Genomic DNA, 72,089 nt, shown 5'->3' on the forward strand with positions numbered 1-72,089 from the left:
TCAGATATGGTGTCACTCCTTGGAGAAGATGCTTTTGCAAACTTCCCCAACATGCATCCTTTACATACATCATCATGCTTTGTGCTCACCTTTGGAACATTTGTCACCATCTCACAAAGCAATTTGAGTGCTCCATGATGAATATGGCCAATCCTCCTATGCCATAGCTCTCCAAAATCTCTAAGATTACTACTACTCATGAGTGTCTTGGGAGAATCAAACTACAACCTATAAAGGTGACCACTCCTAACTCCAATAGTTATGGGTGATTTCCAATCAATTTTCTTAGTCAACATGTGTCCCTCTAAAAGGTACATTATACCCCCTATCATGAAGAATAGATACAAAAATCAAACTCATACCTAGGCCTGGCACATGCAACACATCATGAACTAGAATTATCATTCCATTTTCCCTCTGAAACTGTACATTCCCTTTCCCAACTAGGTTGATTTTGGACAAGTTTCTCATAGAAATTTGGATATTGGTGTTCTCCTCCTCATAACTAGAGAAGTACTCTCTAACTCCTATCATATGAAATGACGCTCCACTATCTATATACTAGATAGTCTGTGAGGTTGACCTCACAAGAAAAGTTATAAGTGCAAACTCATCTTCTATTTTACAAGAGAGTTCTTCTACACTTGTTGAAGCTGCCACTTGCTTCTTTTCCTTCTTTCTTTCTACAAAATCATTGACATAGTGACCATACTCATGACATCCAAAGCACTTGACCTTCGAAAGGTCCTTCTTCTAACTTTGTGAATTCAATCCTTTGCTAGATCCCTTCTTTGCTTTCTCTTTCCCTAGTAGGGTAACATTCTCTTGTTCCACCTCACCTTTCTAACTCTTGTTGGCCCCATTGACAAGACTTAGTCTAAACTCCTCTTGAGTGAAATCAATCCATAGTTGATCCCAACTTGGTAAGGTATATCGCCCACTAACAACTTGAACAAAGACACTCCATTATTTTAAAAACCCCTTTAAGGCTATTCTCACTAGCTCATCATTACTAGGACTATCTCCAATAGCTACTAACTCATCCTTGACAAGTTTAAGAATGGTGAGGTAACTTGTAACATCTTCTGCCTTGTTCATCCAGGTATTCTTCAACTTATCTCTAAGAATTATCTTCCTATTGGTGGTAGCATTTTGGTACAGATTCAAAATGACATCCCACATCTTCTTCATTGTATCTAGCTCTAAGATATATGGAACAATATGATCCTTCACACCATCAAAGACAATCCTCCTCACCTTGGCATCGTCCTTCTTATATGTTGCAAGTTGTCTCACATCCATTGGTATAGCTACAACACTAGTAACATAATCCTTGATACCATTGTCTTTCAACAATAAATAAATTCTAGCCTTCTAGACACCAAAATTCAAGAGTTACCATCAAAACTGTCCTAATCTCTCAAACCAGCTGAAACCATCTCAAGTTATTAAAGTAATAATAATTTTAAAGAGATCAACCCTTAATTTATTTCCTAGGGAAAAAATTTTCTACCATTGACAATGCTCTGATACCATGTGAAAATTAAGACTATTGTAGCCACCAATTATTAATCTCCTATCGTTAATGATTATTAGATTGCTAGAAACAAATTCACAATTAATACCAAAAAATAACACAACTACAACTTCACCAATAAAATGTAGAAAGAAATTCACAACGTAAAGAACACAATATTTTTGGACAAATCATCCTTAGAAAACCCCTAAGAGAAAACCAATTTTGTAGATGGAAAATATATTAACTTTAGCAAATCAAGAGATACAAAATTCCTTGCCTCTCACTGGCAGAATTTAGACAACCTCCTGATTTCTCTTATTAATATTACCCACTGCTATCCTCAATGCAATCGTTGTGCCCTTGCTAACATTGCAAGACTATTTGCTATCATTGGAAACTCATTTGCTAACATTGCAAATGCTTCTACAAATTCTTGTTATGTTCTCTAAATGCCTCCCTTGACACCCTTTTATACTATCTAACCAAGAGGTTTCTAGCTTCTTATTCAAGACAACATAACTAAGAAGTTTCTAGTTGCTTCTTGATAACAACCTAACCCAGATGTTTCTAGTTGCTTCTAAAGTAAAACAACCTAACCAATAGCTTACTAGTTACTTCTAGAAGGAGTCAATAAATTTAAAAATATTTTTTGTATAAAAATTATTTTCCAATTAATCACATATGGGCAAACAACTATTGAAGCTACTTAAAACTAACAACTTTGAGTTTTGTGAGGAAGATAAGAGCTTCACATTTACATTCTAATCTCGGACTGAACTAGAAGTGAAAGAATACACTTGATATAGCCATCAAAAGAAATGAAGATAACTATGCCAATATGAGAAACTATAGGTTCTTTGAAGAGAGTCACCAGATCCTTCTCTAATAGGCCCATTGTCAACAACGTGAAAGTACTTTTTGCATTGTCCTGAGGCAACCCGACAAATCAAGTGATACATCCATGACCAAAAGCTTTTTCTTATGTAGTTTCAGCATCTCCAATTTGATCCCTACTCATCTCAAAACATGTAGAAGAATTATATTTTTCTAGTTTCATTGGCTTTTCCTTACTCTCAGATTCTGATTGCAACATCTAGCTCAATTCATTGGCTTTAAGTTAAATCTCAAACTCGCTTTTCACACTCTTCAAGACAACATCCTTCTCACTATTCTTTCAAGCTTCAAGCTCGGCCTTTAGCTTTGCAACATGCAACAAATTAAATAGTTTTAGGAATCATGAGATTGTCAAATTCCATTCTTGTAGTTTTGAGACATTGTTTCATGTTTAGGAAAGAATCCATTTTTATATCATTCAGTCTTTGAGTTTCTACTTCTCAAAGATGAAAGCATCATAGTTCTCCTTGTGATCATTATTGTCTCAGTCAAGCTACTTGGTCTTCCCCACATAATCACCTAGTAGGTCTGCAATCCCAACTCTTTTGCAAGCTTTCTTATCACTGGCTTTAGTTTGTTCTCTTCCTCAAAGCATTTTTCCAACGATTGAAGCTTCTCAATACTCAATGTCCCCTTCTTGTCTCCATGATGCAGCAGAGAAGAAGTGCAATCAAATAGTTTCTCACCCATCTCATCTTATTAAAGTTTAATTATAATGTATAGCTTAAAGTATAATTAGGTTATGGGACATTAATTTGTTTAAAATAACACTAAAATCATTTAGGTTGAAGGCGAGCATAACAAAGCAAAAAAAATCTTTCGAATCTTTGAATGTTTTGTAATTATGTATTTATATTATATTTAGAAAACTAAAATAAATATATTTATTATTATGTATTATATTTTTTAAATTTTTGAGTATAGAGAAAAGATAATATATTATTTAATTAATATATAATATATTTTGTAATGTTCAGGCAAGAGCCTACAACACATCGGTAAATTGTGAGCCTCTCATTGGGGAGATCTTGGGTTTGAATAGTACTTTTTCAAATTCAATATAACATATAATATGAAATAATAACAAACTAAATTCTTTTAAGTCAAATTCAACAATGAAAAATAAGAGATCTTTAAATGAATGATTTATCAAAGTGATATCATTAGTATAAAGAAAATACTATCCATATATATATATATATATATATATATATATATATATATATATAGTCATTCAATATTAAATTTAAAAATATTCTTTGACAATATTTTTTATAGAATTACAAAAATATATAGGATACTTTCAAAATTATGGTATAATATAATATGATTTGATTAATTTAAGAATTTACAAAAGTCCAAGAAAGATTCATTATGCATGTATTTATAATATGAGTAACCCTCACACATGGCAAGTGTGAACAAATTATTCTAGTATTTAAATTATTGATGCACTATTTACACCAAAGGCATACCTATATTAAAGTGAACTAGTTCACTTTGTGTATCAATAGTCCACATTCAATTTTGAGGGTTGCAAAACAATCAAAACAAACTAAATCATCCACTAGCTTTTTTCTTCCACTTTTTTCTGACTCACCATTATATTGTGCAAAAATCTTTCCTTATGATGAAAAGATGATTGGAGGGATCCTATCCTACCCATCCATCATTTCTTGTCTACTTTTAACCTTTTTCTTTGTCATTTCTAACGACTTTACTTGTGATAAGAGGGTTATAAACACAAAATATTATGCCTATTTTTGGTTTGTTTGCAGATTATACAATATTGTGTATTATAATTTTGAGAATTCATTTTTCTATCGTCATATCTCTTTATTATTTAGTATCTTTGACCATTGGATTTTTTGTGCTTATGCCTGTAACTATCGATTTCATTATTGAATGTTTTCCCTCTTTTTCGCTAGTTATTCAATTAGTTTGATCATGAATAAGAATGAGGTAAATTTTTCTAGACACCTATCAGAGTTTACCTCCCATAGTTTGCATTCCTTTGGAAAATGGAAATTATTTTTTCTCCTTTCAACTTCCACGATGGCAGTTATGTAATGCCTCGCTAGTGAACCCAAAAGAGATTAACCTATTAAGTCACTAAGTTTTATAAAAAAAAAAAATTGAAAGATTAAAATACTAAGAGATAATATAGAGGAAGCAATAACTCACATCCATACATAAAAAATATAATAGTAGTTACATCTCTCAAGGGTTCCATGATGTTGAATCACAGATATAAGTTTTATGAAGATTGAATCTAATAGATTAAAAAGTCTACAACATAGGATAACCATAAGTACAAAATCAAATGAAATAATATACAAGTACATTAGATACCACATGGCATAATCCAACATGCATAATCATCCTATGTACAAGTCATAGGTTATAAAATGCTAAAAGAATATACATCATGATAAGGTACAACATCTCATAAGATCTCTAATAATCAAAGTATAGTAAATAAACATATGACCATAGAACAAAATCACAAGATGAGAAGAAAGGAGAAATTTCACAAGTGCATCCAAAAATGACATCCAACTATTAGAATATCAATGGTATAAGAAACATTACCACCTAACCTCGTGGACCCTAAATGGCTCACTACCACCATGCTAAGGAGATATTCTCAAGTCCCAAATGGATAATCAATCCAAAAGTCATAAATATAATCTAGGTCAAGGAAATCCTAATAGAAATCTATCTCAAGGGTACCAAGACACAAGTAACATCTAATCCCATAAGCAAGAAAGAAACAAAGGAAACCTAATATTCATGTGGAAAAGTGTCATTATATGAGTCAACTCTAAGGTTAAATTGTCATCCTTTCTAGACTCTGCCCCCCTAGTTGCTCTATGCAGCATCAATATCATCTATAATAGATAAAGAATACTAACAACAAAAGGTTGCAACCATGCATCCTATCTACTCCCATCCTATCCTATACTAGCACTCAAGGCATGGGCGAGGTCATACACCAACTCTTATTAATTCATTTTAACCCCATTAATGAAATGTTATGACTTACTAATACAACTTATAAAGGGTTACCCAAGCAACCTCTTTAGGACTCTGACCTCCATTGAAAGTCACTTCCTAGCATACACATAAATAACCTACCCGAAGCTCATTGAAGTATATCTCATAAATTCACAATATTCACCTCAATCCTATACAAAAAACTAGAAAATACCAATAGATAACTAATCAAAACCTCATAGGTTACACCAAGAAAATCACATTGTTCACCTCTATCTTATACAAACAACTAGAAAACACCAATAGATAACTTATCAAAAACATCATAGGTTACACCAAGAAAATCAAAATACACGAGCGTACAAAAATTAACTCGATCTCATAATACAAACACATGGATATAGAAAATTAGTTGAAAATAAAATAATTGGGACTAACAAACATCACATAAAAGCATCACAAAAACAACCACTTTACAAGCCTCTGGTAAAGATGCCCATCTAGTCAAACTACTAGGTTTCTCCCAAATCCACCACAAAATAAAACATGACATCTTGACATGCATTTTAAAAAGGTGTAGTTATTTAGTCTTTTTTTTTCAAATAAATGAATCCAAAAATTAAATTATAATTTTATAAAATAAGAATAAACATTCAATTAGCATTTTCACATGCCTTTGATCTCTCAAATCATGCAACCATAATATACTTAGTTTTCTATATTTACTATAAATGTTTTCACATGCATGCATCACTTTAGCTACAACATGCTTTTCTCTCAATTAATCTTTTACTTTTCCAATAAATTATTTTAGATATAAGAAGAATATTTATCTTTACTTAGAAAATTCATGATAATCATATGACAAATTTAATGTTCAAACCCTATTTGTTCAATTTGTTTTTTCTTCCAATCTTCTATAATCTAATTTGAAAAGGTTTTAAAACAACATAGTCCTAATACTTTTCTAAATTTTTCTACAATTTTTCCTAGTCACATTTCCTTGATTAATAAGTTTTCCTTTCCAAAATTTACAACATAAATCTTTACCCAAAGATTAATATGATAAATTAATAAGCATTATGCAAGCATCCAAGAAGACACGAAGTAGGTCGATCTTTCAATAAAATTCAACAGTGGGTTTTCAAAGCCTACCTCAAAAAAACAACTAAAATCTATTATGTTAAGATTTTGTTCTTTAAATATTATCTTTTGAAGTTTAATCTTTTGCATACTTCTTCGTGGTATGTATTTAGATATTTTCTCTATCCATTAACATTAGAAAGATAGATAAAATCAAATATAGAAAATTTATTGGACACCTTGTATATAAACTTGACTATTTTATTGTTTGAATTACCTAACAGCTTCCAAGGTTCACTTTCATACACATTTTCATTAATCATATTATTATCATTGTCAATCATTGGATTATTAATGTATTATATATAATAATTAATATTATTTAAGATGGAAAGTTTTCAAGTACTTTTCCTTGAGCTTTCACAAGGATAAATCAGAATGTGTTTAATTGCCAAAGCAATTATAGATAACCACAGAGTCATTCTCAATATGATCAAGTCATTTCATAACCCTTTACCTTCTACACCTACAATTCTTACCATGTTAATTCAACACATATGCACACATGTCCTATTGTTAGGACAAGAATAGTAACCCAAAATGGGCTCTTGAAATCAACTGAACTAATTAAATATTTTGGACCCTGTAAATATTACTACTCCATAATTTTGCAGAGACAAAAAGGCCAAGATCTAGAGGAGTTAAGATGGAAATCCCTTTAAAGGATTTTTCACTTTTAAGCATTTCATATTTGTGCACTGCATCACCACATAATATAATTTTCAGGAATCAATTCTTTTGATGGTGAGGCAAGCTGCAGAGTGGGAATGTGGTGAGTTTGTGGGCTACACATTTACGCATGGAGTAGGTTTATAGATTTCACTAAATTTTGAACCTAGCATGGCACCAAGGTGAAAACAAAAGACAACCCATAGCCTCATCCAACAATCACCATAGCAGATGATCCTTGTCTTCTGAGTACAACTGAGATCTTTGCTACAATTATTTCTCATGATTACGAAGAGCTGGTAAACCAAGTTTAGAGACACACAAAATACACTGAGCGTACATGTTTATGCAAGAAAGAAAACGAGGTCACATGCAAATATAAAGCCTCTTGGAAAGAGAAAGTTGTATTAAGATGATAGATTGAGTGCATTTTAGAAGGCTAGGTTATCCAAATCATTTACAAAATGATAACTAGAGGGAGGGAGAAATAGTAAGAGAGTGCATATTAGGGAGGGAAAGGAAAACAAGAAGGAAGCGAGAGGGAGAGAAATAGGATGAGGAGATAGGAGAGTGGAGAGATGAAAAGATATAATTTGATAGAGATATGTAAGGTGATAAATAGTATATTATAGATAGATACAAAGAGAAGATAAAAGATAAATGGAGAAAATGAAATATAAATAATGAGAGGTGAATGGTAAAGAGAGGGGTAAGATAAGATAGACATAAGCAAGGGGAAATGAGTTGAAGTGTATATTAAAATTATATGTAATGCTTACAATAAACATTCGGATAGAAGCAAGACTTGTCAATGGAGCGATTGGTGAAATCACATATATTATCTACATAATGGGTACCAAACCACCAAACATTTTCATGTATATTGTTATACATTTTGAAAACTACAATGGACCACCATGGAATCAAGATGAGTCGGTGGAATTGAAAGATAAGGACTCATTTTTACAGCTATATCTAGAGTTAAAAAAATAGATGGTCTCCGTATCCGACCTACTTTCACTTTTGAAAGATACTCAAAAATGAAGAGCAATCCATATACAATTATATGCAAATAAAAGGAGGACTGCTTATATCAGATAGTTCTTCAAACAAAGCGTTTGTATTTTGAGTATGACAAAAAATCAAAATAACACAACTGAATCAAATATATTACAAAAAGAACACACTCAAGCAAATACTCAAAAGTACATAAGACTGTGTGTAACCCTTTGCATCATCAAAGATTCAAATGCTAGTATTATATATCTATAAAACACAGACCAAAAATAATAATTATCATCGAGGTGGGAGGTTGAATTGAATAAGGAAACTTTCTTCAAACCCAACGTAGTTTTACAACTGTCACATCAACGTCCCAAAACATTAGGTTCGAGTTTGGTATGGATGAGCGGCTTTTCAGTTTTGGAAATTTCGGGCAGACAGGCAGACCCACAAATGCCACTTCCGCAGAACTGGACAAAGTTTGATTATTCTATTCAAAGTTTGATTATTCTATTCAAACTTTGATAGTCCAGTATGCATTTCACTGTCATCGAAAATACATTCACTACTGGATCCATTAACTCGCGTCATGGCTACGTTGATCAGACTGGATTCCCATTTCGTCCAAATTTTATTGACTCTTGTCATTACGACCAAGTTGTCTGGTAGCCGTCTTTAATGGTGGTATTATACAGTCAAAACTGTGGGTAAGTAGTTTCCCAGCGCTTTAAAACAACGAGAATACCTCCTCTGAGTTTGGAAATGAATATGGCTGGATCTCTGGTGTCGGTGCTCGCAGATCATCTCACTTCAGTTCTGATTCAAAAGATATTTGAGGAGGTCTCATTGGCGAACAAGCACAGAGAAGATTTGGAGCTCATCTGTGATGAGCTCGAATCTATCAAATGCCTCCTCAACGACGCCGGCGGGGTGTGGAGAACAAACTGCAGTTCAGTTAGGAATTGGTCGCAAAAACTTGAAGACTTTCTCTACGACGCTCTCCTCCTCTTGGAGGAATCCTCTCATGACTCTCACCACCAATCCAGCTGTATTTCAAGGTATTTGCTGGGTCGCAAGATTCGGGTGTTGAAGGAGAGAATCCGGTGCATCCATCGGAGCTCAAAGTATCTCAAATACCTGAGGGACATGGATGTCAAGCCCCGTTGCGGATTACTCACCGGAGAATCGATTAGAAATAGAAGAAAATCAAGCGGGCTTCTTTTGGAAGGTACAACGGTGGGTATGCAAAATGATATCGATGTCATCAGCGGATGGCTTCTCTGCACAGATGGCCCTCAGATCATTGCTGTAGCGGGCATGGGAGGGCTCGGGAAAACTCTTCTTCTTCAACACGTCTTCAACAGCCAGAAAGTGAGAGAATCCTTTGATCATTTGATTTGGGTGGCGGTATCCCAGAGCTTTGTGGTGGATCAGCTACTCCTCCACATAGCAAGACAAGTAAAGCTGCCGGAGGATGAAAAGCAAAGTCAGCTCAATGCGGAGGAGGTGAGAGATAATATCCGGAAGCACCTGCGTGAAAGCCGATGTTTACTTGTTCTCGATGATGTTTGGGACAAGCACGCTTTGGGATCCATTGGCTTTCCGTGGGGCCGGGGGAGGAGCAAAGCAATGATTTCCACGCGCGACAGGAAAGTGTTGGAAAATGTTGGAGCTCACCGGGTGCACCACATGGACTACTTGTCTGAAGACAACAGTTGGAGATTGTTCTGCATTCACGCGTTCCCTGAAGATGAGAATTACAGTCCGCCAGAGGAATTGCAGGAGGTGGCTCGTGCGATTGAAAGGAAATGCTCCAGATTGCCGCTGGCCGTGAAGACAGTAGCGGCATCGATGGCGAACGTGAGGCGACTTCCTAATGAGTGGGAATCCACGCTGAATAGGCTCAATAAGATCAGCACAATCAAGGACGACATTCTGCCAATCTTGAGGTTAAGTTACGACGCCCTCCCTGATTATCTAAAGCCCTGTTTTCTTTTCTGTTCTGCTTATCCAGAAGATGCTAGAATGAGTTGTGAATATCTGGTGCAAGTGTGGATTGCACAAGGATTTGTTAATCCCGAAGAGAGAGAAGACTCTTATGAGCTGGGATTCTCTTATCTCAATGAGCTGGTTGATCGGTGCATGATTGAATTTGTTCCATATGATGGGAACGATTACATCATTAAGTACTGCAAGATGCACGATCTACTACACGAGCTGGCTCTTTCGGAATCTCGGTGCCAAACCAGATGTTTGTTCAGGGCTGGGAAAAATGTGGAAAAGTTCCCCGTAGAAAAGTGCCACGGCCTACGTAGGATTTCTTTGATTAAAAATAAAATAGCTAGTATTGACAAAACCATCCGTTCCCCAGGGCTCCTCACCTTGCTGCTATGGAACAATCTTCATCTCAAATCAATACGTGAAGATTTTTTTGAGAATATGAGACATTTGAGTGTTCTAGACCTGAGCCAGACCTCCATCAAAGTATTACCCAAGTCTATTATCAAATTAAAACATTTGCGATTTCTCAATCTGTCCAGAACAGATATTGAAATGCTTCCTAGATGTTTTAGCGGTCTCAAAAATCTTCAGTCGCTTGATGTTAGCTGGTGTGAAAAGTTGACAAGTCTGCATTCCGGCATAAACAAAAATCAATCTTTGCTGCAGCTGAATGTTGCAGGCTGCAAGAATTTGGCTTGGGTTCCTCATGGAATATCGAAGCTTGTCTCTTTACGAGTATTAGGACAAGTTGTATTCAAGCTGAGGGGCAATGTCGGAAATGCATTGCAGTTGAATGATCTCAAAGAATTGTCTCTGCTGCAACAACTGTCAATTGCATTCAATGGCCGCTCAGACTGCCAAGGCATAACAGAGGGGATCTTCGGAGGGATGGAAGACATGAGAAAGTTATTCTTCGAGAATTGTGATGAGGATTATCTTGTCCAGCTTCCCGATGACATGGCAGGCATGAGACGACTGGAGATTCTTCACCTTCACAACTGCGTGGCGCCTCCATGGATCTCTCAACTTCACAATCTCATGCTTCTTCTCTTGAAAGGAGACGATTCTCACAATTATCATGCCCTGCAAACAATTCCTAATTTAAGGCGACTGATCTTAATGCAGAACAAGCAGTGTATCGATTTCCCTGCAGATTTTGGGAGTCCCATGTCGTTCCCCAAACTAGAGGCACTGATTATTGAGGATTTCTTGCAGCTGCGGAGATTTCCATGCCTGGAAGAGAATGCAATGCCAGTGCTACAGCATTTTCGATTGGCCAATTGCGGGCGGATGGAAGGAATACCTCAAGGCTTGGACCGCCTCAACAGTCTTGAAGAGCTTCAAGTCGTCGGCTGTGAAGGCTGCCGCAACGATCTTCAGGAAAATGGGCATTACGGCCAAATTTTCAAACGCCGTAATGTCCAAGTAAAATGCGAATAGTTTGAATTGTGATGTTGCTCATTGTAAAAGCAGAAAAAGTGTAGATGTCATGAATAATTATAATTACAAGTGGAACAGACGATCGTGTCCCAATGTCCCATCATGGTAAAAGTGAATATTACAGCCTGCTGTTTCCCACTGATGTATTGTTTTTGTTTTCACCGCACCTAAAGCTCATTGATACGTAATGTTTGGACTAGTGTTTATAATATGCAAGCATAGCACTGTATTTTATTTTATGGTTTATAAGTTGAATGTAACGAGGCTTTACTTTTAAAATTCATTTTTAGAGATTAAATACCATCTATCCACCATTGCTGACGCTGAAAGATAATTTTAAGAATGTGATGTTGTATTTTGGATGTTAATAAAGTGGGTACAGGATCTATGTTGGACAGAGGCACCAACCTAGAGGGGATGGAGGCACCAACTTCTCAATATCTTCTACCCAAATCTTCATGGAATATTAGTACAAGAGTGGTCCTATTGCCCATCCTCTTATATAATTATGGACGTTTTATTTCATGTGTGGATACAAGGTATTTATTATCTTTATAACAAGTTTTCCATGACAGTTAAGATGATTTTAAAGAAGAATGCGGTGTTCAATTTTCAGCACTTTTACCTTTTTAATCATATTCTTAATTGTAGTTTTCATTCGAGAAACGTATTGGAACTTAAAAGAATAATCGTGAGTCAAAATTATTATCATTTAAATTAACTGTTGTAGTTGACAGTTTAAATATAGTATGTTCAAAAACATAATTATATTTTTTCAACAAATTACTTGATCTTTAGATAAAGGATCAAATGTTGAAAGGATTAGAATAGAGATTAATAAATATTAGAATTTGGTGCTCTATATTAATAGTAGTAAAAGTTAGTAATAATTTCATATAATACATATGAAATCTCTAATTGAGATTATGTTTAGTTTTGTGTTATAGATTGTTTAGTTTATTTTAAGTTCACATAAGACTAGACTATGTTTGTAGTTTTTCTCATACACATGAGAGAAAATTACAATGCTAAAATTCTTCACCTTTATTTCAACCTTTAATGTATGGAACACAAAACAATGATATTTTCTTTAGATTTCATTATTTTTCTCTCGATTTATGCAATAATCTCCATTGGGACAACAAATGCTTGGCTTCAAAATGCTTAAGGACTTTTCAAGGATTTGGATTTGGATTTGAATTTGAATTCCTCACACTAATTCATAGTGATGCAGTACGCAAAGTTTTGTAACTTTCATAATAACCATGCTCTTCTTTATACAAATGAATCACTTTTTGTTACTATCTACCTATGATTGTAAATTTGGCAAAGATAACTTTGACTTCAAAAACAACAATATTTTAATCCCATCAACTATTACTTCTTATAGGTTGGATCTCTTTTAATAGATAATTAGTGTTATTATTCATAATGTCATAGAAAAACTCATATTTCTTTTGCTAGACTACCAATCCCTTTTCTTTTGATCTCATATTATGAGATAAGTTTTGTCTTTTTTAGAGATAGCTTATGCATTAGAAGTAGGATTATCTTTGTTGGCTATAAAACTATCTCACTATAAGGTACTAAGAACATTATATACAAAAATATAAAATTAACACAATATGACATAATAATAATAAAATACACTTCATATAGAATAAGAAGTGCAATAATTTATAATTCAGCATAACAAGTACATCAAATTGACCAAATTGTCAAAATACCATATAACAATTATACAAATAGACCATCAAGGAGCCAATACATCACAGAAATCAAATAGTAAGATGTGCAAGGATTTTACACCTTTTTCTGGAGGGGGTTTCTTACAAGTTTCCTTGCTTCTAAGCTAGTTTCCTTGGGAGATAGGTCAGAAATATAATCAAATTTACCCATTATTCCCCATTACCCCATATTGAACACCCGGCTATAAAACAATAATGGAAAGAAAATCTCTCTCTCTCTCTCTCTCTCTCTCTCTCTCTCTCTCTCTCTCTCTCTCTCTCTCTCTCTCTCTCTCACTCACACGCGCGCGCGCGCGCGCGCACACACACACACACACATTTCTAACATATAAAGAATCTCAACATCTTGAGCACATGAACAAGTCTTTGCTCCATTTGCTAGTTCCTCGCGACTAAGATACAATAACTAATCCTACTATAGAATCATTTTAACACAAAATATTGTCATTTCTAGCCCCCTAAGAGGATAATAGAGAATGCTAGTACATAAGGAAAATGATCATGCATGTATTCAACCAATGAAGTTCTTGAATATCAAGATAATATAGGTGTTGATGTCATTATCTTAAAAACTAAACTTTCCATAAAAACATCCTAATTAATATTAACACACTTTTAGTCTTATACAATTAGATAATCACCCTTAATTCTATATGAATATTGAAAATATAGATTCTAGTATTAAACATCAACAAATGAATGAAATAATCATATGTCCCAAATAAAAACTATATTTTCTTTTCCACTTAAAAATATCATTAAAAGAATACTCTTGTAGTTAAAAAAAAAATCGTTTAAAATATATCTTTATTTTTAATTCTTGATTTGAATTTTAAAAGTTTAAATTCTTCTTACTAAAGCTCACTTAAGGAAGTACTTTAAAAAAAAATACCTATTCTTGAAAGAATACCTTCCTTGATTAGTTTATTATTAAATTTATGCCATCCTTAACATTTGGCCAAAGGAATTGAAAAGAAAATATGAGTATCATGTTACCCTTTTTTTAAATATAAAACTTACTTAATTCACTTGGTGCATTTTAACAATAGAAAAAGAACTTATACTTAATTCACTTGGTGCATTTTAACAATAGAAAAAGAACTTATTTCAGGAAACTGATGTAAAAGTCAATTTAATAAGGTTCTTTATTTTTTATTTCAAAAGGGTATAGTTAGGAAGTAGTTATGATGCAATTATTCAATGAAGCATATAATCAAAAGTGATGTGGTGAAACTCTTGAGAAGATTTTAGAGATATTTTAGAAAAAAAAAATAGTTCACAATGTGTATAGGAGGGAGTTTTGGATTCTATGATTATAAAAGATAATAAAGAATGCAATTTAATTTTTTTCTTTTAAATTTTTTTATGTTTTAACATTGCTAATTTTTTGTATGTTAAGTTTATAACCATCTTACACATATGTGTAAAAAAAAATATTTTTTATAGTTGATATAATGACACAAAATAAGGCTTTGGTAGCTTAGTTTGAAAGTGGTGAAGTAGGCTATCGCTTCATATGTCAAGACTTATGATTCTTTTTGTATCATCATTGCATGGATAAATATATTGGTTATACTCTCCTTTATATTTATTAACCATTATGGAATTCTATTTGGTCTTCATATGTCTTCCAATAGGATTTTGTTGTTCATTCTCTTTGCATTTTATATTTTTTCCTTTATGTACATCTCGGATAAAAGTACACAAAATAACTAAAAATACCTATCAAGTGAGGGAGTTGCTCCTTTCTAGAATAAAGAAAAAATATTATTACATTTTTTTTTATCCAACTATTGAAAAATATATCACTACTCTTTAAGAAAATATGGACAATTTTAGCGAAACAAACACAATGACATATTTGTTTAGAAACAAATATAAGGATTATGTTAATACTTGTAATAGGTCTTGGCAAGAAATTCATTTATATGAATAAATAATTGTCTAATATTTTTATAATTAATCAAATGATGTATCTATAGAATATGATAGGATAGGGAAAACTTGTAGGTTATAGGACCTATTTACTTAAGTGATATAATACATGCAATTGTCCTTATGGTATTTTAAAAAAAAATGGGAGTGCATTAATGTAGTTATAGAACCTCCTTCACAAAATTTTCTAGTTTTTTAATAATGAATGTTAGAAGGAGGCAAGGCTTTTATTTTATTATAATTCATTTGTAATGACATTTCCTTTGTTTCATCTAAGTTTTTAGATAGTACTAAGATATATGGTTATTATGTATTTTCATTTACATTGAGATTTTCATAAATATATTTAGTTATATCTTCAATTTGTAATGTTATCTTTCTTTTCATTATAGTTCATAAAACTATTAGCTAATGTTGTATTCATCATTTTTCTTGGCTAAAAATATTTTGATTAGTTATGATTTTTTATTTAATATTTAATTATTTATTAATATTTCTAGGATTCTCATTATTTAAATAATATACCAAAAATATTATTTTTAATAATATCAAATTGACAAGTAGGAGGTATTTTTCATAGAAATTTGAATTATGATATTGTTCTTAGGAATTAACTTTGTAGTTTTGGATTCAAACTCATTGACCAATGTTTCATGAGTAATGGTTCAAAATAACCCATCTCTCATAATAATGAATGGAATACTTAGCATTCATTTTATCTAGAAAATTCCCATAATGGTGAAACATCAAACCGTCCTAGGAGTTCACCCATCCTAATATTACTCCATATCAAGTGTGCTTAAACATAGAATTTACACCAAGATTAAGCCCAATTTCATTTATACTTCATTTGTATTTATACTATAAATTTTAAACAAATTGACTTATAGATTTAATTATTTTTTCATCTTGAGATTAATAGTTGTATTTACATCCAACATATGTGTCATAATAGTTTTGTTAATAATAAATATTAAAAATAAATTTTAAATTTAACTGAGTTTGATTTGAAAAAAGACTATCCATTAAAAACAACTTTTTTGAGACAATTGGATGTTGAATGTTTGAGCAATAAGACACTTTCTCCTATTATGCATTTGTAGAAGTTTCTTAGGATTTCTTTAGGGTTGTCATATGACTTCCTTTTCTTTCTAACAATCTTGTCATGTCATATTTATTGAATGAAATTTAGTCATTTTTAATGGCTATAGTCACATTTGGGTGAATATTTTTTTTATGAACAATAATCAACACAAACAAATAGAGAGGGAGGGAGGATGAATTAGTTGTGTTCCATATTTATTAATTTTATAATCTTAAACAAAAAAACCAATGAAAGATATAGTGATGAAAAACAAGGTGAGCAAGACATAAGACAACACCATAAGACACAAGATTTTGGTTCTCAAGGAAAACCATATTAAGGTGAAAACCCCAATTGGGATGATAGCCACAAGATCATACAATAGTATGAAAATATCCTTATTAGGAGATTCCCCTACTTGGAGCTGATAAAATACATTTAGTACATCAAACCTTGTTAAAGGAAAAGTCTCTATTAAAGGAAAAAATCCCTTCTAAAATATTCACAACCCTCTTTAGAGTTGATCATAACAAAAGGCTCAAATAGAAAGCCTAACTATTTGAGGACACTACTAAAAGAGTGAAGGTTAAAACCACTTTCAAGAGTAAAAACTATCCAAAAAGAGATGGTTAAATTCAACTTGAGTGAATTGACTAAAGACAACTCAATTGTCTTTATAGTTCCATTGATGTGCATAAGGAATAATCATAGATTCCACTCATACCTCTATCAAAGCATATAAATAACCTTCAAATTTAATATTATATCCAACATCAAGACTCAAAATCACATTCATTAAATATATTACAAAAATTAATTATTTTCCTTTGTACAAGCTACAACAAGCAATTAGGGTGGCCTATTAGGACTTCTCTATTGCACAAATAATTACATCAACCAATTCTTAGGTACATATGGTATCTCTTATGACTGTATAAATATTATAATAATTAAAATACATGACATTATCTATATTCAAGGATTTCCTATCCTTAGCACACACTACACCATCCAATTGACTTTTAAAAGTAATTATCAAAATGCCACATGCTAGAGACCAACATAGAATGACTTCAGTAAGTTCCAAATTTGGTAACCTACTCTAATATAAGTCTTCTTCCATAAATAATTCTCAAATTTCAAGAGTCTAAATCACTATTAACTTAAACTTAAAAATTAATAACCATATCTCGCATCATTCCTTGTCTTTAGCCTACAACCAGTATTTACTAAAATAATTGTAACTCTCACAGATCACCACATAAATAGCTATGAGCATAGACATAAGTTGTACGCTCACTCTTAAACATATATCAAATCTCACATACTCAAGAATATTTTACATTGTCTATATTGCTCTGCCCAACAACTTGTAACATTAAAAATCATATAGTTAATCCAACTAATCGCTGAACTATATGAACATATGTTGACATCAATGAGAAAACATAAATATCAACATCTCATATAATGGAAATTCCTATAAAACTTAAACTTAAACAAATGACTTTTTAAGCCCCTAAAGATATTACCATAGTATTTTTGTGACCTTATTACATAATTTAAGGCTCTTTGCACTCCTTTAAATCCATTTGGTATAGTTTATGACATTTTACAAATTTTGATCCTATGGTCCCTATTATTACAATCAAAATCCATGATTGGCTTGAGTACATTATACAAAAGACTTGTAGATCCACTATTGTCTTCCCCATAAATCCACTATTGTCTTCCACTATTGTCTTCTTTCTCTATTAGGTGTCCCTGTATGATACTCTCCCCCTAGAAAAGATCTCTTCTGCAAGAGAAAAGTGTTCTTGAGTTTAGACCATGCATCCTTCTTGATGGCTCTAATATTCAAGTGGGATTATTTTGTGATAAAATCTCCTCTAATGGGGTCTTCTTCCTCTTGCTACCCACACTCAACTTGAAATAAAAATTATAAAACAAAAAGTTGTTTATGTTTTCTTGTTTAGCACTATCACATCTTTCCTTTTTCTCTACTCCTTTATCTACCATTGTAGGGCTCAACTAACCCTACAATCCTTGTAACTATGGAGGATGATCCCTTCCTTGATCATGTAATCCCAATAGGACATAAAACTACCCCTATATAAACACACTTATAATCTAAGGAATACTAATCGGATCTTATGGTTTCTTTCACCTTCCTCTTGTTATCAAATCTTGTATTCTTGCTACATACTTCTCTTTCCATCCTTTCCTTCATTTCCTTGATCAAGTTTTGTTTCTCCCTTGTAAAAAAAATTCATCCTAACACCCTCCTTCTTCCCAAACATATGATACTAAAATCATTTACATTATCCTAATGTAAATGGATAAGTATAAAGCTCATTTTATCTTTATGCACAACATAAGCATTTGTGTATCCATTATGTAAAGAATTCCTCAAATACTACCAAGGTTTTCCTAAAATAATGTGTCTACATGTCATTGGTATAACATCACCTAAAAAATTATCAAAATATTCTGCTATAGCAGTTTCTACATATCCTTGTTCTCAGACCAAAATATTTTATTCATTACTGACCAAAGTTGCATTGTATGACTTTGTATGAGGAAATTTCTTTAATTTTAACTTATTAACCATCTCATAACATACCAAATTTTCATGTGAACATGAATTAATTATCAACTTACAAAATTTTGCTAGGTTTAAGCACTAAGATATAAGAATTGATACATTTGGTTGTGTTGTTTGTTGCAATGTATCCCTTCTAAATATAAGAGCTTATTTATATGAGATTGGGTATGCCATTGTAACTCCTTCCTCTTATTTATTATCTTCTTGCACTAAGTCCACTCTTATTTCATTGTTTCTACTTTGTTTGGTTTTCACTTCTTCATTATCCTCCTTACCCTTGTATATAGAAAACCAATATGTCCTTTTCTTTCTCTTTGTATCTCTTTTAGTAGCCTCAAAATCCTTCTTTCATTTGCATCTATAGGCTCTTCTTCATTGCCTTCATTTTGATTTTCAATAAAAATCTTTCTTTATCTTCTTTTTCAGGTTCCTCTTTCTATCTCATAGACCCTCCTTCTAAGGCTCTCAGAATGTGTTATCAAAATCACAACAACAATTTTAGACAGGTTTCAAAAACCAAAGTATTGGTCTTTTATATAAATCTAAAGTTACACCCTTAACTATGTCTCTCATCAATTAGGTCTCCAAACATTGTTTTTCCCACTTAACTCTCAAAATCTCCAAAACACTAGGAAAAAAATGGATTCATTCAAATATCTATTTGGGATTAATTTTAGATATCTCAAACTTAGGTACCATTGCTTTGGACTATCTATATGGAACATGGAAAACTATCATTGTTTTAAGACTAATTAGGCCACTTTTACAAAGAAACTATGCCTAAACCTTTATATCAACATGCAAAACCTTCCATAGTATCATTTTTCCATTCCAAACCAAGGAGGTTTTCTCTTTTAGTTCCAACCACAAAATTTAATAGACCCAACGAACAAACCCATGCCAATATGACCCAAAATCTAGGGGTTTCTAGAGACTACACCAAAACTCACTTTCAAACTCTATGAGATGCCTTTCCACCATGTTTTGGATATTTCTAAACACATTCCAACATTAAAAAAACTACCCTTTTAAGCTACTTCTTCTTCTACAGCCATGTCTCCATTATCATGCCTTTTACCAAGCAAATCAATCACTTCTCTTGGTGACCACCTTCTAAATTTTCATTCTTGCATTGGGAAAAGTAAGTATATTATTAAATACAAGTAGTTAAGTCCATTATTTATGTTATAGGGTAATACATAAAGAGGAATGGATCAATGTACCATTAAACCCTCAAAATCCCTAAGTTTTATAATGTTGTCCTAGGTATAGTCAATAATAATGTAAGGAAATGACTCAACTAAAATTTCAAAGTGGTTCAAACATATGGAAAAAAATTATTAGAATTATCCTAGAACATTAGATGTTTTGGATACAATTGATTAACTATGAATTTTCTTTGATGTTACACAAATGTCATGTCATTATCAATCACTGCATGTCGAGCTCACTCAGGCAGTGAAAATAGTTTTCTGCATCTACCTAGCATTCCTATGTTTGCCTTGTTTGGAAGGTAGTATCTACCAAGTTCACTCAGGAATCAAAGGGAAGTCTATAGAAGATGAGTGTTAACCAAGCTCACGCAGTTAAAGAAGGAAATGTTGGACAAAACTAGTGTTAACCAAGCTCACTGAGTTACCAAAGGAACTTTGCAAATATGCAGTATTAACTTAGTTCACTTGGTTAACATAGGAAAATAATTTTTGTGTTAGTGTCTACCAAGTAGGCTTGGCTAATAAAATATTTTTTTGTTTTGGCATATTGAGTTTAATTGATTTATCTATTAGTTCTAGCTAACTGAGAAGATTAATATAAGTTATTCTAATTTGTATTTTAGCCAACTTGACAATATGAATGATATAAGTATTAGGTCAAGTTGTGGGTTAAAATGTGTGAAGTAGTGAATCTATTGAAGTTTTAATGATGGAAAGAGGAAGTGAGTTGGAAGGATAAGCAAAATATCCTTGTGGAGTTGAAAAGATATATTTGATCAGAAAGGATCAAGTGTACAAGCTAGAATAGAGATATGTAATAAGAAATTTAGTTGCATCAAAAATTAGGTCATCTCATTGTTACTCTCTAGCCATTGTAGTGGTGATCTAAATCTCTTAATAGAGTTGGCTTAACAGCTATTTTGAAATCCTCTAACAAGGTGGCAATTCTATTGAATTTTCTAAAGACCTCTAACATGGCCACTCCTAAAAGTGTGATTAAATCCTCTAACAAAGTCACACCTAGTAGTATGTTTTGTAACTTTTAACAGGGTTGGCTCCTAAAAGGGCTCACTTTAGAAGAGTGAAAACAATAACTAGTTGCAATTGATGGCTTTTCAAAAATTGGGTTTCTACGTTAAATCCTGGTGTTAAATGTGTTCATGCTATTTTCTTTTATCTGTTTACAACTAAGTTAAAGTAATGGTAATCATAGATAACATCTAAATATTTTTCATGTTAATTACTTATTGGCAATATTCAATATTTATCAAGGTACAACATTTTATGTGTGTTTGTCAAGGATCAACAATATTCAATTTTTAGATTTTATTTTATATTAACATCTAATGGATTTTTAAATATATATTTGTGGTAACTAATTCACCCCTCCCCTCTCAATTACTTCTCTTATATTTCAAAAAATTGGTATCAGAACTTTTGGTGCTTGTAGAGAAGTTTCAAGGACCTAAGCTAAAGATCAGGATGTCTTATAGAAGAAAGATTTCCAAGTTGAACAAAGACAATTTTGTAACATGGAAAGGACTCATGAGGCTACATCTAGCTACCATTAATGATTTAGGTTGTAAATATCTTGATGCTAAATATAAGATGCCCACTGGAACATTATCAGTTGAAGATATTGATGAAAATAAGAATCATAACATCATGATGATTGATATTGCATCTACTCTTAGGTATGCTAAATTTGATGAAGTAAAAGATTGTAAAATGGCTAATGAAATGTGGACCAAACTTAAAAAATTTTATGGAGGAGATGACAATGTAAAAAGAGCTAAGGTTGAAAGTCTTAGAGGTCATTTTGATCAGATGAAAATGAGAGAAGATGAAAACATTGAAAAATATGTAGAAAGAATCAAAGCAAGTGTAAGCGCAATCAAAGCATCTAGAGGAGAAATTGAAGACAAAATCATTGTAAGCAAGGTATTTAGAACTCATCTTCCCATTTATACAATTAGAGTGTCTACTATTCAAGAGATGAGATGTGATCCAAATAATAAAATATCTTTGGATGCACTAGTTGGAAGATTGAGAGCTTTTGAATTAGATAACTTCAATAACTATGTTCCTAGTTCAAAAGGTATTGAGTTTGCATTTGAATCAAAACTCTCACTCAAGAAAAAGAGTAAGACATCAAAGGCCAATCAACCAAGAAGTGAAGAAGAAGAATCAGAAGAGAGCTCAGACAGTGATCTTGAAGTTGTTGAAGCCCTACTTACAAGAAAGTATTCAAAAGGCAGAGGAAAGTACAAAGGTAAGGTTCCTTTGATTTACTTTTCTTGTGAAGAAGTTGATCACATTGCTTGTCCAAAAAGAGAAAACAAAGATGAAAAGAAAATAAATAAGCACAAAGGCAAGAAGGATTTCAAAAACTACAAGAACTACAAGGACAAAGGTAAGAAATCTTATTTTATGGCTAAATATTCTGCTAACAGCAAAGATGAAATGGTATATATTGTTGTAAAGGATGAATCTGATGGTGAAGGAGATAAGATGACACTTATCTCTCATGTTAGCAAAAATGATACATGAATTATTAACAGTGGTTGTTCACATCATATGACTAGAGATAAAATAGAATTTGAGCACATGGAATATTATGATGGTGGTAGTGTAAGATTTGGAAGCAACAAACCTTGTAACATAAAAGGAAAAGGATGTATTTGTTTGACTAAGGAACTTCTATATGACAATGCTTATTGGATTGAAGGATTAAAGCATAATCTATTGAGTGTGGCAAAGTTGAATAACATTGGATTCAAGGTAGAATTTATGGATGGAGACACCAAAATACTAGATGGAAAAGGATATTTGATTGGATCTGGCAACCAAACAAAAGGTAATCTATTTTATCTTGATCTTACTGAAAGTTCATGTTTTATTGCTCAAGTAGAAGAAAGTTGGCTATGACACGAAAGATTATTTCATGTAAGCTTTGATAATCTAGTTAAGATAAGCAAACATAGAAAGGTAAGAGGTATTCCTAGTTTGAAGAAACCTGATATGGGTCTATGCAAAAATTGCTAAATTGGTAAGATGGGAAAGACTAGTTTCAAAAGAAAGAACTATCATTCATAAGAAGTCTTAGAGCTTGTGCATACAAACTTATGTGGACCTATTGGAATAGAGAGTTACAATAGAGATAAGTTTTTCATTCTTTTTATTGATGATTATTCTATAATGATGATTGTAATGTATCTAAGAGAAAAATTAGAAGCTTTTCAAAATTTTAAATGGTATTTGGCAAGAGTAAAAAAAGAAACTGAAAAGAAATTCAAATGTTTAACATTAGACAGAGGTTTTGAATTCATCTCCAATGAATTCAATGATTTTTGCATTGAAAGAGGGATTAAAAGACAAGTATCAGCCCCTGGTACACCTCAATAGAATGATATAGCTGAAAGAAGAAATAGATCCATCATGGATTGTGTAACAATATTGATGATTAAAAAGAACATTGCAATCAAATATTGGAAGGAAACTATCAACACTGTAGTTCATACCTTGAATAGAGTTTAGTTGAAGAAAGACTCAAATCAAACACCTTATGAACTATGGTATGGCTACAAAGCTAATGTAAGTTACTTGAAAGTATTTGGTAGAAAATGTTATATCTTAAAAGAATCTAGAAAAAGAAAATTTGATGTCAAAGGTGATGAAGGCATATTCTTAGGATACTCCTACAGAAGTAAAGCATACAAATGTTTGAATTTTTCTACTCATAAAATCATAGAAAGTGCACATGTGAGAATTGATAAGTTTGTAGAAAAGAGTGAAGAAGAAAGTAGCAAAGAGCCTAAGGATTATAGAATATTTATTTACTATGAACCTAATACCCTACCAAACCTATCTGAAAGAAAGGAGGCTTTACCTCCTGAGTCCCCAAAATCTCCAACAGTTACTAAGTTGTGGATAGTGCAACTCAAGTGACAGTCTAAAGGACTCAAGTCATAGTTAGAGGCTACTAAGCTAGTTCAAACCGAGTCTTAAGGACCCAAGTCACAGACAGTAGGACCCAAACTTGATACTAAAGTTTATGATGAAGTTAGTGAAACTCATTCCAAATCCAAAGAACCTACATTAGCAAGATATGTCAGAAGGCATCAAGCACCTGATTAGATCATTGGAGAGAAATATGATAGAACAATGACAAGAAACAAATTGAAAGGTACATGTTTACTTGTTAAATTTGAACCTAGAAATATCAAAGATGCATTAGATAATGAAAGTTGGATTGAAGCAATGAATGAAGGGATAGAAAAGATAGAGAAGACCAAAAAATGGACTCTTGTTCTTAGATCCAAGGATAAAAATGTAATCGGCACAAAGTGGGTGTTTGAAAACAAGTTGAATGAAGATGGAAAAGTTTCCAGAAACAAAGAAAGATTGGTATGTAGAGGCTATTCTCAAGAAGATGGTATTGATTATGGTGAAAATTTTGCTCTTGTTGTAAGATTAGAAGGTGTTAGAATTCTACTAGCATATGCAGCACACAGAGGATTTAAAATGTATCAAATGGATGTTAAATCTGAATTCTTGAATGGAATTCTTAATGAGGAAGTCTACATTGAACAACCAAAAGGTTTTGTAGATCCTAGCAAAAGAGACATGGTTTGCAAATTACATAAGACATTATATGGTCTCAAAAAAGCTACCAGAGCTTGGTATGAGAGACTTCATAATTACATGATACAAAATTGTTTTCAAAGAACAAATGATAACAATAGTCTATTTAGTAAAGAGGAACTCGACAAGAAGATTGTGTTGGTAGAAATATTTGTTGATGATACCTTATTCATAGGAAATGATGACTTGTGCAAAGTCTTTTCAAAAGAATGAGTAAAGAATTTGAGATGCATATGTTTGGAGATATAAAATTCTTTGTTGGATTGTAGATTAAACAAAAGAAAGATGGTATCTACATTACTCAATCTAACTATATCAAGGAGATACTAAAGAAATTTGGAATGGAAGATTCAAGACCAGTTGGAACCCCTATGTCTACTAGACATAATCATTCCAAGAATGATGATTACAAAGAAGTAGATCAAACCACATATAGATTAATGATTGGAAAGTTGTAGTATGTAGTGCATACAATGCTTGATATTGCATTAGCAATTGGTATGGTGGCAAGATTTTCAACAAATTTCAAAGAAAATCACATGATGTCAATCAAGAGAATTATGAGATATCTAAAAGGTATTGAAGAATATGGATTATGGTACAAAATAGGAGGCAATTTGGACTTAAAGGTATTCACTGATGCTAACTGGGCAAGAAGTCTTGATGACAGGAAAAACACTAATGGTGGAGAATTATTTTTTGGTAAAAGACTAGTGCCTTGGACAAGCAAGAAATTTTTTTTTATCTCTCAATCCACAATAGAGGTAGAATATTTGGCAACAATAGTTAATTATTCTAACATTGTTTTGTTCAAACAATTGTTGGAAGGAATAAAGATAGAGATCAAGGATCTAGTAGTCATATACTGTAAGAACACTCGTGCAATCAATATATCAAAGAATCTAGTGATGCATACCAAAAGAATAAAGAAGTCAGATTGGAATATGTGAACACAAAAGAATAAATTGTAGACATGTTCACCAAGCCATTACCTAAGGATGGATTTCTATATCTAAGAGGTAAGATAGGGGTCATTCTCATATCTGAAGCTCACTAAATGAAGTTTAGTGATTTATCAACTAGAACAAGTTGAAGATCAATCAGTTGGTGAAGTATTGACAAGGGCATATTTCAAATGAATCCGTACTTGAGGTATATTGACATTTACTGAACATTTTCTTTGGCATGTGTTGTCAAAGAGGGAGAAGTTTACTATCATATCTCTTAGAAATTATAATGAAGGAGAATTTTATTGTAAGAGGGAGAAATCAAAGAGGGAGAATAAATTTGGTAGAAGTTGTTGCAGACAGGATTTTTTTGGCAAAGGGAGAAATTGGAGGCAGAAAGAGTTCACACTGAAAGAGAAGTTCTCATGGATGTGAATCAGAATGAAACTAAGGATATGTTCCTCACTTTATTCCTATTCCAAAAATCTCATTGTGTTATGACATGTTGTGTTACCATCAATGCCAAAGAGGTAGATCTTTGGATGCAATTGATTAATTTTGTATTGTCTTTGATGTTACATGAATGTCATATCATTATCAATCAGTACATGCTAGACTCGCTTGGTTAGTGAAGATATTTTTTTGTGTCTACTGAGCATTCTTGTGTTTGCCTAGTTCAGAAGGTAGTATCTACTGAGTTCATTCGATCACTAAAGGGAAGTTTGTAGAAGATGAGTGTTAACTGAGCTCACTAAATTAAAGAAGAAAATTTTGGATGGAACCAGTGTTAACTGAGCTCACTCAGTTACCAAAGGAACATTGTGAATATGCATTGTTAATTGAGTTCACTTGGTTAACACAAGAAAATCATTTCTATGTTAGTGTCTATAGAGCAGGGTTAGCTAACAAAGGATTTTCTTATTTTGACATATTGAGTTTAATTGATTTATCTATTGGTTCTAGCTGACTAAGAAGATGCATATAAGTTATTTTAAGTTGTATTTTAATCGACTTAACAATACGAATGATATAAGTATTAGGTCAAGTTGTGGGTTAAAATGTCTGAAGTAGTTGTGCATGTATTGAAGATTTAATGATGGAAAGAGGAAGTGAATTAGAAGGATAAGAAAAATATCCTTGTGGAGCTGAAAAGATATATTCAATCAGAAAGAATCAAGTATACAAGCCAGAATAGGGATTTGTAATCAACAATTTAGTTGCATCAGAAATCAAGTCATCTCATTATTACTCTCTAATCATTGTAGTAGTGATCTAAATCTCTTAACAGAGTTGGCTTAACAGCTATTTGTAAATCCTCTAACAAGGTGGCAGTTCTATTGAATTGTCTAAGGACCTCTAACATGACCACTCCTAATAGGGTGATTAAATCCTCTAATAGGGTCACACCTAATAGTTTTTTTTGTAACCTTTAATAGGCTTGTCTCCTAATAGGGCTCACTTTAGAAGAGTGAAAATAGTAACTAGTTGCAATTAGTGGTTTTCCCCAAATTGGGTTTCCACATTAAATCATGGTGTCAAATGTGTTCATGCTATTTTATTTTATGTGTTTGCAACTAAGCTAAAGCAATGATAATCACACATAACATCTAAATATTTGCATGTTAAGTACTTACCAAGCATATTCAGTATTTACTGAGTTACAACATTTTATGTGTGTTTGTTGAGCATTAGTAGTATTCAGTTTTCAAAGTTTATTTTGTACTAACATCTAAGGGATTTGGAAATATATATTTTTGGTAACTAATTCACCCATCCCCTCTTAGTTACTCCTCTTATATTTCCAAAGTAGAATATGTAGAAAAATAATATCTTCAAGTTATTCAAATGTCAAATGCTTGGAAAATATTGAATGAATGATAATGAATCTGAGTCTTCTTTATTAAAATTTGTTTAAACTTCACCTAAAACCTTACTACTCCTTCCTCGACATGAACCCATCTTTATTAAACTTTTCATGGGATATGAAGCCCTGTAAAAACCACCATTACCCTACAAAATACCTCTTCTTACCAAGACCAACTAACCATTGTTATTTAAAAATTCAAAATCTAAAACTTAAACAAATGACTTTATAAACCCCTAAAACTATTACTTGGTCTATTTTGTGACCTTGTTACATCATTTAAGGTTCTTCATACTCCCTTAAACCCATTTGGAATTATTTGTATCATTCTACATACATTTGTCCTATGGTCCTAATAAAGATCATTTAAACATTTGACCCTTCTATCAACTTAATTACAATCAAAGGCCATGATTGGCTTGAGTATATCATAACTAAGACTTGTATATCCATTTATACCTTCCTCATACCATGAGACCTTTATAGATATTATTGATCAACGAGGTTCTCTTGTACCATTAGTTTATTCATTGGATGGAGATAAGGGAGCTTACTTCTTGGTTGACTCACTCTAGAAATGTGTTTGTATGTGGCAAAGGGTTTTATTTAATGGTTGAATCACTCCCCACTATACTCTTAACATTGTTTTACATGTGCTAATATATGATGTTGTGGATTTTATCCCACTAGGTTTTTTCCCTAAGTTTTCATCCAAAACATAATATTGGTGTTATGTGTTCTGGTGCTATTTTTTTTGCATCACTTTCAAACTTTCAGATCTAATAGTTTGTGGATGGTTTATGTTGTCACTTAGGTTTGCACCCTTGTCCAAGGCCTACGCGTGAGGACAACCTAGTGAAACATGGAAACAACCTCCAAGCTATGGGACTTGAACTACGAGGTTGAGTCTCCGGAGAAGGCCAGCTTCCTCTTACTATCAGGGCGCACCTATCTACTTCCTGGAGAGGAAAAGGGAGAAGGAGAAAACGAAAGAAAATCTACCTAGTCTAATCTAAGGAGGTGATGCACCAAAATAGAGTGTTCAGACTTCCTTTCTGCCCATATATGCACTACAAAATCAAGATAACATTCAAAGGACATACACACCCAGACTTATGTCAATCAATAACCACATACAGATCAGGAGACCAAACTGAATAACACAAGGAAAGGATTTCACTTATATATTATCCAATAGGCCAAAAATAGACACAGTATGCTAGCCACAGATCTCAACAATACACCAATGAGAGGCAAGGCGAATGCACATACACATCGATGGTTGAAGGAGATGATACAAAATGTTATACGGCTCAGAGATAAAGGGAATTTTACACCGCAAACTTGTGAGATGTAGCAGAGAAATCAGAAGGAGTCCCCTTAGAAAAGATCACAAAATTGCCTTTATAGTTCAGGCATAACTAAGGATTATTGCATTTACTTCTCAACTATCGACATTAACTTCTCACCCTGAAAATCCAATCAAAGATCTGGTGGTTTTAAGTACCAAAAAATTTGATATTCCTCTGAGAAAGAGCCTGGAGAAGACAGAACGGCATCATAACTACGCTCCGACCAGGTAGATGGATCGATTGAGATAATGGAGTGTCTTTCTATGTTTTGCATTCATTTTTGAGTCAGTGGAATTGATCATGAAGATCAGATCGCAAGATAAAATCGATCACCTTCACCCCTTAGGTTCATTAATCAGTGGGGGTCAGAGAGTCAACCAATTCCTTATGCACCAACTGGGCCATGCGGGCCAATCGCTTCTCTTTATTTTGCCACCTCCTGAAGGTCCCACGCGCTGACCATTCCTTACGTTGGACTAACTGCGCCACCTTCGAACTATTATCTTTAACTGCGGTGATCACACTAACCGTCAACTGTTAATCGCCAACCCTAGCCGAGCCAGCGAGACACTTGTCAACAAGGCGTTGTGTCACCATGGTATCCACCGTGCAACTTCGAAAGGTGAGATAGCGCTGATCGTCGATCTGCCTTAAATCTGACGATCATGGAGACTCGTCGTACCACTATATTGTTCTTACCTCAGGCCCATCATATCTGGCACCACCTCAACAACCGCTCTATGCCCAAATGACACCTGGAAATATCTGATCGACATACCCTATTGCAACCTGGCCCCATCGACACATGGCAAAAGGGCGCCATGTCGCTATGGTAAAGATTGTGCAACTTCACCATGGTGACATGGCGCCTTTCGTCGATTTTCCTTGATTCGACGACAAGCAAGATAGATACTGCCCCCTGCCCCTCAGCGTATCAATCAATGGGAACTAGCCACGTGCCAACCATCTGTATTTCCTACGCCTCCAAACTTGGACCCATCAGACATGTGTCATTAGGGTGCCATCTCGTTAACGTAAATCTCATGTGGCTTATTCATAGCGCGATGGCGCCTGCCGTTAATATCTGCAGATCTGACGGTGGAGATCTTAACCTTTGACTACATTGGCTACGCTGACTGTATTCTGACCTGGCATATGTGGTTGTTCCCCATTGACCTAATGAAGCACCACCTTGGCAGAAATTGGTATTGTTTAATCCTGCCATGCCACGTGTCGACCAGGCGCTATGTTGCTAATGAAAAACTCGTGAGTTTTTCGTTGGCGCCATGGCGCCCTGCCACTTTTTGGAACTTTCTAGCCCATGAAACTTTCTGACCCACCGCTAACTCTTTGATGATGCAACCTACCCATCGTCAGACCTTTCTGTCGGGCGCTATGTCACTATGCAAATTTTTCGGCCAACACACGATAGGGACATAGCGCCCACGATTCCATGGAACCCTTTCAACCCACCGCAAAACTTTTATGTTGCCAAAACATGTTGCCCAGCCCATTGGACCCACCGGACACGTGTCATCAGGGCACCATGTCATGAATGTAAGTCTCATACAGCTTTCGATGGTGAGATAGCGCCAACCGTAGATCTTCCTCAAATCTAACAGTAGAGAACCTGTGGGCCACAAAATATAACATAAGGTTTGGCATTAAAATAATACTAACTTTGGGAATTAGCTATTGAATGAGCTCAATGTTTGAAATTTGAATCTTTGCCATTTGTAGCGACTCACAGGGGACACAAGCCTGCTATGTGTATGACCAGTGGCCTCATGTATCCATTGGGCTATGGAGTCAAAAAATTATGAATCTAAGAACTACAAAACCCTAACCCTTCCTGTGAGAGATTAAACATGAAAAGCCTAGCTCCGTGACTGCAACTAGAAACAAAAAACAAAACTTCCTCTACAATCCTGAGACACCGCAAAATCCGCTACCTCTCAGGGAGGCAGCTGTGCCCGCACACTTCTTGAAAAGTAGGAAACAACAGAAAAGAAACTAAACTACCTATATACAGGAACTCAAATTTTCAGAAATAGGGCTTCAGATAGATCCCATTGACTAGAATGGGTAAAATTTCACCATTTGGCCTGCTCAATTGAAATGCATTAGCCTGCTTGCAACTGGCAACTAGATAGGGGCCACTCTATAGTGCATCAAATTTGGAATGTCTTCCTAGTTTTGCTCTATCTGAATCCCATTTTAGAACTAAATCTCCCTCTCTGAAGGTTCTGAACCTAGTTTTCTTATCAAAACTCCTCTTCATCTACTACTAATGTATCTCTAGGGTTTGCATAGCCTTATTTCTCTTTTCTTCTAGTTCAATCAGCTCTGCTATTCTTATTGACATGGCATTATCTTCAATCAATTCCAGCTGATGAGCCAATTCCAAGGATGGGAATTCCAATGAAATTGGGAGTCTAGCCTCTCTACCATATACCAACACAAAAGGTGAATTCCCAATAGATCTCTTGGGTGTTATCCTATTAGCCCACAGAGCAGTTCTTAATTTCTTATGCTAGATCCTCTGATTGTCTTCTATTGTCCTTTTCATGAATTTGATCAGATTCTTGTTGGAAGACTCAGCCAAACCATTACCCTGGGGATAGTAATTTGATTATGTGCTCAGGTAGATATTGTGATTCATCACCCATGCACAAATCTGGGTTCCAACAAAAGACTTAGCATTGTCTGAAATGATAGTAGAAGGAGCACCAAACCTAGATACAATTCCATCAAGGAATTCAACAACCAATGGTTCTGTGGCATCCTTCAAGGCAACTGCCTCTGTCCATCTAGTGAAATAATCAGTAGCAGCCAAAATCCATTTATGACGTGCACTAGATGGAGGATTAATGGGGCCTATAAAATCCAACCCCCACTGGGTAAAGGGTTGATCCACCTGAATAGGACAAAGGGGGAGAGCTGCAAGCCTCTGTTTGCCTCAAAAGAAAGCACACTTCTCACACTTTCTCACATATCCATAACAATCATGGAACAGAGATGACCAATAATAAACAGCCCTCATGATCTTCATGGCAGTTGTTCTTGCAGAGAAATGGCCACCATCAGGGCCATCATGAAGTTCCTTTATCATCCTCTCAGCCTGATCCTCTTCAATGCATCTCAATAGGATCCCATTAAAATCCCTCCTGAATAGTATACCATCAATTACAACATAGGGGATGGAGTGCAGTCTATATTGTCTTCTTTTAGCTCTGTCCAATCCCTGAGGGTATCCATCCCCTGATAAGAAGCTCTTCATATAATTTATCCAGCTCCTTGGACCATTAACATTTCCTTCCTCCTGATGCTCTGTTATTACCATAGCAGCCTCTCCATCTAAATCCTAGCTTGATAAAATTTCTTTGCACAACCCCTTCCCTATTACCAGCTTTGTAATCTGAATATCAACATCATACTCCATTACCCTAGTAATCCATCCAGCTCTCTTTTCACTGATATCTTTGCTTAACAGGAAGTTTTTTACACTGGCATGGGGTACCAAAAAATGGATCCTATTGTGGGATAAGAGGTGCTTGAATTTCTTCAAGGCTCTGATGACTGCAAGGGCTTGCTTCTCAACATAACTATACTTATCCTCATATTCCTTGAGCCCTTTGCTAAAAAAGGCTATGGGCTGCTCCTCATCCTTGTCATTTGTTTGAGTCAAGATAGTAGAGATACTTGACTCACCACCCAGAGTGTAGAGGATGAAATCTTTTTCAAAATTTGGGTTCATGAGAGTAGGGGCTGAGGCTATGGCTGCCTTGATCTCTTCAAAAATATCCTTCCCTTCCTTGGTCCATGAGAAGACCATACCTTTCTTAAGAATAGTTGTAAGAGGTTTCACCATGGTAGCAAGATTAGGAATAAACCTTCTTACAAAAGTTATTCTACCAAGGAAACTTTGCAGCCCTTTCTTGTGTTTAGGAAGAGGAAGGGCAAGTATTGCCTTTGTTCTTTCCGGATCAATGGTCATCCCATCCTTAGATACAATGTGTCCCAATAATTTTCCTTGGCTTGTAGCAAAGACACACTTGGCTGGGTTGAGGGAAACCCCAAACTCTCTACATCTTAGGAATACCTATCTTAGATGATCAAAATGATCTTCTATATTTTTTGAATATAAAGTTATATAATCAAGGTATACTAAGACAAACTTGTCAATTAATTTTTTGAAGGCCATCTCCATTGCCTTCTGAAATTTGGTGCCTGTATTTGTTAGTCCAAATGGCATCTTACAATAAGCATAGGTGCCCCATTTAGTAGTAAATGCTATCTTATATCTATCAGATTCTTTAACCAACACTTGGTTATAACCAGAAAACCCATCAAGAAAAGAGAATCTCCTTGAACCGCTGACCTTGGATAGAATCTACTCCATGGAAGGGAGAGGATGGTGATCTTTAAGAGAAGCTTGATTAAGATCCCTAAAGTCCACACACAGTTTGATTTCTCCATTCTTCTTCCTTACAGGGACAAGGTTAGCTACCCATGATGAGTGTTTGATAGGAAATATTATATTAGCCTCTATCAACTTGGATAGTTCTTTTCTCATTAGAGGTTCAATCTTAGGATTCACTGGCCTCTATTTTTGCCTTACTGGTTTGGCCTTATCAATTAAATCTATGCTATGCTGAAACAAACTAGGGTCAAACCCTTTTAAATCATCATATGTCCAAGCAAATACATCATTAAATTCTTGACATAAATGAATGAAGTTTTCTTGCTCAATTTCAGAACATACCTTCCCCATATTTAGAGATTTTCCATCAACAATTGTAACTGGGGCATGATCATCCTTTTCTGCAGCTAGATTCATCCATTTGCCTCTTGTTTGATCATCAGGATTAAAGACACTCTCCAAGCTAATGAGACCCTTGGGCAACTTGTTAGAACTGAGATGAATGATCTGATCACCATACTGATCTTGTAGTCTTGATTGGTTTCTATCTGAGAATTCTGCCTCATTCTGCAAGAAACTCACAATTTGCTCATCAGAACCAAACACTTGCCAATGAGTGTTGTCAGGGATGGCAGGCCTCACTACCACCTTTATTTGTTGCTTCTTTTCTTCCTCAAGATTCCTTGGTACATCATAAGATGCACCCACTACTGCAAGTCTATCAGCATGTTTATTTTCTTTCCTAGGAATGCTCTGAATATTAAATGCATTGAAGCCCTCAAGCAAATCCCAGACTCTGTGTTTGTAAGACTTGAGCAGGCCATTTTTGGTGATGTTCTGGTTTCTCACTTGGTTAACTACCAACTCACTATCCCCATATACTTTCAAGGCTTGAATTCCTCTCTTTTGGGCAAGCAAGAGGCCCTGAATCAAGGATTCATACTCGGCCACATTATTGGTGCAACTAAATTAGAGCCTAAAGGAGAAGTAGTATCTTATTTGTGCAGGAGAGATTAGCATAACACCAGCCCCTGATCCATTTCTATTCCTTGAGCCATCAAAGTACATACTCCATGTTCTATTTATATCATCATTAGTCCCAACAAGATTAGGAACTTGAGCATCTTTCTCTATTATGCAATATGTACTAAAGCCTATCTCAATAGTCTCTAACATAGGCTCAAAATGATATGCATTTTCCCACTCATCCAAGAAGAAATTAGGAATCTCTGCTATAGAAGTGGCAAGCTCATTTACTAGGTCATTTTCATCCATCTCTAGAATAGGGCAATTCATGTTGATGGGATTAGGGGTGTAAGATTCAGTGTGATGAAGGGCTTGAGGTTCTGCTCTAATTGAGGCATTGGCTCCATATCTGGTCTTAAATGACATATATGACCAATCAGCAGATATGAATCCACCAATTTGAGCAGTGAGGTCTCTTGAAAGAGAGATAGCAAAATAGGGCTTGACTTCAGAAACAGATATATCTTGAATCACAATGCAACCAGGGCATGCATGTAGGGCCATCTCCACATTCCTAAGGATACCTACAGTTTTGACAGTACTACCATCTAATTGTAACACATCCCTAATAATGGGCTCATATTTCATTCCTAAAGCATTAGCAACACACATAGGCATTACTGAGCTACTAGCCCCTGAATCTATCATGCAATTGTGGACTAATTTGCCCTCTATAATTAGAGAAACATAGCATGGAGGAGGTCTAACCTTTTTATTTGTCCCCACATCCCCTTCTAGTTGTACTAGACTTGTGGCACTCTCCATGGTAGATGGCTGATCCTTGGGTTCAATCTTCTCTAATTCTTGTTGTAGCACCCTCTTTTGCATTGGTATGGTAGCAAAAGCATCCCACATAGAAAATTCACATTTGTCCTCTTCATTTGCTCTACCACATTAAATGGTGTATTGGAAACTTTGGTACGAACTTTGGGAGCTGCATTTATAAGAGGTTGAGATGGAGCAACATAAGGATCACTTGCATCTTTCTTTCTAGAATCTTGCTTTTGCTATTGTGAAGTACTTGTTTGTTCATTTGCTGCATGTATATGAGGTGTAGCACTTGAAGTTGAGGCCTGCTTAGGAGAAGGAGGGGCAACATGTTCCATAGCTCTCTTCTTACTTCTTGTGTTATGAGCAACCGAATCTTGGTTTACATTACAATGCTCCCCAATCTGATGATTCATGAAAGAGCAATCATCATGTCCTTGAGTATATGAGGCCTCCTTGGAATGATCCTCCTTGTATGATTGCTTTGCTGCAAGTTCTCGGTCAGTTAGGGCCAAATAAGATTTTGCCTTTTGGCACATGCAATAGGTATAAGAATAGTTGCAGGAAGGATAGAAATCTTGATCTTGGGCCAAGTTATTTTGAGGGACTATAGCTCTGTTCTAATTTGAGCTTGAAGCAGAAGCATGACTATTTTTCCTACCCTGATCAAAAGAGCTATTCCACTGATTAGGAGGCCTACCACCATTTGGAGCTTGATATTGAAATTGGGGAGGCTTGCCACCTTGAGCTTGCTGCCTTTCCAAGGCCACCACTTTGTTACTCATTTTTTGTATTATAGAAAAACTATCCTCTAATCTCTTCCCTTGGTCTTTCAACTCTCTCCCCTGCTCTTGCAATTTTTTATCCAAGGTCTTCTCTCTTTTATCTATATTCAGCACTAGACCTTGGAGCATTTCTTTGAGTCCATCTATCCCATTTGAGGATGTGGAAGCTTGGGGAACTGGAGCAAGGGCTTGTGATGTAGAAGTTGTAGGAAGAGGGGCCATTTCTGGTTGGTGGTTGGGAACATCAGGAAAGAAAGGCATAGGGGGCCTTGGAACTAGTTTTCCTCCTTGTATCAGGATGTTCTTAGCTTTTATGGCTATCTCATAAGCATTAGGCAAGGTATCTCCTCCCATAGTCTGGATTGTAGTGGCAATATCACTGTTAAAATCTCTAAGGTAATGCAAGAAGGCATTACCAGGGGTAGGTTTCACTGTAGTGGGTATTCTATCCCATGTCTTTTGAAATCTATAATTAAAATCAGTCATACATTCATGGGGGGCTCTTTTATAGTAGTCAGCTGCTCTAAAAGTGACAGATGGTCACTTCTATCCTCAAAATGTTTGCATAACCCTACTCCTAGTCCATCCCAATCAGTTATAGAAACATGAGGTAAGCCTCTATACCATTGTAATGCTTTTCCTTTTAAAGATGAGCCTAGAAGTCTGACAGCAACATCATCCTCTGTAATACCATGAATATTACAGACATTTGCTACTTCTTAGATATGCTCTAAAGGGGAGATGGAAGTTTCACCAGTAAAATTAGGTATACTTTTTAGTGCAGATACTGGTATATCATATCTTTGGGCTAACAATAGAGGACTTCCACCATTAAAGGTGGCAAAAGCGTGAACTCTTGGTTGTGCCATGTAAACAAGTTTTCTATTGATGAGTGTTGATGGCAATCTAGGCTAAGTTTGAGCAACAGGAGGAGTAGAGATAGATCTTATAGGTATATTAACTATTATTACACCCCTAACTATTGATAATGAAGTTCTAGTCCTCCTTCTTCTAGGATTTGAAAGAGAAAGCTCTTGATATTGAAATTTACCTGTAGAAGATGCCCTTGTTTCAGCTCTAGGCATGAATCACTGCAACTTTGGCCTAGAACCAGATTTGTTGATGTTCAAAGTCACCAAGTACTTTGAAGAATCAGCCTCTTAAAGGCTTGAATACTGAAGTTAGCACTACCTCTTCAGCATTGATCTCTAAAACTCTTTCTCCTTGACACCAATAAACTTTTAAATTTTGTTTGAAAAGAGTCCCACAAGGCATGCCAAAAACTATTGTCACTTAGGTTTGCACCCTTGTCCAAGGCCTATGCGCGAGGACAACCTAGTGAAACATGGAAACAACCTCCAAGTTGTGGGACTTGAACTGCGAGGTTGAGTCTCCGTTGAAGGCCGGCTTCCTCTTACTATTAGGGCGCACCTATCTACTTCCTGGAGAGGAAAAGGGAGAAGGAGAGCACGAAAGAAAATCTACCTAGTCTAATCTAAGGAGGTGATGCACCAAAATAGAGTGTTCAAACTTCCTTTCTGCCCATATATGCACTACAAAACCAAGATAACATTCGAAAGACATACACACCCAGACTTATGTCAATCAATAACCACATATAGATCAGGAAACCAAACTGAATAACACAAGGAAAGGATTTCACTTATATATTATCCAATAGGCCAAAAATAGACACAGTATGCGAGCCATAGATCTCAACAATACACCAATGAGAGGCAAGGTGGATGCACACACACATCGATGGCTGAAGGAGATGATACAGAATGTTATACGGCTCAAAGACAAAGGGAATTTTACACCTCAGACCTGCGAGCAATAGCAGAGAAATCAGAAGAAGGAGTCCCCTTAGAAAAGATCGCAAAATTGCCTTTATAGTTCAGGCATAACTGAGGATCATTGCATTTACTTCTCAACTACTGACATTAACTTCTCACCCTGAAAATCCAATCAAAGATCTAGTGGTTTTAAGTACCAAAAAATCTGATATTCCTCTGAGAAAGAGCCTGGAGAAGACAAAATGGCGCCATAACTGTGCTCTGACCAGGTAGATGGATCGACTAAGACGGTGGAGTGTCTTTCTATGTTTCGCATTCATTTCTGAGTCGGTGGCATTGATCATGAAGATCAGATCGCAAGATAAAATTGATCACCTTCGCCCCTTAGGTTCATGAATCAGCAGGGGTCAGAGAGTCAACCAATTCCTTATGCACCAACTAGGCCATGCGAGCCAATCGCCTCTCTTTATTTTGCCACCTCCTCAAGGTCCCACGCGCTGACCATTCCTTACGTTGGACTAACTGTGCCACCTTTGAACTATTATCTTTAACTGTGGTGATCACACTAACCGTTAGCTGTTAACTGCCAACCCTAGCCGAGCCAGCAAGACACGTGTCAATAAGGCGCTATGTCACCATGGTATGCGTCGTGCAACTTTGAAAGGTGAGATAGTGCTGACCGTTGATCTGCCTTAAATTTGACGATCGTGGAGACTCGTCGTACCACTATATTGTTCTTACCCCAGGCCCATCATATCTGGCGCCACCTTAGCAACCGCTCTATGCCCAAATGACACCTGGCAATATCTGACCGATGTACCTTTTACAAACTGGCCCCGCTGACACGTGGCAAAAGGGCACCATGTCGCTGTGGTAAAGATCGTGCAACTTCACCATGGCGACATGGCACCTTCCGTTGATTTTCCTTGATCCGATGGAAAGCAAGATAGATACTGCCCCTTGCCCCTCAGCGTATCAATCAATGGGAACCGACCACGTGCCAACCATCTGTATTTCCTGTGCCTCCAAACTTGGACCCACCAGACATGTGTCATTAGGGTGCCATCTCACTAACGTAAATCTCGTGCGGCTTATTCATAGCGCGATGGCACCTGTCGTTGATCTCTGCAGATCCGATAGTGGAGATCTTAACCTTTGACTGCATTGGCTGCACTAACTGTATTCTGACCTAGCATACGTGGTTTTTCCCCATTGACCTAACGAAGCACCACCTTGGCAGAAATTGGTATTGTTTAATCCTGCCACGCCACGTGTCAACTAGGCACTATGTTGCTAATGGAAAACTCGTGAGTTTTTTGTTGGCGCCATGGTGCCCTGCTACTTTTTGGAACTTTCTGGCCTGTGAAACTTTTCGACCCGCCGCTAACTTTTCGATGACGCAACCTGCCCGCCGTCAGACCTTTCCGTCAGGCACTATGTCGCTATGCAGATTTTTTGACCAACACACGATAGCGACATAGTGCCCACAGAACTGTGGAACCTTTTCGACCCACCGCAAAACTTTTCTGTCGCCAAAATATGTTGTCTGGCCCATTGGACCCACTGGACACTTGTCGTCAGGGCACCATGTCACAAAGTAAGTCTCATGTAGCTTCCAATGGTGAGATAGTGCCAACTGTAGATCTTCCTCAGATTTGACGGCAGAGAAGCTACGGGCTGCAAAATATAACATAAGGCTTGGCATTAAAATAATACTAACTTTGGGAATTGGCCATTGAACAAGCCGAACATTTGAAATTTGAATCTTTGGTGGGTGACAAAAGATAACACTTTAATACTTTGATTTTCTCACAACTAATTCAAATCCTCCCCCCCTGCTCCCCCTCCTTGGCCCCTCTTTGTTGTGTGTGGTGTGTTTTTTTTATATTAATAGAAATTAAAAATGGGTCACTAGCCTAGTAGAAACAACCATTTTGAAAGAAACAATATCAAACTATAGACAAGTCATTGACCATGAAACATAAACAACACTCTAGCCAGCCATTAACATAAAAAACAAGTATCTATGAGAGTTTTCCAATATACTATCAAAGCAATTAGAGTTGATAGTAACATAGTATTGACCAACAAGAAAAACAATACTAAATAAAATAATAGTATTAAAGTCCATACAAAAAGTTTACATATTGGCCACATAGGATTAGAGCTTAGCCATCATAAAAGCAACAATAAAAATTGGCATCGAATAAGGCCAAGTCATTATTCTTTCTTCTCATCAAGAGGGGTTAGTTTCCCTACCAATAGATCTAGCCAATCATCATATAGGAACCTATAGAGTCTCTTGGCACTCTCATCCTCCTCCTCTGCCTTAACTCCCATCTTTTCTTCTGCTGAAAAAGATGGAGTGTTATTGTTGTAGAATGCATGACCTTCATAGCAAACTCTGCCAACCATAGATTCTTCAATTCAATTTCAATCTATCTAAAAGAAGTTTCATCCAAATTGGTGGATGGGAGGGGGTCCTGAATAAGGATGTCCAAGGAGGAGTAAAGAGGCTTGAGGGTTGAAAAGGGGCTTTCTCCAAGGGGCACTGAATATGGGAATCCTCCTTAGGCTTCCTAAGTGGAGATGTAGTAGTTGTGGGAGAGTTGTCATTAGTTCCTAGATTATCATCCTTAGTCATGACATCAACTATGCCCATACTAAAGCTAACCAAAACATGGGTGTTTTTTTCTTGCCTAAGGCTTCTTCATTTTGCTAGGGTGTATCCTCCTCTTCCTCGATGTAAATGTTCTACCTATCTTTCTTCTTTTTCCTAGCATGGGTTCTCTTTTCACCACTCCCTTTAGACTCAGAATATGAATCTATCTCTTCTGAATTGTCTTAATTTTTCTCCCATTTTACTAAGGTTTATTGGAAATTTTGTTGGATCTTTGCCTCCCCCTAGAGGACTCATTTCCTATCTCACATAGGTTAACAACAAGATCCATCTTAGGTTTAAACAACACCAAGGGTTTCCTACCACTAGTTGAAAGGGAGTCCTAGGAATTAATAGGGCAATTATGAAATTAGGTAGAAACTACCACAGGGGAGGTACTGGGGGCCAAGGATTGTAGTAAAACAATATTGCAAGGAGGGCGCATGACTTGTTGAAAATTGTATAGCCTGAAATTGAGACCCCAATTAAGAACAATATTTTTTTTCTTCCCTATACTTCATAACATCCATTACAAATGCCTATTAATCATGTTCAAAAAGGAAAGAAAAAGATATTTCATCATGATAGTGAAAGTGGTAATAGTAACTCACTTTGCAGTGACCCTCTATAGTTAGGTATTTCATGATTTAGTACCAAACATTGTTCTATATATCTAGAAGTTTCTCGCTATTAAAGCCACTACTCAGCTGAACCAACTCTTCATTTGCCTCAAAGAAGTGATTCATACTTGTCTTGTTTGCAAATTTAGTCACCCTTTTCCAATTGTTTCCTTCCAACAACAGACCAATAACTTGAGAAATAAATTCCTCATAGCTATCAAATGAAATTCCATTTATGGTCATGTTTAGGTCATTTCAGGAGTTCACCAACTACATGGACATCAACTCATCATAGCATTCCATGGCATTCATCAACAAAGATAACCCACTTTTATTGATATACATCAAGAGACATTCTCTCTTTCAATATTCAATAGTTTAGTTGTGTCTCTTTCCCCACCCATATCAATGTGAAACTCAAGCTCCTTCATATGCTCCACCATAAAAACCTTAAAAGAATCACAGAGCATAACTTTTACTTTGTGAGAAAAAGAATTGTTAAATTGTTTAAGGCTAGTGATAGGGTTAAAGTGGTAATCCTTCCAGAGACTTCTGGCATTGTAATTATTATTTTGAGTTCCTTGATCAAAAATTGTTTTGTTTCTATAATTATTCAGAGTGCCTTGATTGAAAATGTGTTGAGGCCAATTCCACACAATTTGTGAAAGGTTATTCAAAAAATCTCCTTCATTAAAGTTGCAATTTTGGGAATCACCAACATAATAAAAATGAGGCTTTTTAGGGCTGTCGTTAATTCTCTATCCCCAGGAGTACTTTAATATGTAATGCCAAATCTTACCAAAATCTATCTTGAGAGAGATCCATGGAGAATTACAGAAGAGATCATAATTATTTGGCATGATAATGTTTAACTTGATGTCATCATCCTTAAACTAGATGTGAAAGGTCCCATTAAGCTAGTTATGACACATGCTACTAATGACATGTACCTTTATTCTCAATGTGAGTTTGAATTTCATGTAGGAGGGATGCTAGCTATTGCCAACACTGTAGTCTATTTACTTTGAATCCCATACTCACCAATGTATCAGCAACCTTGTTCCCCTCCCAAAACTTGCATTGAACTTTACTATCATCCATTTTTTCAAGGAGTGACCAGACATCAAACAACACACTTGCCAAGGCCCAATTATCCTTTGATCACTAATTAACAACATCAACAATTAGCTTAGAGTGTCCTTCAACTAGGATCTTATGTTTTCCCAAATGGGTCATGAATTTGATGCCCTATAGTAGTGCTAGAGCTTTTGTCGTATTTGAAGAGTTAGTTCCAAAATTACTCCTAACAAATAAAACATAAAGTAAGTTTCAAAATCATCTATAAATAATTCTAATGATTTCATAGAGGTCTTATTTTTAGATTTTACATTAATTTTCTACTTGTTGGGGATCTACATGTAGATTTTAAAGTTTTTTATTACTGAAACAATATTTCTACAACTTATGTATTTTAGAATCATTATAGTTGTTTATAACTAATGTGAGTTTTATGGTCTAGACATTCCCTCTTCTTATCATCCATTCAATTGTGCTACCATTTATAACTAGTATAGTCTATAACACTTATATTTAATGAAACATAAAATTAAGATCTTTACAATAGAATAGAATTTCTCTAGACCAAACACATCTTGTATTAATAAATATTTCAATCCCAACAAGCTCATCTTCTACTCTCTTGGTTATTATGTAATAAGGACATTATGTTCCATGGATTAAATTATTTATAAATGTACCTATGATTATATCTATTTTATTTTGTAATGTCTTACATATCTAAATCTTTAATGTTTGATTTCATACATGGCCAAATATGTTTTCAAATTCTCCTCTAATGACTTTCTAAACCTTCTCATAAGCAATTCTTTACATAAACTTCTAACCTTTTTTTTAAACAATGATTATTTGTATCATCACAATCATATATTAGATTTATAAATATAAACACAATTTTGTATTCAATGTTACACTTGTCATTTAAAAAAAATTCAACTAGACAAAATGTATCAAACAATTCATTAAACTAAAGTATATACAAAACTTATGTATCTACAAAAGTAAGCTTACTAACATAAAAACTTGGAACTGAATGTTTTTATTCTTCTTTTATTTAAACAAATATGCATTTGTTACAATATGATTCACATTTCTATTTATTTGTAAAATTCGTTGAAATATACTAAAGCAATAACTTACACTTGCCTTTAGTGTGCTGCCTAGTTTAGTAGCTATTATAAGTACTCATGCCTAGTTTATGTACTTGGAAGGCAACTATAGTCCATACAAAATGCACATTTGCCCGTAACCAATTTGGAAAAAAATACAGTTTTTGTCTTCATTACAGTTCGTATGAAGTTTAGCCAATTCAATAAGAAATCAGATATGACTCACTACATTGTTTACTAATAAAATAAAAGAATATAAACATTAAAAATATTCTGAACGCTCCACTTAAACCAAAATGTAAATTCTTTTGTCTCTAAGATTGCTGACAGCATGCGTGTCCGCGAATCACCGAAACGAAATGACAAAATGAAACACTAATTCAATGTGAATTAAAATTTGCTCTCCAATTCACAGAACCCGTCAAGATGTGGAAAACAATACGTGCGTTGATTATTGAGTACCACCTTCATGAGGAGTAGAACCTTCACGACGAAGATTATATATATATATATACCCAAAGAGATCAGAATTTGCGAAGAACAAAGTGTGACGTTCTTAAAAGTTGAAGTTGTGAAAAGATTGTGAAATTGAAGGTTTCAAGTCATCTCCGATAAAAATGAAGGGGAGTGATGGTAGTGCAGCCATTGGTTGCCACCGAAAAATGTTGGGAGCAATATTTCATGTTATCATCTTCCTTTCGAATCTGTGCTCATTAGCGACTGTTGATACGAACGTTCATGTTGGGGTCATCATTGACTTTGATTCTTTGGGGTCCACTGCCATTCATTTGGCTGTGGAGGACGTCAATAATGATCCAAACCTTCTCAACGGCACGCAGCATTTCTTGAATATGCGCAATTCGCAAGGAGATTCAATCTGCCATGCGAGTGCGGGTAATTTACTTTCCTTTTTATTGTTTATGATAATTGGCCAGTTGTAACTTTGAATGGGTCAGCTTAGATTAATCCTGTTGATAATTCTAATCATGTTGCCATCCATCTGCTGAAAGGGGGAGCTGTAGCGATAATCGGTCCCCAAAAGTCTCAAGTTGCAGAGTTTGTTGGAAGTATCAGGGTTCTGAAAGGGGAGTAAATCAGAACACTATTAAATTATCCCAAAATCTGATTTCAGTAATTTTTAATTCACAATTTATAGTAGTGGAGAAATCAAACTGTACTGAAATGTAAACATACTGAATAATATCAACTCACAGAAAGAAGAGACACCAAATTTGTGCCGAGTGAAAAACCTTCGAAAATTCTCACGGTTTCATCATAGGGAGAAAAACCACTCCATGAACCTGTATTCTTTATTGAGTTCCAACTCTTTTACAATCAGCAGCTTCTACTGCTCAGGGTATTTAACCCTTTTATCAGTGCTGAAATTACAACCTTATACACACATATAAATGTGTATGTATGATATTTATACATGCATACAAGTTTATAATAAGACTTTTAGTCTTTACAAACTGTTCTGAAATATAAGTCTTCTTTCTTCTTTTTCAACTCATGCACCTTTAAATTACAAATGATCTCTATATTTATAGAGATAAAATTTGAAACTAATAAGTTACATGAACCTAACTGAACCAGTTAGGATTAATCAAAAACTTCCTTTTAAAAATGATGTTTGAAAAAATCAACTGTAATTAGTTACAACTCGAATCTAGCCTTCTCTTATAAAACTGTCATCCATAACTTCCTTTTTATCCAAAACTGTGCTGGTAGAATTCTGGGTTTAACACCCTCAAAAAGATCTTCAAAAAAAAACATTTAGCTTTCAAGAAGAAAACCATTTTACCTCCGTTTTTAAACTTTCATTCAGTGTTTCGAGTTTGAACATACAATGCCTCTGAACCCATCTTTATTTCAGACTGCTTATGAAGACAAGAAACCTCTATTTGTGATTTCCAAAAAAAAAAAACTCTATTTGTTTACTTTTATTTCCAAGACAAAATGTTGTTAGGGTTTCCGAAGAAAATTTGAAGAAAATAATCTTGATTGTGCCTTTTCCCTTTTTGGATTTGAAACATCATTTTACTGTTATGAAGATAAAAAATATTCCTTTAAACTTGAGCAATTCAAAAAAATAAAATTATTCTTTCAAACCCCTTTCAGAAATTTGTTCTTTTAAAAGAAAAAAGACATTTCCTTTTAAACCCGAAACAAAAGAATATTCTTTGGTAGTATTTCTTTTTCAAACTAACGTTTTAGAGCTTTCATTATTTATCCCAAACTTGTTCAACATACTTGGGTTGAGAAAAGAAAGAAATCTTCTTTATAAAATATGGTGTTACCAGATTTGAAGAAGAAAACTTCAACTTTAAACAAATTAAAGCACCTAAGACTGTATTGATTATACAGCTCTAGTATAAAGATGGCATACCTGAAACAGCCATTGCCCCTATTTATTTTTACCTGAAAACCCTATGAATTTGCTCCAAAAGAAACTTTGTTTATTTGATGATAGAGATATCACCATTCACCTCGAGCATGCACATGAAATAAAACAACAAATGAGTGTGAATGAAGCCATCAAAGAAATGTCACATAATGAAGACCTGTGCAAAAAAATGTCACATGAAGACCTATACCTGCAACCTATTCCATACAACTACTTGGATACATTACCTCCAATGAAGAACTGAACCTTCATATACCAAAGATCAAAAGAAAGATTATGATCTGTTCATATTTCGCTGTCAAAGAACCCTTCTCAGATCCAAAAAGCAAACAAAAATTTCATCATACATTCTGTCGTAGTTCCTTTCATTCTAGATGAGCACCCACAAAGAAAATTAAATTTCACTATTGTTTGAAATCTGCCACAGAATTTTTACACTTGGCGTGAACTGGCAGAATAGAATTAAATACCAAGTCTTTTCAGCCAGTATTTACGGTCATAGCTACTGCCAAAAGTAAATTTTCTTTATTAATCACATTGAAAACTTTTAATGTATACCTTATTTGATTATCGCCTTTTAATATTCAAATTTTGCCACCTTTTAAAAAGTCATCGTGGTCAACAATCTCCCCCATTTTTGATGCAAAAATTTTCACCATCTCATATATACAAGGTGAGAGAACATAAAATCAACTTATATATATATAAGATATCATCTCATTTATACAAGGTGATTTTGAAGATATTTCAACTGATATATACAAGATAATGAATAGAAGTATAGTGCTAATTATCAGACAAAATCTAAGCCAACTAACTTGAATCAACCAAAAACTGATCACCAATCTGAAACCAAACATCTGAAACCAATCTATGAACAAAAAACTGATAACCAATTTCAAACTAATAACCAATTTGTGAAACCAGACATCTGAAACCAATCTGTGAAATGTTGATTACTCCCCCAAAATTTTTACATCAAAAATTTGACCATCTGCTTTTCATGAATTCTTTCTATGAGAGGAGTAGAAACCTAACATAGAATAGTGATTAGCAAGAGCGTTTATGCAAGAAGTGATTGAGAGAAAACTCCCAATCATGTTCTCAACTATTCAAATAGTTCTCTTGGTAGTGCCTTTGTAAAAAGATCAGCCACTTGTCCTTGAGTAGGCACATAAACCAATTTGAATTCATTATTTTGAACTTTATCTCTCAAAAAAAAAAGTTTGATGGCTACGTGTTTGGTGCATGAGTGCATAACAGGGTTTTTGCTTAATTGAATAGCACTCATGTTATCACACATTATTGAAATAGGTTTTGAAATCTGAATGCCCAAATCAAATAACTGATAATCCATCCAAATTAATTGAGTACAGCATGTTGTAGCTGCAACATATTCAGATTCACAAGTGGATAGAGTTACACAATCCTGTTTCTTACTATGCCAAGCAACCAAACACTCACCAAGAAAGAAAGTTGCACCACTGGTGCTCTTTTTATCATCAGATCCACCCCAATCTGCATCAGTATAACCAAAAAGAGTAAAATCATTGCTGTGAGGATACCATAAACCATAATCAAGAGTGCCTTAAATGTATTTTAGTATTCTATGCACTGCATTAAGATGTGATTGCTTTGGATCATATTGAAATCTTGACACCATACATACAGCTTGCATTATATCAGGTCTAGATGCAGTTAGATATAGCAAACTTCCAATCATAGATTAGTAAAGAGTCTGATTAACAAAAGGTGAATCATCATTCTTCATTAGTTTACAGCCAGTTTCCATAGGAGTGCTGATAGGTTTGCATTCAGCCGTATTAAATTCTCTTAACATTTCTTTGGCAGATTTAGTTTGAGAAAGAAATAATCCATGTTCAAGTTGTGAAACTTGCAAACCAAGAAAAAATATAAGCACACCTAACATTGACATCTCAAACTCTGATTCCATGATTTTTGAAAAATGTTTTGCTGAATCATCATTAGTAGACCCAAAAATGATGTCATCCACATAGATTTCTATAGCCAAAATGTCATCATTTATAACTTTGATATACAAAATTTTGTCTACCTTTCCACAAGAAAAACTATTTGAAATTAAATGTTTATCCAGCCTGGAGTACCAAGCCCTAGGAGCTTGTTTTAAGCGATACAAAGCCTTTTTCAGTCGATAAACATAATCAGGTTTGTCAAAAGATTCAAAACCTTCTGGCTGTTCCATATAAACTTCCTCTTCAAGCTACCCATTTAAGAAAGCGATTTTAACATCCATCTGGTAAATAGTGAATTTTTTATGGCTAACATATGCAAGAAAGATTCTGATTGATTCCATCCTTGCAACTGGTGAAAAGGTTTCACCGAAATCAATTCCTTCTTGTTGAGCATAGCCTTTATAAACAAATCTAGCTTTATTTCTAACCACTTTACCTTCTTCATTCAGTTTATTACGAAACATCCACTTTCCACTTATGACATTTTTGTCACTAGGTCTGGGAACAAGTTCCCAAGTCTTATTTTTCTCTATTTGATTTATCTCTTCCTACATAGCATTTTTCTAGCAAGAATCTGATAAGGCTTCAGTAACATTCTTTGGTTCAAAGTCAACTATTAAGCAGAAATGTTCAGCAATATTTGCATGTTCTCCTATTTTGGCTTTTCTTCTAGTTAGAATTCCTTTCTCTACATCTCTAGTAACTTGAGACTCAGGATGTCTCTTAGCTATTATTCTAGAAGAGGTTTTTATTTTTGAACCAATACTAGTTATTTTAGGACTTGAACAATTTTTTGGTTCAGTTTCATCAGCCAATTCATTTTCATTAGTTAGTTCGTGTTTATAATTTTCAGTATGTTCATCATGTACTATTTCTGATCTCTGAAAAGATGAATCTTCATGGTCTTCTTGACCATTATAGCACATAGAATTTTCATCAAATATGACATTTATAGCTTCCACTATTTTGTTCATGTACTATTTCTTTGGTTCAAAGTCAACTATTAAGCAGAAATGTTCAGCAATATTTGCATGTTCTCCTATTTTGGCTTTTCTTCTAGTTAGAATTCCTTTCTCTACATCTCTAGTAACTTGAGACTCAGGATGTCTCTTAGCTATTATTCTAGAAGAGGTTTTTATTTTTGAACCAATACTAGTTATTTTAGGACTTGAACAATTTTTTGGTTCAGTTTCATCAGCCAATTCATTTTCATTAGTTAGTTCGTGTTTATAATTTTCAGTATGTTCATCATGTACTATTTCTGATCTCTGAAAAGATGAATCTTCATGGTCTTCTTGACCATTATAGCACATAGAATTTTCATCAAATATGACATTTATAGCTTCCACTATTTTGTTCAGCCTTTTATAGGCTTTGCTATGCATGGAATACCCAAGAAAGATCCCTTCATCAGACCTTGAGTTAAAATTTTCTAAAGAATTATCGTTGTTTTTGATAAAGCATTTGCAGCCAAAAATCTTAAAATTATTGACATTTGTTGTTGTACCATTCCATAACTCATATGGAGTGTAAGCAGTTCTAACTCTGATTTGTGCTCTATTGAGAATGTAAACAGCTATATGAAAAACTTCTTTCCAGAATTTATCAGGTAGTTTAGCTTCATTTAACATGGTTGTGGCCATTTATTTTACTATTCTATTCTTTCTTTCAACATCACCATTTTGTTGTGGTGTCCTAGCAGTAGAGTATTGTCTTTTTATTCCATGCTTCTCACAATACTCAATGAATTCTTGAAAGGTGAATTCTCCTCCCCTATCTGATCTCAAACATTTCAATTTTAAATCAGTTTCTCTTTCTACCATTTTTTTTTAAATTTTGAAAAGTTCAAAAGCTTCTGATTTGTGTTTTAGAAAAGTTACCCAAATCATTCTTGAATAATCATCTATAAATAGCATGAAATATTTTTCACCATTTAGTAAGACTGTTTTAGTTAGACCACACAAATCAGTATGCACTAATTCAAGTGGTCTATTTGACAAGTATTCTTTTGATTTAAAAGAAACTCTTATTTGTTTTCCTTTAACACACTCTTCACAAATATTTGTTGGTTTGGTAATCTATGGTAGACCTCTAACCTTTTTATTCTTGCTGATTCTAGCAAGATTATCAAAGTTTAAATGTCCCAATCTTTTGTGCCATAGCCAATTTTCTTCTACTTGACTCATTAGACAAGTATTAACTAATGAAGTTTCTTGGACAGTTGAATCTATTAGGTTATAGAGATTACCAATTATTCTTAACTCGCTGGCAATGACTCTATTCTTTCCATTTTTTATATAACAACCTTTTGCATCAAAAGAAATAGAATATCCACTATCATAGATCTAACTTACACTTAGTAAATTATGTTTTATACCTTCAACAAAGTACACATCATGAATTGGTGTGTCTTTATTCAAAAATATTGAGCCTTTTCTAGTAATGTGAGCTCCTGAGTTATCACCAAATTGAACAAACCCTCCATCAAAATTTTCTAGGGTTTTAAATTTGTTTTTACACCTAGTCATATGGTGTGAACAGCTGCTATCCAATGCCCATGTTGCCATTTTTTGAGCGAATAGAGCTGTTTCAACAATTAAAGACTTTTCTATTGTCCTTACTTGCTTCCAGACTTGTTTTGGTCTCATATTCAGTTTACATTTATTTGCATAATGCCCATAATGAAAGCATTTAAAGTACCTAACCACTTTTCTTTTTCTTTGATTTATGTTATTTTCACAAAAGATAGCCTTATGCCCAAAAATATTACAATTAAAACAATAACCACTGAATAAGAACTTTGTTTTCTGGCTGGGGGATTCTTCTGATGAACTCTGCAAGACTTTTAATTTTTTATCTTTTTCTTCAAGCAAGAGTTTTTGATTTTCTATAATCAAATTTGCTTCCTTTAACTCTTCTTGAAGTTTTTGATTTTCAATTTCTTGATTAGAAATCAACTTCTTTAGTCTTTTAAGTTCTTGCAATGATTTCAAAAGTTCTTCTTCTAGATCTACTTCTACATCTGAATCAGATGATGATTCAGATTCACTGGGTTCATGTTTAGGGATATGGACTATTTCAACCATGAATAGTCTTTCCCCTTCTTCATCAGTATCGTTGGAATCTTCATTTGAATCTTCTTTAGAAAGAAGACTTTTGTTCTTATAATCCTTGAATCTTTTATTTTGATCCCAAGGCTTCTTTTAGAGAACTTCTCAATTTTCTCATCACAATCATCGAGTTCAACATTGGGGCACTTTGCAGCAAAGTGTCCTAATGGACCACAACTAAAGCATTTAGGTTTACCTTTATATTTATTTCTTATTCTTCTAACTAGCAATTCTTCTAAAGCATCTGTTAGATCTGAGTCACTCTCATCATGTTTTTCAACTTTAAAAGCTGATTTTTTTGATGAGGAACTAGCTTGATGGCTAATCCTCATTTCATATGCAGTTAATGTGCCTTGAAGTTGATGCAAGATCATTTTTGAAAAACTTTTCTTTTCTTCTAAAGTGGATTTTTTGTTCCAAATTTAGGTAACACTAACCTAATGACCTTTGATACTACATCATGTTCTTCTATCTCTTCTCCTAGACCCTTTCTAGCATTTACGACTTCATCTACTCTTAAAAAGTAAGTAGCAATAGTTTCATTTTCATTCATTTTCAGATTGTCAAACTATTTTTTAAGAGTAATCAGTTTAGATTCTTTTACTTTATCATCTCCTTGATATATAGTTTCAAGTTTAACCCATATATCATTGGCTGATTTGCAATAAATGACTTTGGCAAATACGTCTCTAGAGAGACCACAAAGAAGGGCATATCTTGCATTCTTATCCAGTTCAAATTTTAGTTTTTCATTAGCATCAGTGGGAACTATTGTTGGGATAGTATATTTTCTTATTACAACATCCCACATTCTTACATCTAAGGAATGTATGAAAGCTTCTATCATAAATTTCCAGAAAACATAATCATTTCCATCAAATAGCGAAGCCCTATTAAGAGAAGCTCCTTCAGATTGAGCAATGACTTCCATTTAATATCCCTAGAACAATTCCAAAAGGAATCCTATGCTCTGATACCACTCGTTGGAAGTATCAGGGTTCTGAGAGGGGGGGTAAATCAGAACACTATTAAATTATCCCAAAATTTGATTTCAGTAATTTTTAATTCACATTTTACAGTAGTGGAGAAATCAAACTGTACTGAAATGTAAACATACTGAATAATATCAACTCACAAAAAGAAGAGACGCAAATTTTGTGCCGAGCGGAAAACCCTCAAAAATTCTCATGGTTTCGTCATAGGGAGAAAAACCACTCCATGAACCTGTATTCTTTATTGAGTTCCAACTCTTTTACAATCAGCAGCTTCTACTGCTCAGGGTATTTAACCCTTTTATCAGTGTTGTAATTACAACCTTATACACACATATAAATGTGTATGTATGACATTTATACATGCATACAAGTTTATAATAAGACTTTTAGTGTTTACAAACTGTTTTGAAATATAAGTCTTCTTTCTTCTTTTCGACTCATGCACCTTTAAATTACAAATGATCTTTATATTTATAGAGATAAAATTTTGCACCTTTAAATTACAAATGATCTTTATATTTATAGAGATAAAATTTGAAATTGATAAGCTACATGAACCTAACTGAACCAGTTAGGATTAATCAAAAACTTTCTTTTAAAAATTTTGTTTGAAAAAACCAACTGTAATTAGTTACAACTCGAATCTGGCCTTCTCTTATAAAACTATCATCCATAACTTCCTTTTTGTCCAAAACTGTGCGGGTAGAATTATGGGTTTAATACCCTCAAAAAGATCTTCAAAAAAAATTATTTAGCCTTCAAGAAGAAAACCATTTTACCTCTATTTTTAAACTTTCATTCAGTGTTTCAAGTTTGAACATACAATGCCTCTGAATCCATCTTTCTTTCAGACTACTTATGAAGATAAGAAACCTCTATTTGTGATTTCCAAATAAAAAACTCTATTTGTTTACTTTTATTTCCAAGACAAAATGCTGTTAGGGTTTCCCAAGAAAATCTGAAGAAAATAATCTTGACTGTGCCTTTTCCCTTTTTGGATTTCAAACATCATTTTATTGTTATGAAGATAAAAAAAATATTCCTTTAAAATTGAGCAATTCAAAAAAATAAAATTATTCTTTCAAACCCCTTTCAGAAATTTGTTCTTTTCAAAGAAAAATGACATTTTATTTTAAACCCGAAACAAAAAAATATTCTCTGGTAGTATTTCCTTTTCAAACTAACATTTTAGAGCTTTCATCATTTATCCCAAACTTGTTCCATACTGGGGTTGAGAAAAGAATGAAATCTTCTTTATAAAATACGGTGTTACCAGATTTGAAGAAGAAAACTTCAACTTTAAACAAATTAAAACACCTGAGACTGTATTGATTATACTGCTCTAGTATAAAGATAGCATACCTGAAACAGCCATTGCCCCTTTTTATTTTTACTTGAAAACCCTATGAATTTGCTCCAAAAGAAACTTTGTTTATTTGATGGTAGAGATATCACCATTCACCTCGAACATGCACATGAAATAAAACAACAAATGAGTGTGAATGAAGCCATCAAAGAAATTGCACATAATGAAGACCTGTGCAAAGAAATGTCACATGAAGACTTGTACCTACAACCTATTCCATACAGCTGCTTGGATACATTACCTCCAATGAAGAATTGAACCTTCATATACCAAAGAGCAAAAGAAAGATTATGATCTGTTCATATTTCACTATCAAAGAACCCTTCTCAGATCCAAAAAGCAAACAAAAATTTCATCATACATTCTGCCGTAGTTTCTCTCATTCTAGATGAGTACCCACAAAGAAAATTAAATTTCACTGTTGTTTGAAATCCGCCACATAATTTTTACACTTGTTGTGAACTGGCAGAATAGAATTAATTACCAAATCTTTTCAGCCAGTATTTATTTATTAACCACATTGCAAACTTTTAATGTATACCTTATTTCATTATCGCCTTTTAATATTCAGATTTTGCCAACCTTTAAAAAGTCATCGTGGTCAATAGAGTTCGTATCAGATGTCGGAGATGTAGGGAATGTGGCCATTGTGTCCTTTTCTGCTATGAGTCCCCTGCTTTCCAACTCCAGATTGCCATTACATCCCTCGTAAGATATTATCACTGGAGACAAATCGTGTTTGTTTATCCTGACGATGATTTTGGTTTCGGCGCCGTGAATTCTTTCAACAATGCGCTGAGGAACGTGGGTTCCGAAATAGAATATAGATCATCAATTTCCCTAAATGCGAGCTCTTCAAGTTGAATAATATGCAGTCCAGAGTGTTTTTTGCTCATATGAACTCTCGTCTCGGGATGAAGCTCTTTGCGGAGGCACTTGACATTGGAAAAAAAAAAACAAAAGGTAAGGTGGTTTTATAGTCCACGACACTATGCCATAGTTTTTGGATTTACATATGGTGACAATGATATGGGACTACCTCGTACTCTTTTTCAAGAGGTACGAACGAGGCGTACATACCCTACCCCCCAGTGGGATTTGAACTTGTGACCTCTTTTTCAAGAGTACAAGTTCTCCACCACTAGGCCAACTCAGGCTGTACTGATGGGGTCCGGTTATGTCTGGATAACAACGGATGGCTTTACCAGTCTTTTGGATACTCTGCTCAACGCTACCACAATGACATCCATGGAAGGCATTGTTGGAGTGAAGACTTATGTTCCCAATTCGGAAAAGCTAACGAATTTTACTAAATGGTGGAAACAAAAATTTAAAGCTGAGAAACTGGATGAGGATTTCTCCCAGACAGAGCTAAACCAATACGGTCTCCTGGTTTATGATGCAGATGGGAGCCGGGGCCATTACTAAATTGACATCTAGTAATACCAGCTTTAACTTCTCGGAGCCTTCTATCCCTCCAGAAGAAGTTGGAAATGCAACGAACTTGACAAGAATCAGGGTGTTTCAGCAGGGCTAGCGGCTGTTGCAACACATACTTGCAACCAACTTTACCAGGCTAAGCGGGGCTGTCAGTCTTAGCAATGGAGAATTATTGGGATCTACTTATGAAATAGTAAATGTGGTAGGAAAAAGTTACCGTTCCATCGGTTACTGGAGGGATGAAACTGAGCACCTGTCCAGTGTGTTTCTCCTGGCTTCAGACACTAGTAGTATAGAAAGTCTCAAAACCGTGATTTGGCCAGGGGGAGGCGGACAGATTCCACGAGGTTGGGTCATACCCACAATGGGCAAAAGGCTTCAAATAGTGGTGCCCGTAAAGGATGGATTCGAGGAGTTTTTAACAGTCACATATGATAAAAGCCCTAACCAGAGCATTGTCACGGGGTTCTGTAAGGATGTATTTGAAGCGGCTTGCAAGAAGCTTGACTATGACCTTCAATATGATCTCATTCCTTACGAGACTAAAACCTATGACGATCTTGTCTAACAAGTCTACTTAAATGGTCGTGTCTTGTTCTCATGCTGCAATTTTGATTTAAAAGAATCAGTGACACACAATTTTACTTAAAATTTCGAATGATATTGCTGATGCATTTTCTTTATGCAGAAATTCGATGCGGTGGTGGGCGATACTACAATTTTAGCAAATCAAAGCAAGTTTGTGGATTTCACACATCCGTTTACAGACACTGGCATGGCGATGGTGGTGCCCATGATTACCATTAATGGCGAGAACAATCCATGGGCATTTCTCCTCCCATTTACCCGCAGCTTGTGGTGCACAACGGGGTTATTCTTAGTATTTAATACCACCCTATGGTATTAAACGATATTCTCTGCTACTGCTGCATTGTCTTCTCAAATTAATAGCTATATTATATCTATCTAAATCTTCTTCACTTGGCTCTTGTTCCAGGTTTTCATTCTCCAGTCTTTTTTTCTCTCACAGTGAGTACTCAAATGACAGAGTTATAACGTTCTTCAATTTAAACGTAGCCACAAACATAAACGTCTATAATTTTGCCATTCTACCTGATGAAATATTGAGCCTTTTTATTCAGAAGTTTTTTAATATCCTTCAATTGTGGCGATGTTTTCAGGGGATGCGATCGTCAGAAACGAGAGTAGAATCGCAATTATAATCTGGCTTTTTGTAGTTCTGATATTGACGTCGAGCTACACAGCCAATCTCACATCGATCCTCACAGTTCAACAAATGACACCAAAGATTACAAGTGTGGACTCCGTGATAAACAGCAGAGTTTCAGTAGGCTACCAAGAAGGGTCTTTCGTTGGCGAGTATCTGCATGACCACTTCGGCATATCCAAAAAGAAATTGAAATTTTATTCAACTGCGGAAGAATATGCAGAGGCGTTGACCAAGGGTCCAGAAAAAGGAGGCATTGCTGCTATTTTTGACGAGATCCCCTACCTTCGCCTCTTCTTGTCCCAGCAATGCGGATATACAATCGTGGAGCCTACCTACAGAACCGACGGTCTAGGATTTGTGAGTTCCCTTCTATTCTATTCATCTAATTAATACCCGTGTTTTTCATCTGTACGAAACAATTCAAGTAGCTATGGTTTTGGTGCAGGTGTTTCAGAAAGGTTCTCCTCTGCTCTTAGACATTTCCAGGGCCCTTTTGTCTCTCTCAGAAGACAGCGAAATGCAGAAAATTGAAGCAATGTATTTCAATGATACCGTGTGCGCTACTTCTGGAGCAACAATAGATTCAAATAGGTTGAGTATTCACAGCTTTTGGGGGCTGTTCTTAATCACTGGATCTGTATCACTAATAGCTCTCACCATATTCTTCTGCCGTCTCTTCTACGAAAAACTTCCTTCAATATATATCACTTGATGACTAAATATTAGTGTAATGGACGACGTTGAAGCCGGAGTGTTTGGATCTGAACCAAAAATCAACATCTGCTATTCAAAATGTCCAATTTAAAATTAGAAGGCTTTTCTTGGTGGCCCCAATTTAAAATTAGAAGGCTTTTCTTGGTGGCCTGCACATGAAAGATATATGGCAGTGTATTTACTACGCGAGCGTCAGTTTGGCGCCTTGCTGAGAATTATTGTATTTATGGTAAATAGTTAATTGTCGTATGATGTTTCATTAATATTCAAAAGGGACAACTAATTATTCAGTTTTTATGTTTCTTTTTATTCAATTGATTTAACAGTTTTTATGTTTCTTTTTATTCAATTGATTATATTCTAAATAGTTATGGAGAATTATATACTTTTTGAGAAATTTGGTTTATTAGAGTGGACAAAATTATGAATTAGAAAGAACATTTTTAATTCATATTTATCTACTAAGTAGTTTCATTTCATTATAGATACAATACTTTTTTTTAAAAAAAATTATATTAAAAATGTAATGAACAAAATGAAAAAAGGAGTCAAATCATACAAGTTGTTCTAGTTTAAAGTACAAAAGAATTTATTTATATAGATACTAACATTATTATTATATTTTTATGCAAGTTAGTCATCTAGTTTCTAAATGGTTAGTAAATTGTGATTACAATAAATACTCTTTTACTTTCATAAACATATTTTTTCTTCAATTTTAATGATCAGTCACTTATTACCTTATGCTACATCCCCAAATGTACATGGTTTATTTATTATCCATAGCTCGCATATTTTTATTATGAACATCATTCAAATGAGCCCACCACCCACCCTATGTAACACAATTAGTAAGGGTGGATATAACCATTCATTTAACAATTACTATTAATATCCATATTCTAACTCTATCAAAATATTTATTTTCATTTTTCCATGAATAACTCATGTGGTCATTAAATAATAATAGAGTATTAGTCATTTGTCTTAAACCCTAAGAAGAAAACAATTAAAACAGTGGATATTCTCACATCATTTTTTTCTTAATTCAATCCAAAATGGTATAATTTTATTTATCCTTAACAAGGTAATTATCTCAACAATGATTGACATAAATACATGTATTATTATCTATATCAGATATCTTCTTGGCAAAAAAATTTGTCACTATTCCTAAGACTATCTAGCTCCTTAAAGAAACCTCTTATTTAATTAGTAATTGCATCCTTATATATTGACCAAAAGATGAAATCAATATTATCAGCCTAGATGTAATTGCATTAAAAAAATTTCTACACAAGTTCAAGCTCAAGGAATCAATGGCATGGCTCATTAACAATCTCAATAATCTTTGCATAGTTAAACTAATACTTGTACTGTATCATTTGTTCACATTTTAGTCAAGTTTGTTTATTAGTGACACACACTTATTCAGATGGTTAGTAGCTACAGAGCTTATTATATAGTTAATAGTGTTAACCAAGTAATTCAAGCTCTACTAAGTTCTATAGTTGCTACCAAGTTTCAAGAATAGTATTTAGTTTGCACCGAACAATTTCTACTAGGTTGGTGGTTGTCAGTGTAAATCGAGCTTCATAATGTTTACCGAGTCTGTCAGTGCAAATTGAGTTCTACAGTGGTTATCGAGTTCGCAAATTTAGCAATGTAAAGTTCATAGATTTAGCAATGTAAATCCAGTGTTGGCCAAGCCACATAGTGTAAACTAAGTGATTTAGTGTATACCGAGCTCATAGTGATAGCATTGACTGAGCTATGTAGCGTGAATCAAGTGATTCAATTTATATGTTGAGTTTTGCAATATTCACCAAGTCACCAGTGTAGACCGAGTTTAGACTACTTGGAAGTGATTAGTATGAGTTGAGCTTCTATGTCTATCGAGTGCATGATGATGCTAAGCATTGACAATGGATGTTGAGTATCAGAACCTTGCTGAGTTTGTCTTCAGAACCTGACTTCTTGTAGTAGGGCCAACTTTGTGTATTTTGATGAAACTTGTATTATAGCTAGCTTTGTTAATTTTTAAATTGGATTGGTATATATGTAATGTAGTGCATCATATCAAAATCATCATATGGAACATTAAGAAGTTATAAAAAGAGCAAAAGTGTGAAGTAAAAGGCTACAACAGTATAAGGAGTAGCAAAGATATATCTATCACAGCAAGGTGATCATTACACTCAAAGGAATCTCATTCAGCAAATCAAGTTGCAGATCAGAGATTAGCCACTAGTTCACCCTAATAGTTAAATCTTTTTATAAGGTAGACTTAATAGTTAAATCTTTTTATAAGGTAGACTTAATAGTCTTTTGTAAATCTCTTTACCGAGTGCATACTTCATTGTATGTTTATAAATCCTTTTGCAAGGTGGACCTAGTAGTCCTTAATGCTCCTAATAGGGTAGATCATCAGAACTAGTCATTGTAAGCCTTAATAGGCCAACTTTATATTGCACTACTAAAGATTATGGGTATCATCCCTACCCTAGTTTTCTTTTCTATTTAGAAGGTTTCTGGGTCACCATATTGTGTGTCAAAGTGTTATGAATGTTTTAATTTTTTAAGTTCTTCATGCATGCAATTAGATCATAATACACATAAATGATTAATTGGTAAAGAAAGATTAAGCTTTATTGGTTACTGATTCACCCCTCCCCTCTCAGTTACTTAGGCTATCATATATATCCAACAATTGGTATCAAAGTTTTATGGTTCTTAGAAAATGTTTAATAGCTTGAGCAAAGATCAAAAACTATGGAGGTGCTCAAACTTGATAAGGCTATTGAAAATGAAAAGCTAGATTTGGAATTGGCTATTGGGCAACTTAAGAAAGAAAAGAAGCAACTCTCCCAGTCTTTGAAAAGAATAAAATGTCTTGTAGTACAAATGAATGAAAAAATCTACATTGAAAAAGGAATTGAAGACATTCATTCAGAAAGTAATTCAAATGAAGCAATCAGAGAACTATTAGAAAAGAATGGTACACTTCAAGAAGAAGTTAGAAAACTGAAAAGAGAATAAGAAATTCAATCAATAAGACTGTGTGAAGTCATGGAAGAGAAAAAAAAGATAAAAGAAGAGTTAAAAGTAAAGAACAATAAAATTTAGCATCTATCCCTTAAGACTTCATTGATCAGCTTACTAATACAAATGAAGAGATCATGAATCTAAGATTAGAGCATGAAATATTGTAGAATGATCTAAACACTGAAAAGAAAACCAATGAAAGGATGATAAAATCTCAAGTAGACATGAATCAATTGAATGAGCAAATCCAATATAGACAAAAAGACAAAGCAAGAATTGGGTATATAGAAGAAGCTAAATCATCCAAGCAAGGAGCTCAAAAGAATCAAAGACCTACTTGCAGTCACTATGGTAAGTTAGGACATGCATCAAACAAATGTTAGAGCAATGGCAAAGCTAAATTCAATGAAAAATGCTATAATTGTAATCGACATGGTCATAGAGTTAATGAATGCAAAGAAAAACTAAATTTGAGGGAAAATGTCACAAATGCAAGAAGCATGGACACAAATCTTCTAAACACAAAACTAAAATATTGAATTGAGTAGAAAAAATTGTAAAAAGTATATTTGGTTGGGATTACAACACTTGGTCCAAATGTCACTACTGTGGAGAATTTGGACGCATTAGAATAAACTATGTAAAACATCACATGAGGACAAGAGACATCACTAGAAGATGCTTCATTTGTATAGAACTTTCTCATCTTGCCAAGAATTGTATGAATACTAGAAGAATTAAAGATGAAAAGAAAACCAAGGCCGATAACATCATAAAGCAAATGAGATGACAGTGGCTTTCAAAATCTTCTAAGAATGCAAGTTAGAGAAAGGAAGCACATATCACTCAAGAATTAGGTGACTCAAGTAATTCTACTTGATCTCTCACAAGGAGAACTAGAACTAGGATTATGAAGTAGACATCTTACATCATATCCAATCAACAAAAAAGAAAGATCCAAATCAGCATTCAAGATGCAAAGGGATCACTAAGCATATAAAGTAATTTTGGACACTACCAAGTGAAGTCAAGTTGCAAGACCTTGCCAAGCAAGGTTGGGAGTTACTAAGTTGTTGTGTGGACACAAAGTCATGAATGTTCCTATTGAGCATTTATTTCAAGCTATTTGGAAGATAGTCTTTTATCAACCAAGTGATCATACCAGGCATTTATGGTGATAGAAAGGCAAAATTAATAAAAGGGGAAAAAATGAACTCATTTATCATCGTGAATTTTCAAGAGCTATTTGCGAAAAGCGATTTTTGTGCATCTGAGCAATCTGTGTGATTTATTGTTGAGGTTTTCTATATTTTCTCAAACCTACTGAGTGATGACATCCTTTAGTAGCAAGACAAAAAAAGGGTCTAAGATGATAGTCCGAGGAGTCAAATGGAAAGAACCAGATTTCAAGCTTAGTCTAGTTATTGTAGATACCTTAGATCCAACCAGAGCTCAATCTTAGATTCCATCAAAGGTACTTCTAATAAATGATATTCGCTCACATTTTCAATGTTCAATTCAAGACATAGGAACCCTAGAAATGGATGAAGCTTTGAAGAAGCTATGTGTGAATGGTGTGTTAAAATTAGAACATCAACACGTAGAAGCGAAGGCTTTGACTCACATTCCACACATGCCCCAAGATTTTCAAATAAAGAAGATAAGATTTATCCTCAACTATGTGCATAATAGATAGTTATGGTTGGAGAATCCTATTTTGATAACAAAGAAAATGATCCATCAGATCATAGGGCTTCCAATGTTGGCAAAGGCTAAAACCACCAAAGCCCTAAGTCGGGTGGAACTGGAGAAGAAAAGCCTTGTTGGATGAGATGGAAGGGGTATGAAGATCAGTTGTGTTATTGATATGGAGATGAACTTTAGAATATATATAATTGCATACAAGATATATAGCTCTAGCCATCTCAATAGTGTATCATGTGAAGCTATGGATCTCACTTTCAAAGTGGTCAAGAACAACATGTCCTTTGACCTTGCTGAGTTGTTGTTAAACCAATTCAACAAAAATATGGAAAACATTAGGACATCAAAGAACAACCCTTGTAAGTTTGTTCACTCTTAACTTGATATTTTTTTCTTTGTGCAAAATTTCTTCCCATCAAAATATATAGTTGTATGGAGAAAAGATATACCTGTTCTTTATCAAATTAATGAGTACATAGCAGAAATGGAAGAAAATTATATCAGTATCATGAACAACTATTTTGATGCATTCAACGATAAAATGAATAATAGATTCATGATACCTAAGAAACTTGTAGAAGACTATAGGGATGATTTTTTTAATGGTTTTTTGTGATAAAGTGTATATACAAGTAGTCAAAACAAGAATTGTATGGGTCAAACCTCTAGGTTATGAGGTTAATATTGATGACACCAAGGATATCATTGAAGCATTGTTAAATGAACCTGTGGATCCAAAGGCCACATATTTTGGAACTTATGATGAAGCTAAAGAAAGAATTGAATTAGAGATCAAACTCCCTAAGGTTATTAACAAAGGTAAGAAAAGGATAGCTAAATTGAAAAAAAACTAGTTCTACTCTCTTGTTGACAAAAGTTAAAGGAGATGACATAAAGGAAGATGATGTCGAAGATAAAGAAAAATTAGAAGAAGAAGAGCCAATCAAGAAGAAAGGTAAGGTTATTATAACCAAACCTAACAAGACATCTACTATAGTATTTGCAAGAAGGGCATCTAGAAACAAACTAAAATTGGGTGAAGAAGCAAGAGATGTGATTTTCAAATAGTCTCCACCCAAATTTCAAGAAAGATTGAAAAAAATTGATTCTAGTGCCAGCATAACAAATTTCAGATCATTAAAATATGAAATTAGAAATTCAAAAGAGAAGTAGCAAGTTGAAGACATGGTTGTGTCTAAACTAGGTAAATGGAAATAGTCTCTAGATCAACTTGCACATCAGATTCCCAATGAATTAATGGATAAAATTAAGCCAAGATGGGAGCAAGAAACAAAAACTGCAAAAGACATATATGAGTAGACTCTGAGGCAACTCATGTCAAATCTAAGTGATAAAGAAGTGAAAGAATCCATCAAGAAGAATGAAGAGAAACTTACTTTGAAGTTTAACACTTGTTTGATATTGATTAATGACATTGAACATGTGGTAAGGAATGTGACTAACACATGGAAGAATATCTATAATCTTCATAAGCAGAGTGATTTTGTTGTCAATGTCAGTGACAAGGATGATGATGATGATGAAGATGATAGCGAAGAAGAAAAAGATGATGAAGAAGAAACCAATGATGAGAATAAAGATGATGAGGAACAAGAACAAGAAGCACTAAGGAGAATATCCTTGAGATTCAAAGCACTGAGGAGATCAGCCCTGAGAAGATTGCAGTAGCAATTATAGCCTCACTTCCTCACTCTTTGAGCGAAGCATTAAAGATGTCAAGCTTAGAGAAAGCTACTATCAAGTTGGTTGTGTCAAAAACTGCTAATCCAAGTACTCAACCAATCTTTGAACCTATTCAGCTTAGTACTTCATTAATAGATGTGACCATCACTTCATCTATAGAGTAGTCAGTACTTCCTCCTTCATCAATTTTGGTCACTTAGCATCACAGTATTTCTTCAATCAGTGATATATCTACTTTTACTATCAGTCCTTCCATTTCTACCATTGTTTCTATTTCAAGCATGCAAATAATAAGTACTAAAACAATTGAGAGGAAGCCTCAACCAAGTACAAAAGTTCCTAGTAGAGGCAAAGATAAGGAAGAAGACATTGATCTTGATGAGGATATAGTTATCCTGAATTGGGATATCTCTAATCTAAATCTTGATCAAATGCATATAGTAGGAGAGGTACTACAAATAAAAGCTAAGCAATAAAAGCTTAGATAAGAAAAGAATAGAGAATTTAAAGTGCTTGAAGATGCAAACAGTATTCTTGTAGAGGCACTCAACACTAAGGTTGACACTTCTCAACCTATTTTGGCATAGCTAGTAGAAGTGGTCCACAAATTCAATGAAGATTTGAATGGACAAGAGAAATTGTTGTAGAAAGTAGAGAAGAAATTTGAAAATAAAGTACTAGAGCTAGTGGCACAGAAGATTGCCATACAACAAGTAGACTTGTCTACTATTCTTAGCTCACTAAAAACCTTTGCCAACAATGTGACTTCTCTATTTGGTAAACTCTGTGACACATCCATCTTCATGCAGCAAATTAAAGAAAAACTCTCCAAGATAGATGAAGATCTGAAGGCAAGTGCACAATAGTTGCCACTTGACCTCAGCTACAATTCTGCTCACTATACAAAGATCAAATTTTAACTAATATGCATGCATGATTACTAAGGAAAGAAGCTAGGATAAGAGTTACACTTGTAGATATACAAGGCATGGTTCTCCCAAACATGGATGCATTGCAAAAACACATTACACATGTTAAAACCCTCATCCATGATAACAATTTCTTCATTGTTGGTCACATGATAGAATTATCAAAAAAAGTATAGATTACATTGCATACAAGTAAGGTGTTACAAGAAAACTAGGGCAAGACAATGTCATTGATTCTAAAAGTACATTATGAATTCTTGTCATATTTTGGCATTACAATGTAAAATACACCTTTGGCATTTATGTCAAAAAGGGGGAGAAGATATATATATATATATAACATATTGTATAAAGGAGAGAAGATGTAATATAAGATGCAATAAAGGGGAGAAGATGAGAAGATATATATAATGTGTAAAGTATATTGAATATATATGTATGGGGGACCACCATCATATTATATATATATGTACAGAATACATTACCGAGTCGAAGACACAAGATGAAGATCATTTGAAACATTTTGAGAATTTAGTTTTGATTGATAAGTGTTTTTGTCACTAATGCCAAAGGGGGAGATTGTTGACATTTTAGTCAAGTTTGTTTAGTAGTGGCACACGCTTATTTAGATGGTTAGTATATATTGAGCTTATTGAACAATTAGCAGTGTTAACCAAATAATTTAGGCTCTATCGAGTTCTACAGTTCCTACCAAGTTTCAAGAATAGTATTTAGTTTGTGTCGAGTAGTTTCTACTAGGTTGGTGATTGTTAGTGTAAACTAAGCTTCATAATGTTTACTGAGTCTTTCAGTGCAAACCAAGTTCTATAATGGTTGTTGAGTTCCCAGATTCAGCAATGTGAATTTAGTGTTGGTCAAGGCAGACAATACCAACCAAGTGATTGAATTTATACTGAGCTCATAGTGATAGCATTGACTGAGCTATGCAGTGTGAATCAAGTGATTCAATTTATATGCCAAGTTTCATAGCATTCACCGAGTCACCAATGTAGATCAAGTTCAAACTACTTGGAAGTGATTAGTATGAGTCAAGCTTCTATGTCTACTAAGTGCATGATGATGTTGAGCATTGATAATGGATGTTGAGTATCAAAACCTCACTAAGTTTGTCTTCAGAACCTGAGTTCTTGTAGTTGGGCCGACTTTGTGTATTTTGATAAAATTTGTATTGTAGCTGACTTTGTTAATTTGTGAATTGGATTGGTATATATGTAATGTATTGTATCATATCAAAATTATACTATAGAACATTAAGAAGAAATAAAAAGAGCAGAAGTGTGAAGTAAAAGGCTACAATAGTATAAGGAGAAATAAACATATATCTATCACATCAAGGTGATCATTACACTCAAAGGAATCTTATTCAACAAATCAAGTTGTAGATTAGAGATCAACCACTAGTTCATCCTAATAGGTGGAATAGTTAAATCCTTTCACAAGGTAGACTTAATAGTCTTTTGTAAATCTCTTTATCGATTGCATACTTCATTGTATGTTTGTAAATCCTTTTGCAAGGTGGACCTAACAATCCTTATTGCTCCTAACAAGGTGGATCATCAGAAGTGATCATTGTAAGCCTTAATAGGCCAACTTTATACTACCGTACTAAAGCTTGTGGGTATCATCCCCACCCCAATTTTACTTCCTATTTGGAAGATTTTTGGGTCACCATATTATGTGTTAAAGTGTTATGAATGTTTTAATGCTTTCAGTTCTTCATGCATACAATTACATTAGAATACACACAAAAGATTAATTGGTAAAGAAAGATTAGGTTTTATTGGTTACTGATTCACCCCTCACCTCTTAATAATTTAGCCTATAATATATTTCCCACATCACTAAATCTTGAAAATAAGTTTAACATTAATCAAATTGTAAAATATTATATGAAATCTTATTCTTTTAGGAACTTGGCCTACTCTTCAAAGTACTCTAACTGCAACATCGTATGAAATTTAGATGTGGAATTATTTGTTTCTTTGAGATTGGAACTAGAAATGAGAGAAGCCATTTTATAATATGCCAACACCAGGGATTCTATAGACTTGCTAGTCTTATCTTCTCTTGTTCACTGCTGCAATTCTTCCATGATGAGTTTCTTATGCATTCTTGTGCACTCAAGAATTACATTAAGCTCAAACTTAAGAGCTTGTAAAACTTTTGGTTTAGCTTCAAACTTATATTCCTAGCCATCCATGCACATGGAAAATTCTTTTACTCTTAGCAGGAACAACCTCATCCTCTATCGAGCCCCAATTTCCAAGAAATTCATTGATGATAAAATCAAGTTCACTTTCTTCGATCTTTTCTCTAGCATCACCTTGGCTCTGATGCTAATTATAAATATTCAAGTGAGAAAATAAAAGATGAACAAAGAAACTTCGAAGATAATACACAATAATAAAAATATTTATCATTGTTCTAAAAATATTTTCTATATTCACAATCTAGTAGGGAATTCTTATTAATGCTTAATTGATGTAATTTACATAGAATATACACAATCATTTATAGAAAGATCTTTGAATATGAAGAGATAAAGTGGACATGAATGGTCATGTGACAATTTGGATTCATACCTCCAAAATTTGTATACTAACACATCCTTACAATAGCTCAATTCTTTAGGGACCTAATATTATATCTTGATAATATTAGGGTATGTGCAGGATAATGGTGTGCCAAAAAGTAGTGATATAAAAAATCTATAGTTTTGAAATATCTCAAACCATTTCAAAATCTATTCCAATTTTTTTCCTACCCACCCTAATATTAAATGACAAAAATTAATATCTTTATAAGGTCTACCATATCTTTTGATACCAAACCTATATGGTCAACTTTAAAAACATCCTTAAAATGTGCTTTTGGCCTGTTTTTATGTGATTTTTACTTTAAACATAAAGTTGATGACTTTTATTCCACCAAAATTTTATGAAATAGATTTTTTTTTAAAGAATGTTCTTATCTTTTCATAAATGTAAGGTTTGTCAAATTATGAGTTTAGTAAGTAATTATTACTTATTTTCTAATGGAGTTACGTATAAAGTGCTAACTGACACACTACTTGAAAAATAACTATAACACTCAAATGGTACAACATTTTTTAAATCCAAAAGATGCATGACATTCTATGTTTCTTCTACTATAAGGGAAAAAATGAAAAATTAAATTTTACAAAGTTTTAAAATAGTTAAGGTGGTCAGACACAAGAGTTCTTTTATTCCAAAAATACTAAAGTCAAAAATTAATTAATTATTATTTATTTAGAATAAAAATACCCAAAAATATGTTTCACATCTAGGCATTAGTCTACTACTTATATCTAGAATATTATTAAAAAATTATTATCATTTGATTTTGGCTAAGGTGGTCAGACATACATCTACTTATTTTTGTTCTAAAATTTATGTCATATTGCATTAAAATTCAAAATTTTGACCAATCAATTTTTATTTTTTTGAGATAAGTCCTAGTAGTTTAGAAACTAGATTTAATTTGCTAGAGATTCTTTTCTCTCAAATTTTTGATATAAAGTTAATAACAAGTAGAAAATTGCACGTCAAGTTGACATAACCCTAATTTTCTGATTTTTCATTACCATTTAAGAGCATAGTTTGGTTAACCATGATCCTGCACATACCCATTAGAAGGTTATTGATGGGGAGGTCACCTTACACACTGAATCCTACTCTCCTCTATTACTCCTTAGATTCACTATTTAGCCCCTAGGGTTACTACTTGACCCTAGTATTAGGCAAACTAATCCCTTCCCCTTCTCAACGCTTCCTACCCACCAAAAAGACTATCAAACCACTTCTTCTCATGATTGATAAAGATCCATCATGCACTTGTAGGAGTTGATAAAAACCAACTCCATAGCTCACCAAGATCACCTGCATGCAAATAACCTGTTGAAGGAAAACCAAGAAGGAAGAGGTGGAGCTTAAAAAACCCTAAATGGACTTGAGAGAGAAGATATTGCATACAAGAAAAATGTATTTACAATGCCTTGAAAATGAGTTGTTTCATGAAAATGCAATGAGAGAGCCCAAATATAAAGGTCTCATGGAAGCTTGTAGAACAAGCTAGAAAGTGCTAGAAGATAAGGTTGACAACTAAGCATACATCCACAAAAGGTGGGATATCTTCGAACAAGGTGAGAGGATAAGTATGACTTAGATAGGAACAAACTCCCATGTTGTCAACAAATCATCAACTACAACTATTAAATAAATGCATTAACCTAAGTAAACTTAAGTAAAAGAATAAATAATTATTTATTCTAACACCCCCTCTTAAGTGAAACTTAGGAGAATGCCTTAAGCTCACAAGAGCTAAGATAAAATGCATAATGGATCTGGGCAACAAGGCCATGTTAGGTACCCATGTACAATGCAAAGAAATGAAACCTCTGAAAATGGAGAAAGAGGGAAAATCTCATGGGAAAAACCCTCCCCCAAAAAGAGGTAAGAACCTAGTGAAGGACTGAAGAAGCCTCCAACTGGAGGAATGTCTCATTAAACAGAAAAAAAAGTGATCATGAAGAACATCACTAAAGCATGAAGAAGCCACAAATTCTATCATCAGAAAGAAACTTTTGATCTGAAAAACCTCCATGGAAGAAGGCATGAACTGAGCATGTCTATATGGTAGATGATCCATCTCACTAAAATGCATAGGTAGCCAATCACTACAATCACCTAGTATATAGGATCAAATATTGAATACATAACTCACACTATTGAACCATTGAACCAAGGAAGCATTAGAATAACATAATAAGCCCCCCTTAATGTAGACAGGGTGAGATTATAGGCAACTAAAAAAGTGGGCCAAAATCCTCTGCAGAAAGAACCAAGAATGATGAGAGAGTTGAAGAGGTATAAACACCTATAAAGGCACGGTCACCGACTCTGTGTGGGGCAAAAAAGGAAGGGGGCACAAAAGTAGCAAACAACTATCCCACCCATGGTGCTTTATAAAATAGTGCAAGTACAACTGTCTCAAAACAACATTCACGAACCTGAAATGCAAGAGTGGCACTTTATCTCGGTGTGTTTGCATAAAGATGATTACAAATGATAGCTACAATGATCAAAAAAGGAAAAAAGCTAATACAAAAGATAGTATAGCCCAAAACAAAAAATTCCATACCATGAAAACGATCCTTAGACCTAGAGAACACCCAAGATATCTAACATAGAGAAAAAATGCCAAAAAAATGATAGAAAGAGCATGGGGTAGAATCTAAAGGAAATGACAACATTTTTGAAAAGATGACAAAACCAGCTTTCCAAAAATATAACATTTTCAAAAAATGGATATGGGATGCAAAAGAAAAGCTTGCTGAAGTGAAAAAAAAGAACTCCAAACTTCAACTACAAAAATGGGCAATCAAATTCCATCAAAACCTAAAAATACTTGCATCAATGTCTCTGTCTTAGAACTAGCTTTACGATGCTTCTTTTGGATCAGAAAAATACCTTCGTGTGCTCAAGATATGGCCAAAAAATTGCAAGTAGGTCAACAAGGACCCTGTAGAGCCTGGCAGGGGTGCTGATGCAAGATGACATCATAATGATGTTAGCAATCTACTAGTTTAAATTTGATGTCCTAGGGGCCATCGTAGCAAAAAATTGCCACATGGCAAGTTACTGAGGTGGTCGGGTGACATGGCAGCGGCCATGTGGAAGGTGCCAATGTGTCACCCATGACACATGGCACCCACCGAGTGTGCCAACTATGTTGTAAAGTCCACATGAGCTGTTGACTAGTGGGACAGCAGAGCGATGGAGTGCAAGAGGCAAAACCCAATGGAGGCAGCGGCCTACAGTGTCACCGCTGGTGGGGGCGGTGGATGAGTGGCTCGTCAGCAGTGACCACTCTGTAATGGCTAGAGAGACATTTGGCGGGCTACAACAAGGCATAGGCTATGCATTGGTGGGTTTGCGGTGGCTCGGTGGTAGCCCTATACTTTTTAAAATAAAATTGCAATAAATTCCCAAAAAATTGTCCATACGGCTTCCTAGACAAAAGTTTTTTACCTCTTGGAGCTCCTGTCACCAAAATCTACAAATTTTATATGAATCCTAATTGTAAACAGCCTTCTGGATCCAATGGCTACATTTTTTTTGGCTCAAAGTGCTCCGAAAAAATGCTTTTCCCCCAAATTGAAGAAAAATGCACAAGTAAACTAGGGTTTGTGTCTTCAAATCGTGACTTCAAAAATCCTTCAGCCAAGAAGCAACAGGGAGGCTTTGATACCATTTAGGAGTTGATAAAATCCAACTCTATAGCTTGCCAAGATCACCTGCATGCAAATAACTCGTTGAAGGGAAACCAAGAAGGAAGAGGTGGAGCTTGGAAAAACCCTAAACAAACTTGAGAGAGAGAAGATATTGCAAACAAGAAAAATGTGTTTACAATGCCTTGACAATGAGTTGTGTTTTGAAAATACAATGAGAGAGCCTGAATATAAAGACCTCATGGAAGCTTATAGAACAAGTTGTAAAGTGCTAGAAGATAAGGTTGACAACTACACATATGTCCAAAAAAGGTGGGATATCCTTGAATAAGGTGAGGGGATAAGTATGACTTAGACCTAAAAAAACTTTCGTGTTGTCAACAACTCATCAATTACAACTATTAAATAAATGCATTAACCCAAGTAAACTTAAGTAAGAGAATAAATAATTAATAAATAATTATTTACTCTAACAACACTCTCCACTATGTTCTCCTCTTTGCAAGTTCCTAACTAAGACATGTCTTTCTTGCCTAGGCCTTGCTTAAATTTTGAGCTAGCTCCACCACGCACACAGACAAAAAAGAAAAGAACATTTGTACAAAGGATTCTTCCTGACTCCAATACTCCATTTGATTGAACAAAGAGATCAAGAAGAATCCATTCATTGGTCTACTCCTACTTAACACAATTCTAGTCTATAGAGTCCTACTAACATAATATAAATTATAGAGTAAAATTACTTAACATAGACTGGAACTATCTTTATTGAATTTAGAAAATTACATTACATTGAAAAGCTTCTAGCCACTGAAAATTAACTCTCTGCTAGCTTCTAACTCTATTTCTAAAATTCCTTCTCACTCCAACTCCATGTCTCTCTCTGTACTATCCAAGAATATTCAGCTTTTATCTCCACTCCAGTCCCTTCCAACAAACCATCAAGATTCTTCATTCAACCTCCTTTTCCAAATCTGTAACTTCTTTTTAACTTGTAATTGCCTCTTGGATGACATCTCAATCTTCTTTCTCCATTTTTTTTTTCTCTTTTGACTTTTCTAGCTTGTAACGTTGCAAACAAGTCTTTCTCGCCCCTTTGCATCTCTTTCTTCATTAACTATGTTTCAAGTTGTGACATTGCACTAGTTGTTTTCTTAATAGTTTGCTCCTTTAATACTTATCCTCTAATCATCTACTTCATCATTTTAATACTATGAAACAATGGTCGTGAGTTTGCATCACTTCCTTTTGACTGTCTACATAACATTGCAATCATGTGAGAGACAGTTTATGCAACTTCCCTATCAATTCTCTTAACTATTTTCTAGCCCTTGTGATCATCCAATTTTGGACTTGCACAAATTTGATACTATTTCCCTTAACCATGTTCTGACTCTTGCAACCTTGCAATTTGGGCATCTTCACTATTGTCTACTCTAGTGGTCTACTCAATATTGTAACCTTGTGAAAAGTTTATGAGCGCATCTTCAAAATTATTCACTCTGATGGTTAAATTAACCTTGTGACCTTTCAAAAAGTTCTAAGAAAATATTCACACGAGTTCTTTCTAACTGTCTTCCATCCCTTGCAATTTTGTGATCATGCAAAACCTTAACACTGATGGTTGTGAAACTTCACACAGTTAATGAACTTAACTGCTTGTTTGGTTGTGATCTTGTGAATATCGAATGAATCAAGTTGAAGTCCTCAATGCACTTATTTAGTGAGTTTATTTGATGTGATCTACTCCTTTATCACAAACATGAAAACTAACTAGGCCTTGGAGTAAAACCCTAGGGTGTTTTGCACCATTCTCCCCCTCTACGAAAAAGAGACCACACTAGATTAGTTGGCAACA

At 34.5% G+C, this 72,089-nt stretch overlaps 1 protein-coding gene and 1 pseudogene across 1 annotated transcript; both read left to right on the plus strand.

Annotated features, from left to right (window-relative positions):
- The first annotated feature begins 8,992 nt into the window (after positions 1-8,992).
- Positions 8,993-11,874, plus strand: LOC149554735 (putative disease resistance protein At1g61300). Its single transcript, XM_089828775.1, has one exon. It carries the CDS (start codon positions 8,993-8,995, stop codon positions 11,663-11,665), a length of 2,673 nt encoding a protein of 890 aa, XP_089684901.1. The 3' UTR covers positions 11,666-11,874.
- Positions 11,875-43,938: 32,064 nt separating this feature from the next.
- Positions 43,939-56,576, plus strand: LOC149554736 (glutamate receptor 2.7-like; annotated as a pseudogene).
- Positions 56,577-72,089: the final 15,513 nt, after the last annotated feature.

This window comes from Cupressus sempervirens, chromosome 5, assembly GCF_028749045.1.
Source record: "Cupressus sempervirens isolate cs-2001-9-10 chromosome 5, ASM2874904v1, whole genome shotgun sequence".
Classification (NCBI taxonomy): domain Eukaryota; kingdom Viridiplantae; phylum Streptophyta; class Pinopsida; order Cupressales; family Cupressaceae; genus Cupressus; species Cupressus sempervirens.

What these genes read in the sequence shown, in the direction of transcription:
- LOC149554735 (XM_089828775.1), top strand. Translation starts at nt 8,993, where the DNA reads ATGGCTGGATCTCTGGTGTCGGTGCTCGCAGATCATCTCACTTCAGTT.